Source organism: Zingiber officinale, chromosome 1A (assembly GCF_018446385.1).
Source record: "Zingiber officinale cultivar Zhangliang chromosome 1A, Zo_v1.1, whole genome shotgun sequence".
NCBI classification, from domain to species: Eukaryota; Viridiplantae; Streptophyta; class Magnoliopsida; order Zingiberales; family Zingiberaceae; genus Zingiber; species Zingiber officinale.
Window position 1 is genome coordinate 59,823,089 of NC_055987.1, and position 72,089 is coordinate 59,895,177.

General features: G+C 36.8%; 1 protein-coding gene across 2 annotated transcripts; it reads right to left on the bottom strand.

The window, feature by feature from the left end:
* Positions 1 to 12,089: 12,089 nt before the first annotated feature.
* LOC122025433 lies at positions 12,090 to 60,182 on the bottom strand. Of its 2 annotated transcripts, XM_042584249.1 has the most exons (13): positions 59,574 to 60,182; positions 59,260 to 59,485; positions 58,426 to 58,555; positions 58,224 to 58,326; positions 30,024 to 30,147; positions 28,220 to 28,285; positions 27,902 to 27,940; positions 24,507 to 24,587; positions 24,338 to 24,385; positions 13,617 to 13,667; positions 13,457 to 13,525; positions 12,865 to 13,107; positions 12,090 to 12,675 (listed from the first exon to the last, which is right to left on the bottom strand). In XM_042584249.1, exons 2-13 carry the CDS (start codon positions 59,416 to 59,418, stop codon positions 12,490 to 12,492), a joined length of 1,299 nt encoding a protein of 432 aa, XP_042440183.1. In that variant the 5' UTR covers positions 59,419 to 59,485; positions 59,574 to 60,182; the 3' UTR covers positions 12,090 to 12,489. The 2 variants fall into 2 exon arrangements, with proteins under 2 accessions (XP_042440183.1, XP_042440176.1); XM_042584242.1 differs by having other exon boundaries at positions 59,260 to 60,182.
* Between the last annotated feature and the right edge of the window lie 11,907 nt (positions 60,183 to 72,089).

Below are 72,089 nucleotides of genomic sequence, written 5' to 3' on the forward strand. Positions count from 1 at the left end.
AAAGAATTAATGCACGTCCACCGAGGCGCATACGTGTCCGTAGCCCATACCTCGGCATGTACCTGTTAGAGAGCTTACCTGACACCATACTGCTATAGTTCAATCACGTCTTTGATGGGACAACAGAACACCTTGTTGTCAGACTTAGAGTATGGCCTAGCCATAGGACTTGACGGCTGTCAGAAGATGTTCCTATCCTTCACCCACCACCCGGCTGGGACGTCCGTCCGGCCGACCGGCGCGAAGAGCGACGTCCGGATGGCCCTAATTCCCTGCGCCAGCCGGGCGGCGCGCCCATTATGTCCTGCCTTCTCCTAGGCCTTCCGCTTGGTCATTATTCACTATTTCATTGAGCGTCGGAACCTCGACCCCTGTCAGGGCGTCTTTCACTATCAGACGTTTACGTGCAGGCCGATCGGCCTGCCCTTTTTCCATGCGTCCGGTCGGCTCACCCTTCTTCGACGGACCACCTGGTCCTTTGACCTCCACGTGGCATTGACCCCTCGTTAGGGGGTCCCGGGCTCTTACCACTGGATCAATAGTTAAGCAAGCATTAACATAACTAAAGTCAAATAATAATTAATCAAAGTCAACATGTCAAAATGGAATAAATTCAAAGCAACAAAGTTGGCCTAGTTAAATAGAATTGAGATAGTAAAATAAGATTAAGTCAAAATCAGCGGTCAAAATATAATATGTCTACTAAAGTAAACCTAGACACATAGCTAGTAGCAAAATAAAGCCTAGTCTAAAGGAGGGGGTGTTGGCTCATATGCCAAGAGTGAAAGAAGTCCATCATCTGTATATGTCTTGTAAAATATTGAATAAAATAATAATTAAATAAAAAAGTTATTTGAGAAATAATCTTATTGGAATTTTTAGAATTTTTTTGAAAATTTTTCGAAACTCATATGACGTATTTTGAGGGGATGCATTTATAGGCTTAGGAAAAATCTGTTTGAAATACCTATTTAATAGGGAGTTGATTATTTTAATTAACCTAAGGTTTAGATTAATTATCGTAAGCTTTATTTACCGAGCCCTAATTCTTTCTTCTTCCTCACCCAATTTTTCTTCCCCTTGCGCCAACTTCCTCCCCCGATCCTCACCCATCTCCTCTCTTCTCATCATCCTCGCATCGCCATCGACAACTTCTCCTCTCTTCTCATCATCCTCGCATCGCCATCGACAACTTCTCCTCTCTTCTCTTCTTTTCATCGAATCTTCCTCCTCTGATCTCACCAGCGTCAAGCTCCTCTTGATCCAGCCGTCGATTTCCCCTTCCTTCCTCGGCCATCTCCGCACAGATGCACCCCGACGTCACCGCCGACCAAGTTTCTTCTTTCCTCTTCTCTCAAGTTGATCTCGTCACCAACTGATCACTAGGTGTCGTCGGTGCAAGAAAGGGGAATCGACGCACAAAGGTGAGCAATCTGTCCCCTACTCGATCTCACCCCAGTAATTGACATTGCCCTGTGCCGTGAACAGCTAACACCGATGCCTTAACTCCTTCCTCTGTACATGTGAGTAACCAGATTTCGGTAAGTATGTTTGAGGATTAGTTTGTGTTTTAGTGATGGCTTGGTTGACTATGGATGATGGTGTTAAATGGAATCGTTAATTGATTGTGATTCAGGGTGTTGATTTGGAGTTGGCAAAGGAACAGTGAGCTTCGGCAAGAACAAGCAAGGTAAGGGTCGAGGAATTTGGAATTTAGGTTATTGTTTTTTATTATGGTTAATGCAAATTGAGGTTTATGATGCTTAATGTATTTGGTTATAGATTAGAGATTCATTATGAGTTTAATTCTCTAATTAAGTTAATTTGGATGATAGCATGATCATTATCAGGATATTAGAAGGATTCAACCTAATCTAGTGAAGGTTATGTATTGAGTTAAATCTCACAGGATTAATGAGATTGGTTAACTATCAGATTTGGAGTTAATAATTGAAATGAAATTAGTGTATAGATTCCCAATCAGATTAGGGTTCAGTTTGCTATTTGGTTCATGATGAATTTAGCTAACTAGTTCATACTTGATTAGTTATATCATACATTATGTGATCGCGAGATTTTGGTTTGGAGACGAGCCGCTTGACATGGAGATTGTTTGATACGGCTTTCATTTTGAGACGGGTAGCTTTTACTTATCTCTTTAGATATTGTCATTCTGATATGCTTAGTTGGTTATAATTAGTAGTAATGGTTATGTTTATATCTGCTCGGTATGTCACTACTTGATACCCGTAGTTTGCCCTTATTATTATCTATTGTGCATTCATGCTTATGTTCTCTTGTTTCTTGTCATGTGTACTTATGTAGTGACATTCAATGTATTATCGGATACAAGTCTAGATACTAGTTATTACCTGGCATGTGTACCGAGGCTTATTACTTGGCATGTGTACCTAGCTTTATTACCTGTCATGTGTACCTAGGTTTATTTCTTTGCATGTGTACCTAGGTTTATTTTTTGGCATGTGTATCTAGATCATTGTTATGGACTTGGTTTCCTTTTGGTACACATTATGAGGAGGTTGGTATTTTCAGGATTTACATGCTTAATGTCATGCACCATTTTGCATGATTATATGCTGAGTGATTGTCGGCTCTATTGTTGTTGAACACATCACCAATTACATGGATCTACACACATAACCACTCATGGGTTAGTGGTATATCAGGCAGGGTGTGGTGCAGCAAGTTGCTCTGTCAAGGGCTCCATTGGCCCGCTTATGGGTAGTGGTGATGCAGCGTGGTAGCAGGACAGGGATCCCTCCTCTGGACCATCTCAGTGAAATGAGAGCATTGAGCTTCCCCACTTATGATTTGGGATAGGAAGATAGGTGTACTCCGACAGCATCATGTCCACTCGGTCACTCAGGAGTAGTGATGGCAGAGTGCACAGTTGTCATAGCACTACCCACTCAATCTCATCATCGTGTGTGAGATGACTGATTGGCATCAGGGGTGACCATGTTATTTTTGCATCATATGCATGGATTGTATTTATTGTTTGTGTTTGCTGCATTATGTATGTTGCATTTTGATGGTTGCATATGATTGACATGCATACAGGATACATAATGTATTTGGTTTGATGATCCTGCATCTATTGATGTGGTTCCCACCATTATGTCAGGATAGGAGGCCCTGGTGAGTATAGTTCTTCTTCCCTTATTTCAGTTTTGCATTTCCTGTTATTAATCAGGAGACTGTACTCTATGATTATTACTGGTAATTATTTCTTACTATGCATGTTAGATTGATATCCGCTGAGTTATTGAACTCACCCCATTGCATTATTCCTATTATATGTAGATAATTAAGCAGTTGCTTGGAGGTATCCTGTCTATCGGTCCCTCGTCGCATCAGAAGATGGTTTTACTTCGCCTTTGATTTCTTTTATATATATTCTTTAATGTTTTAGCATTGTATTGGTGTTGAGCCATGTAGTTATTTTCTTTGAGTTTGGTGTTGTATTTGTGCTTAAGTCGTGCCGGCACGCATTGTGTTGATTTGGTTTTATGGGCTTCTCGTTTGTTTTTCTACTATTTTTTTTATTGCAATCGTGTGGGCTGTTTTATATATATAACTGCGTGGTTGTATTTTTAGTATAGTCGTGTGAGTTGTTTAATATATATATAACTACATGGTTGTGTGTATTCCAGCCATGTGGGCTGAGGTATTTTGTGTGTTGATGTATTCATGCTTCAAATTGTCACCGGTACAGGGAAGATGTTACCGCATTTTTCTCTAACAGGGACTCCTTTGAAGCGTGACATATCTAGCCTATTGTTACCCCTCCTGCATTGGAATCCTTAAGCAAGGATCTCCTAAGTAGAGTTACTCTATCGTTTAAAAAGAGAGAAGGTGGAGGTGGTGGCAACTGTGGCAAATCTACAATATCAAACTATGTGTCACCCTCTTAAGTCTTAGACATTCTCCCATGCTTCCATACTAAGACTCTATTTACTATTTCCATTTAGCTAAGAAAATTATCTAAATCCTATATTGTCAAAATAGGTTTAATATTACCACTAGTAATATCAACCCCGAATGAAACAAACAAGAAATTGAGGATATGATAGTAAGGCATGTGAACCTTATTGTTGGTAGTAATACTAGAGTGATAAATGATGGAATGAAACATATGTGGACTAAGGTTAATATCTAACCTATAATGTAAAGTATACAAAAATGAAAAGGTCTCATAACAACTAAGTCTTTAGTGTTTATCGATAAGATGAATGCAACTAAGACTTTGTACAACACATAATCTTCAATTCTAAGATGAATAGAGTTGATGTTAGTGACGGTAGAAATACATTCACCTCAAAAAAATAGTGTAAATAGTGTCTAATAAAATGTGAGAGTAAGGATCTAGAAATGATAAGGACTAAAATGAAAAAAAATATAGAGGTAGAGCGACTCAACCCAAGATGGTCCCTAAGTATGTCAGGAGTAAAAATGATATCCTAACCTCCAAATCGAGTAGTGTAAGTGAGATCATTGAGTTAACTAAGTTATTATAGAACTTAGAACAATGATCAATGTTTACTGACTATGCAATAAACAAGACTACTTAGATTGTAATAGTCAATAATTTCTACAATGTCACAGTAGTGGTTTAAAAGAACTCCCTACTGAGTTATCTAGTGTGCATGAGTATAAACATCTGATCATAAAATCTAGTCCTAAGTTCTTTAAACAGAAGTCTAGGATCTATACTAGAAAGCCTAGAGGAACTAGCCTCAGTCACTCTATGTTTTAGTCTAAACTATTAAATTAAACTTATGTAAGCTTTAAAACTTTAGAAGATAATGTTTTAGAGGTTGTTATGGAGGCATGATGTCATTGAAGAGATTGAGAATACAAAACTTGGGTTTTAGGAGGAAAAAAGAGCTTAAAGGTGTGAGGTCACCTGGAGCTCTCTGTCCATTTTTATAAACCTTATCCGGGTGATCAAAGAGAGTTTAGGCACCTGAAGGTGTTTAATCTATAGGCACCCATGACTTGCACTACGAATGCCTAGAGTCTGACTCTGAATAACTTGAACCCTAATTTTCACTACTCATATTAAATAGGATTTTAATTTTTACCATTGGATATCTGAGTGCTTGGGAGTTTCTAAACGATCGTATTTCAACTTTTTACCAACCAAAATTTATCATTTTATCTATTTGTGTTCGAGCGCAGAAAGAGTTCCATATGACCCTAAAGTCAAATTTTTGATTAAATTTCAATTTAAATTCTAACTTAAGTTGTCAAGTCTTAACTTAAATTTATAGGTCAATGGTGTTGGTTTTGGTTGATGAACATCTTAATTTCAACAAGTTAACTAAGTTAATCAACCAAAAGTAATATTTTAGATAAAAATATAAATTTTTGAAAATAATTTTAAAATCCTTTTGACATGTCCAACAATTATTTCCAACTTAAATATTTATGAGACATAAGTCTTCAACGAGTTGATCACCTAAATGATCGATTTGTGTTTATTAAACTTGGTTCATATTAATGCACATACATGAGCATCTAGAACCAAAGTCTAGTCTTAGCAACTCACGCCTATCTACATGGCTCAATATATAAATAGTTAACCTTAAGTGTTTATGAAATGTGAAGGTTGCCTAGATTTATAGGTTGATTCAATCTATAGTAGATCCTAGGTTAAGTCCATTTCTTAAAAAAATAAACGAGTATATATATATGATATATGAAAATCCTAGTCTAATTTCAAACTTCAAACTAATTGGAACTCCCCCTAAGCTAAAGGTTTGTTTCTTTTTATTTTCTAAATTTTTCTAATTCCCCTTACATTTGAGATTTCTACAATTCTAAAGTTAACATGAGCTTCATTCACATAATGAATATGTTATTTTAGAATAGCAAAGAGTTATGTCCTACTAGGTTGACTAAATATGACTTGAAAACCAAGCCCTCCTATATTTATCACAATTAAATTTATTTCTATTTAAAAGAGACATATATGAAACATATTATTGACTTGAGTTTTAACCAAGTTAAGTCTTGTTGTAGACAACATGTTGAGACCCAAGTATCATTTCTAGATATTTAGATCCTAATGTGCACTTTTCCAGCATAAACTTTAACTTGTCAATTTGAATTTTCAAGATAGAGTTCTGATGTGTGTGATTCATGCAAATATTTTTGGTATTATTTTTCATGCATTTAATTCATTGCATGACCATATCTTGTAGGTGTCATTAGCTTTTGTATTATTTTTATCTTTTTAGTTCAGGATGCTGCTCTTTGTGTTTTTTCATTGATAGGATATAAATTCAAAACTTAATCAGAGTCAAAGAGCCTTTAAAATGTGCATTCCAGCATGATGCATGGTTTGGCCATATTCCCTGGCACGACCACGCACCATCTTTGGAGATTCACAATGAAGAGATTAGAGGACTTTCAGCACTAAACATGGGATGGTCATGCCCTTTGCTACCAGCCAACAAAATACACCAAATCAAAACATGGCATAGTTGTGCTTGTGAGCATAGCCATATTTCTCCCTCTAATAGGCCACACGACTTGGTCGTGCTTCCCAACACGGTTGTCATCTGGTGGGGCACCCTGACAATTTTGGAAAGTTGTGATGAACTTGGAAGGCTTTGGAGGCTTTGGAGGTTATAAAAGGACATATGGGGCTCATAATTGAGGTATCAAGGGGTTTTCTTGTGACAAGGAACTCAAGAAGAGATTCGTTCCTATGGAGCCGCGAGGACTCCGTCCACTAAGGAGGCAAGGAGATCATCCGGAGACGACATCAACATCTACAACCAAGTTTTCTCACTTTTCTCTCTTTGTTTTGAGTTGTAGAATGCTTAATTTCATGTCTCCAGCTTGTACCTCATCTCCATGGAGTAGTTTCCTTAATTCTAGGAATAAGGAGTAACCCTACTTGATTTGATATTTGTGTGTTGAAAATTATCTCTTTTATCGCATTATTTGTTTATCCTTGATTTAGTTGTTAGTGCATTAACATGTTAGAGATCTTTCAACAAATTCTAAAACTGAGAGAACTTTCCATAAAAGAAATCTACAAAAGAAAATAGAGGCAAAGTAAGACCCACCAACCACAATCATGGCCAACGATGAGAACATGCTGTTGCAGGACTATGCCACACCTAACATAAGAGAATTAAGATCTACCATCACCAGACTTCTGGTCAATGTCCACAACTTCAAGTTGAAGCTTGTATTGCTCCACATTATCCAGTAGCACCAATTTGGAGGTGCACCTATGGACAACCCTAATTTGAACTTAGAGGATTTTTGGAAATTTACAAAACTCCAAAATATAATGGTGTCTCTGCATATGTTATTAGATTGCGCCTACTCCCTTTCTCCTTGAGAGATAAAGTAAGAACCTGGCTACATTCACTCCCAATTGGAAACATCATGACGTGGGAGTAACTTGAACAACGATTCCTTGACAAATATTTTCCTCCAAGTAAGACAACACATCTTCAACATCTTATCATGAGCTTCACACAAAAGGGACTGGTTCAAGGGACTTCTCCATCAGTGCCCGGATTATGAACTCGAAAATCATCCACGCCTTTTACAATAGAATCAATTATGCAACAAAGGTTGAGGCCGATGATAATGGTCGCCTGGGATAAGCATTATCACCTTATACTCTAACTATGCAACAAAGGTCGTCCTCATAAGTTGACAAGTTAGTACTTATATGGGTATTTTCTCCAATAGCTCTTGGGGTTAATTTTTAGTGAATACAAAATGTCTCATTAGGTGTCTAATCTCCCTCATGCAAAGGGTCATTTTGCTAAGGCAAAATGTCCCCTCCCATGATTTATTGCCTATATATTATCGTGGGACCGATAATATTAGCCCACTTGGGGTGAGTGATATCATATTTTGCTCCAACTATGCAACAAAGGTCTCCTCAAACTCCGTAGCTAGTGGAGCACTAATGAACAAAAGATTAGATGATGCCTATAACATCATAAAAAATGTGGTGCTCAATCATCACCAATGGGAGACCGAGAAAGATAATACTGTGAAAGCTATAGGTAAGTACAATGTAAACACTCTTGACCTAATTACTGCAAAGATGGATGTGCTAACAATAAGATTTGATTCTTTCAATGTCAATGTGATGAACGTAACTAGTGTTTCCTATGAGATATGTGGTAATAGGACATGTGGCAGCAAATGGTCAGTTGGGGTTGCACTATTAGTGAGACCAAATTGAGTAAGTATATGTCATCGATAACTTCAACAAAAGGCAAAATAACCCTTAGTCGAACACATACAATCCCAGTTGGAGGAATCATCCAAACTTCTCTTATAGGAACAACCAAGATCAAGGATGGCAAAATAATTTGGAGAATCATCGGATTTCAAGAAGCACTGCAGAAGTGCAAGCTAGAGAGTTTGGTCAAGAACTTCATCGCAATGCAAACTCAAAAAAATGAAGAGTTCATGCAACAACACCTAGCCACTGGAGAGGTGATCAAACAAATAAATGGAAAATTGACAACCTCACCAACCATACCAAGATGCTTGAAATTTAGATTATGCAAATTGCAAATTCATCTTTGAGAGCTTTTAGCTAATTTCCAAGCAACCCGAGATGAACCCTGTAGAACATTGCAACGCTATCTCCTTGACAAGTGGTCGAACCTTGGTGGAACCCCATGTGCAGATGGAGGATGAAGATGGTGTACCAAATGACAAGGATGGGGCAATCTAGATTCTACAATGAGGGGAGAATATCACAAAATAATCCAAGAAAAAGAATGAAGAACCTAGATCCACAACTCCAGTGGGATTTACACACCATCGGTACTTTTCCCTCAGAGATTGGCTAAAGCAAAGTTGGATGAGCAATTTAGGAAATTTTTGGAGATGCTTAAGGAGCTGTGTGTGAAAATGCCCCTACTTGATGCTTTACAACAAATGCCAACATGCTCCAAGTTCATGCAGGACATTTGTTTGTGCAAAAAGAAGGCTAAGACTTCGAGATTATTGCTTTGATGGAAGAGTACAGTGTGTTTATTCAAAACAAACCTCCTCCAAAGCTAGAATATCTAGGTAGTTTTTTTATTCCTTGTCTTATTGACTGCACTAAGATTAACAAGGCTTTTTATGATCTCAAGGAAAGTGAGTCTCATGCCCTTTTCAATTTGCAAGAAATTAGGGTTATGTGACTTGAAGCTAACGACCATGACTTTGCAACTAGCCGACCACTCTCTTAGGTACCCTTGGGTATTCTAGAGGATGTTCCAGTCAAAGTAGGTGATTTTGTAGTGTCTACATATTTTGTCATACTTGATATAGACGAGGACCCTAAGGTTTCTATCCTCTTAGGGAGGTCTTTCTTAGCCACCTTCAGAGTTGTAATCAACATCAAAAATCATAGGCTCTCTTTGACGGTTGGCGAAGACAAAAATTGCCTTCAATTTATCTAAGGTCACTAATAAATTGCATGTGGATAGTGTTGGATGGCTTGAAAATGATGAAGAAAGAAGCCCTACGATATGATTCGTAGATGATCCATCAAGATGAAACCATGATAGGGGGATGAGTAAAATTGGAAAGTACGTCATTCCGGCATGAGAAAGGATGAACCAAGAGCTTCCTGATGAAGTTGGAAAAAGAGGGGAACATGCACCACTTAAGCTGAAAACTCCAAGCTAAAATTGACAAGGGTCAAGCTTTTGACAAAAACAAACGCTTCTTGGGAGAAAACCCAAGTTCTTTTTCATTTTATTTTGAGTTTTTTAATTTGTTTGGTCGTTGCAACTGCCACAAGCGTGGGGAGGATTTCCACAAGGAACACGACCAATGAACCTTAAAAAAAAGAGAGAAATATAGTGTTTTTAATTACAAATATATTATTCACCCCTCCCCTCTAGTAACCCGAACTGCTTCTGTAACACCAATAGTTTGCGATATATCAAATGATTGTTGAGTATGAGCAATCAACTGATGACACTATTAGAGTGACTAGAGAATTTTTGAGTCGATTCGAAAACTCTATTGTTGATCCAACAGTCGACTAATAAAGTACAATAGACAACTATTGTGGTCAATGTTTCACTGAAAAAGTTATTTTGCAGGTGCAACATTTGAAATCTAGAAGAACAATCGACTAATGGTGACAAACAACCTTCAAAAATCTATCTAAAGCAATTAATAGAAAGTAAATAAAAGATCACTTATGTAAATTATTGTTACAACTAATGTAAGTTATTATTTATATTGAATTTCATTTTTCATTTTTATATTTGTATGTGTTTATAGAATAGGTTTGTAAGAGGTTTTCTGTCTCCGAAAGGTGTCTGAGAAGGAGAAAGTATAGTCGTAATACCGCTAGAACGCTAAGTCATGAAATAGGAATAGAGAGTTCTATATAAAAAATGATTTGTTGTGTTTGTGTTGTTTTATTTCTTGAGTTTATTTCCACTATGCATTATTTTATAGACAAGCACGAAAAATGAAAATTGATGTGAATCGTTATTCACTTCCCCCTCTAATGATGTCACCAATTTCAACATAATAATCTTTAAATGAAATTAAAACATCATAATACATAACTAACATTTCATGTAAAACATCTAATTTACTTTAAATTTAGGATATAAAACAAATACAACTAAATAAATATCAAGAATATGATAAACAAATATTTTTCTATTTTCCCTTCATTGCTAACATGAATGAGTTTAAAATTCATTTGTAATATATTCATTTAAAATTAAAATTATGTTATGAAAATTTATTATAACTAAATGAGAAATAGGATAATAAACACAAAATAATTTATTGAGTTGCATCATTAAATATTTTTAGAATTTCACAAATATTACTATATATATTTCATTGATGCAAAAATAAATATGCATTGATATATTGAAATAAATAATTTATACTTTAATTATAGCGTGTTAGAATATCATGTAAAAAAGTTTTAATCTCATTCTATTAATTTTATAAAATCTATTTTATTATTTCATTATAATAAGATATAACCATAAATAAGAGACAACAATTTTAATTGATTTAATTTGATTTTCTAAAAATTTTAGTATGTCTTGAACGGGTAAATTTAAAATATAACATACATAATGAATATAACAAAATAAATCATCCATAACAAATTAACATATGAATTTAAATTCGTCAATACTTCTATTATCAGAACTAACATTATAAAATAATATTAAAAATATTTTAAAAATTAATCTATATTCTTTTAAAATTAATTATAATAATTGAAATATATTATGAGCAGTATGCTTCATCAATGATTCAATTTGCTAATAAACATTTTTGAATCATTCAAAAGTTATTAACCCAATGACAAATCATAATTAATAAGTGTAGCTCACAACCATATTAATCCAAAAGTTATAAAAAAAATTCTTCTCATTAATTTTTTAATTGTATAAGTGTAGTTGAAAGAACATATTTAGTAGATGAATTAAATGATTGTTAATAAAAATCTTCAAATTGTATTTAAATTTAAAATTAAAAGAAAATATTTTTAAAAAATAAATCTAATTAATGATTTTTTTAATCTAATACTAATATTTAAATAACTTTGAATTAATACCTTCACTAATCAGTTTGTTTACGAACATTCAACTCCAAATTCAATCAAGTGCTTTGTTTCTATATGTTTGAAATTTATAAGACTTTACAATATTCATATTTTGCACAAATTTTTCTAAACGAAAGAGTAATTTTTCATAAAATATTTAATAAAATAAAGTATCCAAAACCTAGAAGTTCAATACTTTCTTAATTTCGACTATCAAAAATTACTCTAGTTCATCTTCAACAAATTATAGATCCACATTCTGATTAATTATTTCTTTTTCCTTCAAAGTTCATGAACTTCCTTCCATTAGAATTAAAGAATTAAAATTGAAAACTAACTAAATTTCAAAATTCAAAAATAATACAAAATAATAATAATAATAAAATAAACAGCCTATTTATAAAAATTTTTTAAAAAACAATCAATTAATCATAATCATTATCAAAAAAATATCAAATAATAAAAAATAAAAAACTTTAAACAGTCGACATAAACAAAAAAGAATATTTGAACTAGTTAAAAATGAGCTAGATTTGTAACCAGCTCATGGTTACCCGTTAACCCGACCTGACTCATGGTCAAGTCTACTAACAACCAAATTGAATATTCAGACTCACTGAATGAGCAAATATTTAGACTTACACTTGCCTAACAGGCTCACCTGTGCCCGAAACAATCATACATGAGCAACAAGAGTATCACTAACACCCAATGAAAAATGATAACATGATTTAAGACCCTTCTACGGACTAATCTTGATTAATTGATCATAACCCATTGATTTTCACAATACATCATGCAACCAAAGTGAAATGACACTAGCTTAGGACCTTCGGATATGGTATACGAGAAGTTATTATAGTCATCAACTGTAGCTCTTAGGAAAGAGTTCATAAAATGGGATTGCAACGGTCAAAAATAATCCGTCCTCCACGTCCAACCCTGCTGTGGAAGCGAAAAGCTGGTACAATCAAGCCATCCTCTGAAGGAGGACAAGGCGGAAGCTTTATGCCTAGAGCTGCAAGCCTGGTTGGATCCAGAGGTCTAGTGAACAACAACATAGGTTCATCATAATCCTGCATCAGCATAAATTATTCTGAGTTTTATGGGAATATTTATTACTTTTCCACCACCAAATCTGACATTCTCAAGGGACTACAAGGACTTTGAGCTAGACCATCATAATTTAATTAAGAATGAGACTTGGACAACAAATTTGGGTAAGCCCACAAGTTAATCAAAATATATCGCAAAAGAAAGGATACCCGCATCTGCAGCCATCTGTTTGATACATGTCTTATCTTTAACTCCGGCTTTATTTGGGCACTGGGGACCATTAAATGCTTCGAGTCCACTTTTTTACAATGGAAATAGGCAGGACCAGCATGTGGGTTGTCATTCTCTGTATCATCTGAATAGCTATAATCATCTCCACTTGATGCAAACTTGCATGAACCTTGTTGCAAGACTGACAACATTATTCGATCTTCAATAAGCTTTGCCTCATGCTAAAAATAGCCTCATGTTATTGGACATTCAATTTTATAGAACATCGGAAGTAAAGAAGTAGCTAATATAGTAATAAATCACAAATAATCTTTTCTTTTTCTTTTTTTTTTTTTTCATTTTGATGATTCCCATTTCCCATTGCAATTGCTCAATTTCAATCGTTCCTAGCCTACTGTATCATTTCAAATGTAATGCTAGGATTAATGTCTCAAGTTTCTCATACAAAGATTTCAGGCAGACTTCATTCTGAAGTCATGAGTTTGCCATCCACAAAACATTGGAATAAGTTGTGCAATCAACCAATTAAGGGTACAGTAGGAAGAAATCAGGCAGCACAAACGCGTGTACCTTGTATTTCAGCTGGAGACGTTGAAGGTTGATTTCGCACTCAATGAGATCATGCTTCTTCTCTTCCCTCTGCATGTACATGTATGCTCAAAATCACAATTTAATGTAACTAAAAACAAATTAATGAATCAGCAAAGACACTGAACTTGCAAACAGATACCTGAATCAGAGCTCCCACTACTCTCTTAGCATGGTTCAAGCTACGTCTGACCTGAAGAAATAAATTTGAAAGGGCAATAGCATTAAAAAATAGACTGAACCACCTTTTCTTGCCTTATTAGTGCTCACTTAGCATCTGGTTCTCAAAGTACGAGCAAAAAATGAAAGAGGATCAATAAGAAAGGAAAAGGAAAACAAACTGCAGATTCTGGAGGCAATGGCCATAAGGAGCACAAGAAGCGGGATAAGGAATCCACTTGTTTCTTTTGCAAGAAGAAAGGTCATATGAAGAAAGACTGCCTCAAGTACGCTAACTGACGTGTAAAGAAAGGTAAACTTCTCAACTTTGTTAGTTCGGAAGTCAATCTAGCTATTGTACCCACTGACACTTGGTGGATAAATACCGGTGCTACTACTCACATAAGTGTCACTATGCAGGGTTGTCTCAGGAACCGACTTCCGCTTGATGGTGAAAGATACATCTATACAGGAAATGGAAAGAAGGCTAAAGTCGAGTCGATTGGTGTTTTTAGGCTTTGTTTAGGAATCAATGTCTTTCTGGATTTAGAAAATACATTTATTGTACCGTCTTTTCGACGGAATTTAATTTCAATTTCTTGTTTGGACAAATCAGGTTATTCTTGTTCATTTAGAAATGGAATTTTCAGTATTTTCTTTAATTCAGTGTTGGTTGGCAATAGTTCCTTGGTTGATAAGCTTTATAAATTAAATACCTTTACTTCTACAGTTGACAACGTGATAATGCATAGTATAGGTACAAAACGTAAATTGACTAACGAGAATTCTTCCATGTTGTAGCATAGGCGTTTAGGACATATATCCAAACAACACCTAGAAAGGTTAATATCACATGGAATTCTCGATTCCCTTGATATGTCAGACTTTGATATCTGCATAGAGTGTATCAAGGGGAAGACCACTAACAAAAGAAATAAGCTAGCCGTTGTAATGATGTTTTGGAGCTAATACATACGGATATTTGTGGGTCATTCCCTAAGGCATCTTGGAATGGACACACATATTTTATTAGCTTCATAGATGACTATTCCAGATTTGGCTATCTGTACCTTATTCATGAGAAATCGCAATCTTTGGACATGTTCAAAATTTTCAAAGCCGAAGTTAAACTTCAACTAGGTAAGAAAATTAAAGCTATCCGATCCGACCGTGGAGGTGAATATTACGGTCGATATGATGGATCAGGTGAACAACGTCCAGGACTTTTTGCGAACTACCTTGCTGAGTGTGGAATTGTACCGCAGTATACCATGCCTGGTACACCCAGTCAGAATGGTGTAGCTGAGCGTCGCAATCGAACCCTAAAAGACATGGTAAGAAGTATGATGACTTTCACTTCTCTACCAGAGTCCTTGTGGGGTGAAGCACTAAAGACTGCAGTTTACCTACTTAATAGAGTACCTAGTGTTGGTTGCTACTCGGAAAACCTAATGGTTCCTCTGTACAAAAATTTTGTACAAGATCTAAACCTTTCCTAGCTACCATGTGTTCTTGTAAATTAAACTTGGATCGCCTGCGGAACTTAACACGTTTGATCCCAAATTTAACTTATATATTCTTTTAGGTTTAGATTTGGATCTCCTGCGGAACTTAACACGTTCAATCCAAATCACCTAGGTCACAAAGTTGATTAAATATTAATTTCCAAATTTGGCTTCCAGGACTGAATGGCGAGGCACATGGCCTTCTTGGATATGGGAGCAACCACCACCGCCTAGACAAAGCCTTTTAAGGAAAGTTAATATTTAATTTCCTTAAATGACTCTAGGTTAACCAAAAAAAATAATCGAAGCACAAGTTCGAAAAGAAAACAAAAGAACACAACATCGAAAACTAATTCGAAATCTAGAATCACATGCCTCTTGTGTTTGGTATTTTCACAAAGAAATAAAACTAGTATGATGAGGAAAATAATTACTAGTTATACCTTTCTTTGTGAACTTTCAATGACCTCTTGATCTTCTACCGTATTCCTCTTCTAACCTCGGACATTGTGTGGGCAATGATCTTCCGAGATGAGAACCACCAAGGCACCTTCTTCTTCCTTCCTTCAAGTTTCGGCCAAGCAAAAACTTCCAAAGGATGAAGAACTTTTTCCACCAACCAAGCTCCAATGGATGCAAGAAACAAGCCTCCTTTCTCTCCTTTTCTCCAAGCTAGATCCGGCCACTTCTATGTCTCCAAGAGGTGATGAAGTCTCGGCCACAAGAAGGAGAAGAGAGAAGGGGAAGGGGAAACTCTAGGGGTCGGCCACACCTAGGAAGAAAAGAGAGGAAGAAAAAGAATAGAGTCGTTCGCCATGAAGGCACCTCTACCGCCTCTTTTATAATCCTTGGTCTTGGCAAATAAGGAAATTTAAATAAAAACTTCCTTAATTCTTTTGCCATGAAAAGGAAAATTTATTTAATTAAAAATAATTTTCTTTTCTTAATATCAATGGCCGGCCACCTACAATCCCCAAATCAAGGAAAGTTTTAATTAAAACAAGAATTAAAACTTCCTAATTTGTTTCCGAAAATTTAAAAAATTTCTCCAATAATTTTTATCCCTTCATGATTGGTTAATAAAAAGGAAATTTTATAAATTAAAATCTTTCTTTTAAACATGTGGATAATTTCCAAAAAGGAAAGTTATCTCTAAAAATTAAAATCTCCTTTCAATCTACAAATAAGGAAAGATATTAAATCTTTTCTTAATCTTTTGTAGAAATTAATAAAAGAGAATTTTTAATTTTTTAAACTTTCTTTTAAATCATGAACATGATTAAAAGGAAAGTTTTTACTAAAATTAAAATCAACCTTTTAATCTACAAATAAGGAAAGAGATTTAGCTCTTCTCTTAATCTTTTGTAGAATCTTATAAAAGGAAAGATTTAAATTTTTAAACTCTCTTTTAAATCATGTTATCCACATAAGAAAAATTTTAAAATTAAAATTCCTTTTTATTTTAATAGGGTCGGCCACCTAAGCTTGAGTTCAAGCTAGGGCCGGCCAGCCGGCCCCTATAGGATGGGTAAGAAGGTGGGTATAGTACTCTATAATTAAGAGGTTACGATAGGGACCGAGAGGAGGAATTGGTTTTGGTCTCCCGATAAAATTAAGCATCCCGTGTTCGCTCTGAACACACAACTTAATTTTATCAATAATAATTCATTCCACTAAAGAACTATTATTGAACTACCGCACCAATCCCAAATTACATTTTTGGGCTCCTTTTTATTATAAGTGTATTAGTCTCCCTGTGTTTAAGATAATGAATGTCCACTAATTAAATAAATTACTGACAACTCACTTAATTAATATCTTAGTCCAAAAGTAGTACCACTCAACTTTATTATCATGTCGGACTAAGACCACCTGCAGGGTTTAACATGACAATCCTTATGCGCTCCTCTTGGGGACATTCTCAACCTAGATCACTAGGACACAGTTTCCTTCTATAATCAACAACACACACTATAAGTGATATCATTTCCCAACTTATCGGGCTTATTGATTTATCGAACTAAATCTCACCTATTAATAAATTAAAGAAATAAATATCAAATATATGTGCTTGTTATTATATTAGGATTAAGAGCACACACTTTCATAATAACTGAGGTCCTTGTTCCTTTATAAAATCAGTATAAAAAGAAACGACCTCTAATGGTCCTACTCAATACACTCTAAGTGTACTAGTGTAATTATATAGTTAAGATAAACTAATACCTAATTACACTACGACCTTCCAATGGTTTGTTCCTTTCCATCTTGGTCGTGAGCTACTGTTTATAATTTATAAGGTACTGATAACATGATCCTCTGTGTGTGACACCACACACCATGTTATCTACAATATAAATTAATTGAACAACTACATTTATCATAAATATAGATATTTGACCAATGTTATTCTTATTTCTAGATAAATGTTTATACCAAAAGCTAGACTTTTAGTATACATCCTAACACCTAGTAAGGCAGTAACTAAAACCTCATTCGAGATGTGGACGGGTAAGAAGCCTAGCATTAGGCACTTACACGTCTGGGGTTATCTAGCTGAAGCTAGGCCTTACAAGCCTAATGAAAGGAAACTGGACTCAAGAACGATTAGCTGTAATTTTGTAGGATACTCTGAAAAGTCAAGAGGATATAAATTTTATAATCCCTCTGATAGATCCTTCTTCGAAACGGGAAATGCCAAGTTTATTGAGGACAGTGGGAGTAATAAAAACAGGGAAGTATTTTTTGAGGAAAGCATTGGCGATCCTTCTATTGTTACTACTAGTGCGATCAGTAGCGGTATGGTTACCATACCACACATTATGGGTATCACACATTCAGTGAGCGTAGTGAACCAATGCAATTGGAGGAACCTACCACTCAAATTGAAATATTGCCTCATATTGATGAACAAGTAACTCAACCACCTCAAACACAAGTGTCTTTAAGGCGATCCACAAGGGAACGGAGAACCACGAATTCTCGTGATTATGTTTATATCCAAGAGCATGATTTTAACATAGGGTTGGAGAGTGATCCTACATCTTTCCAAGAAGTCAAACAATGCTCTAACCCTGAAAGGTGGATTAACGTCATGCAAGAAGAGTTGAAGTCTATGGCGGACAATGACGTTTGGGAACTTGTCGAATTGTCTGAAGGAAAGAAGCCCGTTGGTTGTAAATGGATATTTAAAACCAAGCGGGATTCAAGGGGTAATGTCGGAAAGTATAAGGTTCGTCTTGTTGCCAAGGGATTCACTCAGAAAGAAGACATTGATTACAAGGAGACTTTCTCACCTGTGTCGACGAAAGACTCCCTTAGGATAATCATGGCACTTATAGCTCATTATGATTTGGAGCTACATCAAATAGATGTAAAGACTACATTCCTCAATGGAGACATAGAGGAGTCTATATATATGGTGTAACCAGAGAACTTTGAGTCTAACGACTCAAAGCACCTAGTATGTAGATTAAAGAAATCCATTTATGGTTTAAAACAGGTATCCCGTCAGTGGTACCAGAAATTTGATCAAGTGGTTACCTCATTTGGATTTAAAGAGAACCCTATTGATCAGTGCATATATGTCAAGTTCAGTGGGAGCAAGTTTGTTATACTTGTTTTTGTATGTGGACGATATATTGCTTGCGAGCAATAATAAGGGTATGCTGCATCATACCAAGTCATTTCTATCTGGCAATTTTGAAATGAAAGATCTTGGTGAAGCATCCTTTGTTCTAGGCATACAGATCTATCGTGATCGTTCAAGAGGTATTTTTGGACTTTCAACAGGCCTATATTGAAAATGTGCTTATAAGGTATGGTATGCAGAACTGTACACCCGGTGACACACCTGTGTCAAGAGGTGACAAGTTCAGCTTGCAGCAGTGTCCACGGCTTGAACTTGAAATAAAGGAGATGGAGCAATTCCCATATGCGTCGGGAAGTCTCATGTATGCACAAGTTTGTACTCGACCAGATATAGCATTTATAGTGGGGATGTTAGGCAGATTTGTTAGTAACCCAGGATCGTCACACTGGAAAGCGGTAAAGAAAGTGATGCGGTATTTGCAAATAACCAAAGGACATATGCTCACGTATCGGAGATCAGATCATTTGGAGGTGATTGGATATTCAGACTCCAATTTTACAGGATGCTTGGATAGCAGAAGATCTACTTTGGGCTATATCTTCATGCTTACTGGAGGGGCTATATCTTGGAGGAGCGTTAAACAGACGTTAGTAGCCACTTCTACTATGGAAGCAGAGTTAGTAGCATACTACGAAGCATCCAATCACGGGATTTGACTGAGGAACTTCATCACAGCATTACAGATCGTTGATGGTATTGACAGGCCACTGAGGATCTACTGTGATAACAAGGCCGCAGAACTTTATGCCCAGAACAACCGCAGTTCGTCAAAGTCCAAGCACATCGACATCAAGTTTCTAGCGGTTAAAGAAAGAGTTCAAAGTTGTCAGATTATGGTAAAGCACATCAGCACAGATTCCATATTGGCCGATCCACTCACCAAAGGCTTGGTGCCTAAGTTGTTTCATGCGCATGTTGTGGATATGAGAGTCCTTCTTATGGAAGAAGAACTCATCTAGTGGAAGTCTGTATTTATCTTATTGCTCTATATTTGATAATAAAGACAAACATTTTATTTTGATTATTGTACGTACTTAAAGTTCAAAATACTAATGGGAATTTATATGTTTGTTTGACACTCTGACTGTGATATCATCATTTACTACTGCTGTTTAGCATTTGGTGTTTGTAAATAAGATAAAGATTCCTTTTGGAATCATAAAGTTGATCATGATTTGCTATTGCAGTTTAACATAAAGTATTTTGCAAATATGATCTGACCTCTTTTGAGGTCATCTTAGGACCAATTGGAAATTGACATGTATTGATCATATTTCATGTAATTTCCACTATACACATCCACATCTTGATCTATGTCATTAATGATATTGGTATTGTGATTACTGTTAGGGTTTGTTACGATCATATACAGTAGTTATGACCTCTTTAGTCCTATACCAATAAAATTAATGGACCAGATTGTTTACAGGGATATTTTATACCAATAAAGTTTGATATCAACTAAAGTTTTACTTGTATTTCACATACAACTCACATATAGCCCAAGTGGGAGATTGTTGGATATAATTATCCCTATTTGGTGGGTTTATTTGTAAGTTTCACACGTGAATACGATTTGAACCCTTTAAAGTGATCTAACTTATGTCTAGTGGGTTTCGGATAATTGGATGTGGATCTCATATGTGTAGAATCTATAGTCTCGCATCTATTATCATCTATTTGCTGATAATAGATGTTTAGTATATATGGATTTATAGTCCCACATCTATTATCATCGATGGGCTGATAATAGATGTGCACTATATAATAGGTTGGTCCCCAGAGGATTAGGGTAATCTTGAGATGTCTCTTCGTTCCCCATTGACGAAGAGAATCCAGCGCCGTCAACCCTAACTCCTCCGGAAGGCCAACCTTCTTCTCCTTCTTCTTCTTCCGCAGGATTGTTGGATCGGCGAGCTCTGCACGAAGAACCATAACGATTCCGCTGCATTCAGACAGTATTTATTTCCTTATGTCGTGTTCTCGATGAAACGAAGATCCATGCTCATATGTTCTTGTTTTTCCTATTCGAATTCTTACTTTGATTGTCTAGAATTCATACGACTTAGGTTTTACGAGAACCATCATCAAAAACTAGTTCGGTCCACTAGTTTGATCAAACACAGCCCAATTTGTTAGTAGCCCCAAAACCTTAATTTTTAAATCCAACATGGCATTCTCTGTTATTCCCTCAACCTCTCTTGCACAGTCGTTTATGCTAAGTAGTGAGGGTCGTACTCGTGATTCCTCTGTCAAGTTGTCTTCACCAGTATCAGTTCTTGAATTTTTATACCTAATTGTTAGTCATGATCTTTTTTATATAGATATAGTTACATTTTTAGTTTTTCTGTCAATATTTATTTTATTCTAGAAATAAGATATTTTATATTAGTTAGGTTGATAGGTGATTTCTCGTTCGATATTCAATTAAACCAATTAAGTCACTCGGTCTAGTGAACCAGCCACCTAAAACTTTTCCAATGCAATTAGGCCAATTGACCACAGTGAACCAGTGACCAAAACTTTTCTGATTCAATTTTAGGTCTGGTTCTGATAACTATGAGTATATGGGCCTAATTAATAACTATTATTAATCTATAGTGCACAAGCCACAAATAAAATGCTAGACTCTGAATTTTGCAAAGATATCTTGCAGGTGATAAAATTGGTTACCATGGATGAATAGATCCAATGTATGATCACTAAAATCATAGAGAACAAAAAGTACAATGATTAGTGATAAAAATAAAATAAAATAAAATATAATAAAGGAAAACTTTTCAATTGCTGTCTTTTCTCAACCTCGGCGAACCATTAAAATTGATGAAGTTTGACAGATGTCTAATTCATCCCTAACAAATTGATTTGACCATCATGTCATAGTAGCTTTCCTTCATATCTATCTACTAAATTTGGTGCTATTCCAGTGTGTTTATATTAATGTTACCAATACATACATATATCAATTAACATGTCTTGGTGTATTACCCAAATTATCATGTTTCAATAGTTACATTGCATATACTAGTTAGTAAAATTTTGTGGTGTAAACAAACTTTTACTGCCATCTCCCTTATGTATGTATACATATAAAAGAACAATATGCTTAGTAAATTGAAGAAAACCCTTGCTGAATTTAACTTAGCTAAACACAACATAGTTCACTCATGATTATGGTGCTCGTTTATTACATGGACTCTTGACTTAAGTCCTTAGGGATCTCATATCATTGTAAGATTAGGTACGAATTTAAAATGGTAATTGTTATTCGCATTCCCTAGCATGGTACACTATACCTATATTTTTATTTAATTTAATCTTATGTATAATATGAAATTTTTACTAATTTGGGATCTTAAAGTGTATTGTGGTTGGCGTGATGGCGTAATGAGTTAGATTTGGGTTAATCTAGGTTAGGTGGATTTTGAGCTCAAGCCAGGTTTAAATTGAAACTACTGTGTTCAAATTAAGGTCGAACTAGTCAGAGCTTGGTAAATTGGTCAAGTTAAGCAAGTCAACTAGTCTAGGTTGGTCACAAGAGTAATTTCATTTAATTAGTCATCGTTCCACGTTAGACCCAATGCTAGTGGTGATCTAGTGATTGATTCCAGTATAGATGGATGATGAAGTTGGGATGCCAATGTGGTGGGGGCAGGACAGGATGGGTTGTCGGAGGGAATTATTTTTCCTCATCCTAACTCTGCTTCTCATGCGGATTGGTTTGGGATGAGGCAACAAATATAAAATAAACAGAAAAGTTAATAATGAATTAGAGAAGGGAATTGAGCTCTTGGAGGACTACAACTGCCTATTAGCTACCATTTGGAAAATATCATTGTAGACTGAGTAGGATATCAAGATGAATGGTAGCACACATCAAAGTAGTAGTCACTAAGTCAGCTCATTAGTTTTCGAACTGGGTTTAGTTGAGGTTGAGCAACTCTATTCAACATTTTGACTTTATTTATGGATTAGTCTCAACGAGAGGATGCTAGATAGAGAACAACTACTTCTAGATAATTGCTAAAGGGTATGCCAAGGTTCAAAACTAGAACCTCTCATAATGTTTACGATATTTTAAGGTTCAAAGACAAGTTGGATATTCAGGAGTTTCACCTTGTTAAGGATGGACTTATGATGTAAGCATCTCATTCACATTTAATAGTGTGCACTTAAACAGTAGATGCAAACAATCTCAATGGATCATGTTGAGGCATAACATGAGAGAGATTGCTAATTTTATAGAGTGATGCCTAATGTGTCAGCATAACATGATGCACTTTACTAATAAAAAAAAGGATACAATTGCCCTCGAGGCTTTGGTGCGATAGTAAGAGGTGGGACGGGCTCCTAGGCAACAAGTCTTCGAATCTCACCCGGAACACATTACACCTACGGGGTTTGAAAAACTTACAATGCTGGGCTGTTCGCCAAGACTCTCATCAGTGCTTCCCGATTTACAATGGTGGTGGGTGGGGCTAACCTAGGTTAGTCAGATCGTAAGAGATGGATGAATTACCCAAAAAAAAGGGTATAATTCAACTTGAGTTGTGGTCGATCGCCAGACCAAGCTGACTCATCTTTTCTCATCAGCAAAATTGATCCACTGATCAACTAGTAAAGACTTTCTATTGAGAGGTCATCAAACCCTACAATATTTCCCTTATCATTTTCACATGCAGTTCATCCATTTCATTTTTTGAATAGTTGGCTATAGGTTTTGGTACAAATCCTAGATTCAGTTGCCTTCAACCCATAGAAATCAGTCAACTAGAAGACATTATTCAGACGATTGAGAACCTATTCTTGTGGATTTTGGTGGTGGTGGAAGAAGTTGTTGTATTTAGTGGAGTTTGTATATAATAATAATTTATCACTCAACAATTCAGATGACACTATTGGAGACATAATAGAGGATAGTTTGCTGACCCCTTATGCTTTGGGATGAAATTGGCAAAATGGAAATGTTAGGTCCTCAATCAGTTCAAACTACCTAGAGTTAGTGCAGATGCTTGGATAGAGATTATTAGTTGCCCAAAGTTGCCAGAAGAATTTTACAGATCAAAGAAACCATGCATTAGAATTCTCTGTTGAATATGATGTCTTCCGTCCTCTACCAAGCGATTAGGGAAATTCAATGTCAGAAAAGTTGACTCTTAGATTTATTTGTTGAAAGAGTTTCTTGAGATGGTTTATCTAGTGGCCTGCTGGCCTGCATTTCCACGTTCTGTAAATGAATTCATAATGTCTTCCATGAATTTAAGTTGCAGAAGTATATACAAAATCTGACTCATATCTAGGAGGGATTACTAGTGTTGCTTCACTCACGTGCATTTTTAAGGAACCTCAAATATGCATTATGGATTGCAAAGAGCATGGCTTACAAAACAAAAATGTGTGACTTCAGGTTGGGTGAAATGAGTATTCAAATCAAAAGGCTATTTAGGAGCATTAGGATGGCATGCAAGACTGGATAGATATCACTAGTCATGCCTTAATTGTAGAAAATGATTGAAAGGTACACTTTAGATGAGCAAACAGATTTACTTGACGCAGTTTTTCAAAGGATTGGACATTATTTTCCCTCCTCTGCATCTGAGAAAGAAAGAATTCATTAGTTCAAGAAAATAATAGCCAACTTAAATGATGTGTCAATCCTCTTGACATGTTTGAAAGTAAACATCCACTAAAGTATGCACCTTGGTATCAGACTTACCCTTCTTGGGTGAAGACGATGTGCCTTTTCCCTGGGTCTGAACACATTGTACGGATTTGTATCATTAATTGGGGGAGGAGGCTACACAAGCATCAACAGGTCCAGTTTAGGATGTGAAATCCATAGGGTTCTAGATATACTAAGAAACAATAATATAAAAAGTAATCATTTGACAAGCTTAGTTGTGTCAAAGATCTAAAAGCAGACCAAGGAAGCCAATCACCAAAGAGACCAAACTACTATCCACAAATTTGCTAATGAAATGAACAATCAGGAAACAAAATGTAGGTTTATCTCAAAAACATTAGAATATAAAAGTAATAAGTTCAAGACAATCTAGAATGTTGAGAAAGCAAACTTAGCATTGTACCCTAGAATGAGAAAGCAATGAGTTCCAAATAAGCTAAAACAATGAGAACGTTAATTAGCATACTACCCTAGAAACAGTGAAAGCATTTATCCTCATGAATAAGTTCACAAGAAGAATAATTAATGGTGTCAATGGCAGCGGGCCATGGCCAGTAGGTGGCCTAGGCCCGCCGGGATCAATTGGACTTTTTAAATATTTAAATTTTTAATTAATATTTTAAAAAGCAGGGTAAGGTTGCATACAATGGATTCTTCCCCGGGACCCCTGTCCTTTTTTTTAGAATTCTTGAAATAATTAATAAAAAATCAAAAATATTATTAAAAATAATATTATTAATTTTTATTAACTATATTTAATATTAATAGATAAATTTTAACATTAGTTTAAAAAGATTAAAATCGGATTAAAATTTGAAACGGGTCATGCAAGTGTCAGAATTTGTTGATGATGATATGGTAGGCATGGCAAAAACCAACCAAAGATGAGACGTGCCAAGCACGACCAATTTCATACAAGGCCGAGCTAGACTAGGCCATGGGAAACCCAACCCAGTTGGCACATTGGACACCTCTAAGAATAATAGATAAAATTACATCAAAACGTCCACCTTGGAATTGATGTGGGTACAATTACTCAACCAATAGGATGATGACACATTTCCTAGGTGAGTAATTAGATTGATAAACAAGGATTACGTAGGTCAAAGAAACTAATATACTTGCTCCACAAGGAAAGCCACTCATCCTACTTTCAATGGACTTATAAAAAGAGACCAAGTTCAAGATTGCGAGAATTCATTGATTAGCTACTACAGTAGCTTCAAAAGAGGAGACTCTGGAACGAATTGCTCTTCACAAATCAGCAATCCTGCTCAGCTCCACTTTTCTCCACTTCAGTCTTCTTCACCAAAATTAGTCCACAGTGAGACCCCGATTGGTCCAAATCACTCCCTCCTTATTTAACTAGAAATATTTTTCTAAATAACATTTGAGATGATTTACTAAAAATTAAAGAGAAAATTTTATAGAAAATAAGAAAGAAAATAAATTATTTCATGAATCAGAATAAAAATAACTTAGTTCCATAGATATATTGTAGTTTGATCTGGAATATTGTAATAAACCAGTAATTATCCTTATAATAACTCAAAATTAGATAAGCACGATAGCAATCTTGCATTGGCATTACTAGAAAATTACGTGATGCCACATTCCAGTACAGGAAGACAACGCAGGTAGAGCTGGAAATTTAAATACATAAGGATGTGCACAATCCTATAGGTGATACAAGCAGTGATGTACTGATGTGCTTCTTTCATCATTGTGCCTAGCAGTTGTTTCGAACAGTACTGACCTTGATGTAATGATATGTTTCATTGGAAAACGTGGGATGTCAACTTGTTGTGTAACTGTTGTACTTTATACAAAGCAAGGTTGAGAATACCGTTCCGTGCCGCCCGGCACGGACGGTTTTTACCGTTCCGCCGGGCGGCCGAAACCGGCACGGGAGCACCTCCCGTCTCGGCGCCGCCGGAGGAGACGCGGGACGCCATCAGCGGCGTCCCGCGACGACTTCGGCACCGAAGGCGTCGTGCGCGACGCCTTCTGCGGCGCCGATGGTGTCGCCGAAAGCGTCCGGCGACCTTGCCGGACGCTTCCGGCGACCCTTCCGGCGCCGCCGGAGGCGTCCGGCGACGCTTCCAGCGCCGCCGGACGCCTCCCGCGGGATCGCCCGCGATGATCGCGGGCGATCTCGCGTACGCCCTTTTTTTTTTTTCTTTTTCTTTTTTTTAATAATTATTTATTTTATTTAATTAATTTAAACAATTCCTAAGAGGAGTTGTGATATTCTGAAGAGGCTTTTACAAACCTAATTAAATTATCCTAATAAAATATATAAAAAATATATTTAAAATTAAAATAAATTAAATAAATTTTATTAATTAATATTCTGAAAAAATAATGTTTTAAATTTTATTTAAAATTAAAAAAATATAATAATTCTTATTTATATTCTAATATATTTTTTATTATTTTAAATTTCATTTAATTTTTAAAAAAAATTCTAAAAAAATTTAAAAAATTCTAAATTTTTTTAAAATTCTAATAAATTATATTTATATTCTGATTTTTTTTATTTTTTAAAATTTTTTATTATTTAAAATATATATTATTTAATTATTAATTAATTAAATGAATAAATAGTTATTTTATTTATTTAATAATAATAATATTATTATTATTATTGTTATTATTATTATAGATACTTTCATTTTAATTTGAATTATTGTTATATCAATTCTATTTAAATAAATTTATTTTTAATTATTTTTTCTAATAATATTAAATTATTCAATAATTGAGAACTTATAATAAATCAATATACAACTTATTTTTATATATACCATAAACATATTTATCTTATAATTACTATAGATAAATAAAAAATACCGAAACTGAATCGGCACGGCACGATACGATACCGAAACCGTATCGTTCCGGTCTGAGACCGAAACCTCGGCACGGGTCGAAATTTTAAACCTTGATACAAAGAATAAAGAAAAGAAGCTCTTATCTTGTATTACGAGTGTTCATTTATTTTCATGAATAATTTGATTTTTATAAACAAGAAAATGTATTGAGTACAAGAAATTGGTATTGAAACAGCAAAGAGAGGTGATTGCTTTTATTTTGACTAGCAATGTCCTTAAAGGTAGAAAGTCACTGGATCCATGCAGTCCTATTACACATAACAAGAACATAAAACAACTGCTAGTTGTTGTGGAGTAATAGATGTTTCCATCTTCGAACAAGTGAACCATCAAAAATTGTACACGAGTTCACTCCAAAATGAAAGTGAGTTTTTCTATACTTCAATTAGAAGCATTCTTTGAATGCAATGCCAACTCCTAATTCTTAGACATATATTGTTTTGAGATTAACCTAAATTGTGTTATTTTGGACATCAGCATACAAAATTCATCAAAAGAGAAAAATATTCCACCAATCTAACAGGAAGTGCTAACCTGCAACCTGCGTAGAATAGGTTTTTGCCACCTTTCTCGCTGTTAAAATAAATATAGAAAATCATAAGAATTAAGGTTTATGTTTCTGGAATTAGAGACAAGGAGTGATATTCCAAATACACATGAAACACAGTTAATGAATTCATACATTGTGTGAGACTATAATTAGACAAGAATTAACAGAAAATACATTAAATTGCTGATTAGTGTATATATATATATATATATATATATATATATATATATATATATATATATATATATATATATATATATATATATATATATCGTATGTTGCTGATGCAGTGAGAAGTATACCTTTTCTTTCCAATAACTATATAGTAATTGCAAAACTGCAGGCTGCACAGATGGAGAATTAAAATCCTGCAATGACCACACTATTAGTAACCACCAAGCTTTTCATGATGTTTAAAGGAAAATAATAGACATTGTATTCAGATGGGAGATTCAGCGTATTTATAGTTATGAGATAAAGAACATTACAGATTGAGGCTAGCAGAAAATACCCAAAAAAAAGTTTACATCCATATGGTAATCCAGAAAATCTTGTAGTTAGAAAATAACTTTTTTTTAAACATAAATTGATTAAGCATGGGATACACCAAATTTGTGTTAATATTCATGCAATAAGGTTTTCTATGTTCCGCATTGGTAAATGGCTGATAATATCAAAAGAACAAGGTAGATAGTTCATCAGGATATGTGTTTTGATCAGCTTATGAATCCAATAACTTGGAAAATGTATTTTTAACCATGTAACCTCTAGTAGACTTAAATGTTTACCACTTTTACCTTCTGATATGGGATTTACAGATATATCATAATCTCATTTGTTCCAAGATGGTATACCATTAGTCATAATTCATCAAGGTCCACACATACTCCAAAATGGACCTCCCTATGACTTATGGGTGCATTTGGTTGGGGTTATCCTTGATAACCTCAGTTATCCCAAGGTTATCAATAAAAACCTTGTTTGGTTTAGGTAATCGACGATTCCAAAGTAATGATTTATGCTCGACACGTCAACAAAAGGGACATGTAACCTGGAATCGGAAAACCTTAGAAAAGTGAGGTTTTTCTTGATTTCGGAGTTAATGAAATTTTTTTGATCAAAAATATCCTTCGATATTTATACTTAGGACAAAAATACCCCTAAAATTTTTATAACAAAATTTTCATTTTAAATTATAAAAACTAAATAAAAAATAAAAATATGTGATATTTTATTTAAAAAATAAATTTGTATTTTTGAAAATATTATATATATATATATATAAACTAAAAAAACGTAAAAAAGTTCAAAACAAATTAAAAAAAAACATAATGCGTAAAGAAAAAAAAGAGAAAAAACGTAAAGTAAAAAAAAGAGAAAAAAACATAAAGTTAAATAAAAAAAGAGAGAGAGAAAAACGTAATGTTCAAAAAGAGAAAAAAAAAACGTAAAGTAAAAAAAAACGTAAGGTTCAAAAAGAGAAAAAAAAACATAAAGTTCAAAAATAATAATAATAATAATAATTAGTTCTGTAACGAAGGGTAATACAGTAAAAATATTAAACTAGATTATACATTAAAATCTCCAAAGAAACAAGTTTTTATTGCATTACCTAGATCGAATCAAACAACCTCAGGTTATGTTTTATTCCCCATAATCTTGATTATGTGATTACCAGGTAATGGGTAGCGAAAGTTTCATGGTATGTGACCCGTTATCATAACTATACCCTTATACATCCTCACCTGTCACAACTATCTATTTTGCACCTGTACCTAGCCCATATCATGAATCCATGTACTCAAAAAGTGATATAGCAAGGCAGATAATCATGGATATCCACAAAATATCTATCTCATTGGCATCCCATATTCAAGTGTAGCATTAAAAACCCTCTAGCTCAGTGTTCATAAAGTGAACACGTGTGCCTACACGGTAATTGAAAATGATAGAAGCATTTTAGGAGTTCCAAGTGAAAAACTCACTAAAGCATTAAGTTAAAATTTCATCAAGGTCATCAACAAAGTAACTGAGTGAATGGATACTGAAATATTTAAATAACCTAATCTGCAAATCATAGTGAACAAAAAATTAGCAGTCATTGACCTCAGCTGCAGCATCAAGCTGTAAATAAACAGGAACAGGAGAACTAAACGTGGGTGTTATAATCCCTGCTCTTTCTCTGGCTTTATGATCCAAAATCTCCAGTTTGAAGAGAAGGGTCTCAACCCTGAAAGAAATTAACAAGTGCACAAGAAAATAACTATACACAGGTAATAGACAATATAACTATAATCTTTCACAGTTGTCTGTAAGGAAGAAAGAATGCGAAGATTTTAAATTTTAAGCAGCATAATCTTTCAAAAAACAAAGATACAAAATGAAAATAAAGGTTTACCAAAGAATGGAAACAGACCATCAAATAAATTTGATTCTGTAGTTAGAACAGCAATGTGCAATTCACAAGTGACATGTGAAGTCAAATACGTGTTTGAAGAAACTGATGAATGCAGATTTTCCTGAGTACTATGCATGAACAAGCACTAACATGATAAGTGAAATGGAAACATCTTTGCGCAAGCATAAGATATAACTCATTATTTTCTCATAAAAATTTTAACTTTGTTTCTCTACACAACTTTTTCCATTGGCTTATAACTGTAATGATGTGATTTTCAATTAGGTATAGTTGAAATTGTTACAATTTAGTTTAAATTTGACACATTTTTAGCAATTTGAGTTCCTAAATTGAATTCATAGTGCAGAAATTAGGTTCTTGTGTTTGGGATCGAATGTGCTTTGAATAAGGGCTGAATTGGATTAATTTAGGAGGACCGAGTAATTCAGTCAAACCAAATTAGACTCAAATTAGACCAAGTTCAGTTATAGTAGGAGATTAGATAGAATAGATTATTTTCCCTTTCTCTTCTTCTCCCTGCTTGAGCATGAGGCCCTGTCTGCGAGTTCTTCCCAGCGCCTAGATGGAATCCTGCCGGTGCCACTTTACTCTTGATTTGGAACAAAATTTGGTCATCTCATTCCCAATTTGGAAAACTCTTTGGTGATCTAATTTTTCCTTCCTGATTTGATAAGTTGCTAATGATTTGAAAAAACAGCAGTAGTGATGCCCCTTGATTTGAAATTTTGGCGATGGATGTGATCGTGGAGAAGATGGAATTTGACAATGAACCGTTCCTCCTCCCTCTACCTTGATCTGCTCTAGGAACCTTAAGATTCTTCCTTGCTGTGTAATCTTTTCTCCTCCGCTAGGTTGCAAGCAACATCAGAGGCTAGCTTGTGGCACCAGGATTTCCTTCTCTTTCTCAGGCCAGTGTAGCAAACCTCATCCTCCAATGCAAACAACAAATGAATACTCTTCTTCCCATGAGCATGTCAAGGACATCAAAAATCCTACATTCGCGTCCTCTATAAGATTGGTGTTGATTGATAGTTGTGACAAACTTGGTTATAAAGAGAATACAACGAGGTCGGTTGCCTCAGTAACAAGAATCATCTTCAATAGGCAATTTAGGAGGTAAGCTTTCCTTTAATTGTACTTTTATATTGGATTGTCAATGGCCGACTGTAGTGTTTTAGCAAGAGATAAGTGACAATTGTGGTTAAGTTTTCATCATTAACAAGTATTGGACTTTTGTTAATGTAAAGTCTATCGAGTTAAGTAATGCAGAAACAAAATAAGAAGAGAGTAATCGTGGAACATGGTACCTTGAAGTAGGTATGTTCATGTTTCTTTTGGCGTGTTGATGTATGTAGGTTGTTTGGTGAATGTAGCGTCCAATTATACCCTTTAGAAAAGGGTCAAAAAAAGATAAATAGTGCAGTTTTGCAAGGAACATAAAAAAAGAGGTTTTAGATACCCTTTTCACATCATGGCTAACCCCTTTGGTCAAAACCCATATGTAAAGTTTGATACTCGCTCATTAGTTACCCTCCTGTACCATGTCGTTATGACAAGACATGAATATGGATATATAAATCAAGTACAAGTAATCAAACTCTTCTATGAGACGTGAAGAAAAAAGAAGAGGAAGCTTATCATTGTTGGCTTTGTAGGTGACAAGAACTTAACAACATTACATTGAAAGGTCTCTTGCCAGGAGGAAGGTAGGAGAAAAAGAATAAAGGCGCATTGGCAAAAGTCGACTTGACACAAAGAACGATGGCGTTGAAGCCTTCTCCTAGATTGCTTCCCATAGTGCGGCGATTCTTGCAAAGAGTAACAAAATCAAAGAGCTCGTCAGGAGTTGCCCAAGCGAAACTACTCCGATGCCTAAGTCATCACGATGTTTCAATAAAAAAAAGGGGGCAACATAAGTGAGAGCCCTCCTTTGCAAAGCATGTATCTGACCTTTTATAAATGTGAGGTACCCTGCTAGATCATGGAGAGGTGGGGAGGAAATCATAGGGGGAGTGGAGAAGAGATCATGAGCGAGTGGGGATCATGGCCGCTGTTTGCCTCGATGACGTGGCGGGTCGATAGATGGAGAAGTCAGGAGGTCGGCGACTCGGCTGACAGGTCAGACTGCTTAGGAAGTCAAGAAGTCGACGGCTCAGCTGATCGAGTTGGCTGGTCGGTGACTCGGCTGATCGAGTTAGCTTGACAGATCTTAGGAAGTCGAGAGGTCGGCGACTAGTCGAGTCGTCTCGGCAGGTCAGACTACTCAAGAAGTAGCGAGGTTGGTGACTCGGCAATTGACATGTCACGTGGAATTTATGTTGACCAAGTCTCGAGTCGTGTCATATGGCTCCTGTGTTGACCGAATTAAAGGCCCACCACGTGGCCCCTACTTACCTCCACATCACAAGCTTCCCCTCAAATCTAGTCGAAGGAAGCGGGAGTTCGACTGGCCGGACAAGTATTGTGTCAACGACTTCGAAGTCCAGGACATCAGTCCATGTGGCGGCCGAGACGTCAAGGTCCATGAGAAACTAGCGAATACCTCCGGGTATAGCTGATAGGAAGAGCCACAACTTATATTAAAAATGCAACACATACGATCGAACCTGGTGTGAATACACGGAGTTGATATGGAGGAAATATCGAGGGACGCCTTTGTCCAAGACAAGGGGAATAGATGCTCGATCAACGACTATGTCCGAGTCGGGAAAGAAGATAGCTCAATCCGAGACAATGTCCGAACCAGAAGAGAAATAGGTCGATTTGTGACTATGACCAAGTCGGGAGAAAATAGGAAACTCGATCTCAGAACTCCCAATACCCATGGAGTCGATGATAGAATAGCTCGACCCACGACTATATCCCAGTCAGGAGAGAAATAGGTTAATCCGCGGCTATGTCCGAGTCGGGAGAGAATAGGAAGCTCGATATCACGACTCTAAAGTACTTGTGGAGTCAAAGAGAGAATAGCTCGATCTATCACTTCTTGAGTCGAGAGAGGATAATAAGATTGATCTCACGACTCCCAAGTTCCCGTGGAGTTGGAGAGAGAATAGCTTAATCCACGACTATATCCAAGTTGAGAGAAAAATAGGTCGATTGCGACTATGTCTGAGTCGGAAGAAAATAGGAGGCTCAAAATTACAACTCCCAAGTACCCATGGAGTCGGAGAGAGAATAGCTCGATCCGTGACTATGTCCAAGTTGGGAGAGAAATAGGTCGATCTATGACTATGTTTGAGTCAGTAGAGAATAGGAGGCTCGATGTCACGACTCACAAGTACTCGTGAAGTCGGAGAGAGAATAGTTTGATCCGCGACTATGCCCAAGTCGAGAGAGGATAATAAGGTTGATCTCACAACTCTCAATACCCGTGAAGTCAGAGAGAGAATAGTTGTGACTATATATGAGTCGGGAGAGAATAATAGAGTCGATCTCATGACTCCCGAGTGTCCATTGAGTCGGAAAGAGAATAACTCGATCTACGATTATGTCAGAGTCGACAGAGTATAATAAGGTCAATCTTACGATTCTGGGTGCCCGTGGAGTCGAAAAGAGAGTAGCTCAATCTGCAGTCATGTCCGAGTCAGGAGAGAATGGACCTTGAAAAGGAAATTTAATGATGGACATCACTGGTTCAAAACTAGATACTCAATTCGCCACTATGCTCAATCCGCGACTATCCGAGTTGGGAGAAATTGGATCTTGAAAAGGGTAATTGCTGATGGACATCGTAGGCCTAAGACTAAGGGAATAGATGCTCGATCCACGACTATGTTTGAGTCGAGAGAGATTGGATCCTGAAAAGGCAGTTGCTGATGGACGTCGTTGGTTCGAGACCAAAGGAATAGATGCTTGATCTGCGATTATATCCAAGTCATAAAAGATTGGACCTAAAAAGGGCAATTACTGATTGATGCCACTAGTCCAAAACTAGGGAAATAGATGCTCAATCCACAACTATGTTCAAATCGAGTGAAAAGGGCAATTGTTGATGGACACCTAGGTCTAAGACCGAGAGAAATAGTCAGTGGTCGCCATGAAGTACCTTCAAGTAAAGATACGATGAAGAGCTACAATTCATATTCAAAATATAGAACTAAATGCATTAGAACCTGATGAGAAGTTTTGAGGTGACCTCACCACTGTCCAGGAGATAATAGCTAAATCCATCAACTCCAAAGTAGCAGTGGAGTCAAGGGGGAATGTAGCTTGATTTGCGACCATATCTAGAGGATAATAAGCTCAATCTCACGACTCCCAAATACCTGTAGAATCGGAGAGAGAATGGCTCAGTTCGCGGCTGTCAAGTCAGGAGAGGATAATAAACTCGATCTTACAATTCCCAAGTACTTGTGGAGTCGGAAAGAGAATGGCTCGATCCGCGACTGTCTGAGTCGGGAGAGAAATAGGAGGCTCGATCTCATGACTCTCAAGTAAGTACTCGTGGAGTCGAAGAAAGAACTTGTCGATCCGTGACTGTCCCAGTCGGGAGAAAAATTGATCGATCCACGACTATGTCTAAGTCGAGAGAGGATAATAAGTCAATCTCACGGCTCCTGACTACTCATGGAGTCAAAGAGAGAATAACTCAATCCGCGACTATATCTAAGTTGGGAGAAGATAATGAGCTTAATCTCACAACTCCTAAGTACCCTTAGAGTCGAAGAGAGAATAACTCGATCCGCGACTATATCTCGGGAGAGAATAATAATAAGCTCGATCTAATGACTCTGGAGTACCTGTGGAGTCAGAGAGAGTGGAATAAAGTTGATCTCACAACTCTCAAATGCCTATGGAGTCAGGGAGAGAAATAGAAAACTTATCTTATTATTGTTATTGAGTAAGAAAAAAAGGATGCGACTATAAAAGATAAATATGACAATGAGTATTAGGAGGCTTATCTTGCTAGTGAGAGTAAAGATCATATTGATATGAAAGCCGAGATCGTAGAGGAAATACAAAAATCTTTATGAATGATAAGAGCTACTGTTCGTAAAAGAAGTGTCCCCACCAATATGTTTCCGCCGACAAAATAAATGAAAAGTAGCTTCCTTTGTTCATAGTCCTTTGACAAGAATCTGACAAGTAATATATTGCAGCACGATCCCTCTTTTGATCATACTCTCAAATTCCAAAGAGACCTCCTCAAGCCTACGCATTCTACATAGCAAATGCCCCAACATGGTACTCAAATCTAAGTCTTGATCAAAACCATCTTTATTCATCTTTTTTATCAGCTATATAGCCAGCTCTAGTCTCTCTCTCTCTCTCACACAGACATAGCATTTTAATCAATAATTGGTATGTGAGTCGCTCTGGAGAGTATCCCAAATGAATCATGTTGGTGTAGAGGTTCATGCATTCTTCAATTTTTTCAAAGTTGAAGAAAAACCTAAAAAAATAATTGTAAGTGTAAGGGGTTGGAGATGGAATAATGCCCTTTTATATCATCATCTTCATAACTTTACTGGCGCCAGCAAGTTCCCACTCCTATAGAAACCCTTCACCAAGGAATTAACTGTGGAGATGTTGGGAGAAACACCATAGAGAGGGAACTTTTCCAGCATCCCAAGGGCCTCTTTGAATCTACTTCCTTGAATAATGCATCAACGATCAGATTGTACATAAGAGGGTTGGCCTAAATCTTAGTAGTCTTAATCTCCTCTAGTAGGGTGAGGGCTTGTTTTGAGTGGTGCATGCAGCACAACCCCTCTATGAGTGTTCCGTAGATGACAACCATGGGAGTAACTCCCTCTTTTCTCATCTGATTCCACAACTTCTTGGCTTTATGCAATTTCTTTGTGTGGCCTTCCTTGCAAAGGGCGTCGACAAGGAGTTCAAAGGGATCAGAAGCACCATCTTCCATAGAAACGGCTTCTGGGTGTCGTCGGATGTAATACAAGGTGTGAATGGTAGCGGAGGGTGTGCCGACTCAACCGTAGCATCAGAAGAGGGAGAGAAGCGTGTAGGAAAGGATGGGTGCCAAAGGGCAATGCTAGAGTGGAGCAGAAGAGAATCCAGTTGGGAGGAATTGGTGGCCATCCGGAGGAGTCAATCAGTGGTGGCGATGTCATCTCGGTGACCTTCTGTGGAGAGGGTCGGCAGTAGATCCATCCACGCGAGATCAAGAAGGACGGCGCATGTGAGGTGTAGAGATGGCGCAAAGCAACGAGGTTCAATTTTGGGACAATAAATCTCAAGCGTCATCGGGTGCTTAGACATGACTATCCTCGCCTGTCCCTTTTCTATTTCCTTCTTTCAATCTTTATCTAGTGATGATATTAGCCCTCGCAACCACAAACGGTTATAAATTGAATGAAAAATTGACCGACCGCCATGGTAAATACTTGCAAGAAAAACACGACATAATGAGAAATTGATAGATTTGCACCGATAATGTTTCAATTGACCGATTTAAGAATAACATCGAAGTAGTCGCTCAACGTGTTTTGCTCACGTTTCCACAGATGGTGCCAAAATATTCAGAAATCTCACCACGATTGACGTGATGGTAGAAGTCCACCTCGGCACAAAGAACAATGACTTTGAGGTTTTCTCCTAGATTTCTTCCCGTAATGCGGCGATTCCTATGGACAGTAACAAACATTAAAGTGCACGACGGGACTTACTCGACAAAACCACTCCAATGCCCAAGTATGCTCTTGTACAGAAATAAATAGTTGTTCATTGGAATAAACAATATGAGGACATAGTAGGAATTTCATATTCTCTCTTCTATTATAATTTTCTATATAATACTGGGTATTCCTATTCTGTATGAAGTGAACTTTCCGCATCAATTCTTTCCACATGGTATTAGAGCTTTAGCCTCCATTGTTAATTCTCTCTTTTTTTCCTTTTTGCTTCTGCATTTCTTCGTCATCATGGTCGATTCTCAAACAACCATCCAAACCAATCTATTGTGTCTGATGACTATAGTTCAGTCAAAAAAATTGGTGATATGTAGAATATTCAGGCTTCCAATAGACTCAATGGGAAGAACTACTTTAAATGGTCTCAAATTGTTCGTACATACCTCAAAGGCAAAGGAAAACTTATCCATATCCTTGAGATAAGACCTGCCACAACTGATCCAGTTTTTGAGGCATGGAATAAAGAAGACTCTATGATTATGTCTTAGTTATGGGATTCCATGGAACCATCCATCAATGGTACATGTATGTTTATTTCTATTATTAATGAAATTTGGGACTGTATTACCCCACTTACTCAAAAACCCTTAATGTTGCACAAGTTTGTGAACCCAAAGTCAAAACGGGTGCTACTAAATAGGGAGATAAATCAAATATGCCACAGTTTTGCAAAATGTGGCACAAACTAGATTACTACCAAGTAATTGAGATGCAACGTGTTGCATATGTTGTTGTTTTAAAAAAATTTATTGAAAAGGATTTTTTTGTTGGCTTAAATCTTGAATTTAATCGGGTCCAAATCTAAATCATTGGCAAAGACAACATATCGTCCCTAGCAAATAAGTGTAATGCTAGGAAAATTGACGAAGTGTGATGCTTGAGCCCCAACCCATGGCTTAATCAACCCTTGCTGCCAAAATTGATTCGCGGGAGAAAGATAAATGTGGTGTGACTCCGATTAAAGACAATAAAGTCCATCTTTGGTGCAACTACAGTAAGAAATCGTGCCACGCCAAAGAGACATGTTGAAAACTACTTGATAAACCACCAAGTCGAGAATGGGGAAGTCGTGGGGGCAACACAAACCTCAGGCACACCTGATCAAGCAATCCCATATTGATGATAGCTCGATCCTAGGCGGATTCAACATTATAGAAATTGGGAAACTTCAAGGATTGTTGGGTTCTCTTGATTTCTCTCTCAGGTATCCCCTCACTCCCTGTTTGTATGAATACCTCAAACAGTTTTTTTTAATAGCTCATGGATAATAGATTTCGATGCCACAAATCACATGACTCCTAATTCTCAAATTTTCCACGCTTATAACCTCATTCCAAGTTACAGAAAAATTATAATAACCAATGGATATTTAGCTACTGTCGCTGGTTTTAAAAATGTTCACTTTACCCTTAGTTTTATCCTAAAAATGTCTTCCATGTACCAAATTTGTACAAGTGATACCACCCTTCATCTAAAAAATTTTACATCTCGACTGATGTTATCTTCTTTGAGCATACTCTATTCTTCTCCAAATCCCATCTCAGGGGAGATTTCAGTGACAAAAGATAGCACTTGTTAGTCATTTGAACCTATTAATGCTCTTAATCTTCCTCCTACTCAAGTTCATATCAAATCACCTTCTATTCCTATTCCATCTAGTGAGTGTCCTCCAAGTGTTTCTTGTGATACTCCAAGTACCCCTCAAGTGTATTCAAGGAGAAAGTCCGCTCTAAAAGCGATACAAGTCAACAAATCTCTAAACCTAATACTGGGATCACGGTAAGATCTGACCCACCTTTACAATCTACTGAATCTTCCACTCACCTAATAGATAGTCTTGACCTTCCCATTGAGGTTAGAAAAGGTACCAGAGAATGCACTAAACACCCTCTCTACCCTTTATCTCACTATGTTTCTCTTAAACATCTATCACTAGCCCACAAAAGATTCATTGTGAGTGTAAATATCATGATTATTCCCAATACTATTTCTGAGGCATTATCAAAAAAAAAAAAAAGGGAATGGAGAGATGTTATGAGGGAGGAAATGGATGCATTAGAAAAGAATAATCCATGGGAGGCTTTTGAGAAGCTGAAAGGGAAAAACAATGTTGATTGTAAGTGGATTTTCACACTATAATACAAAGCAAATGACCATCTTGAGAGATATAAAGTTAGGTTGGTGGCAAAAGGTTACACTCAGACTTATGGGGTAGATTATCCGGAGACCTTTGCTCCAGTTGCAAAAATGAATATGGTCAAAGTGATACTATCTTTAGTTGTACACTTCAACTGGCAACTCCTATAGTATGATGTGAAAATTGCATTTCTCTATGGAGATTTAGAACCTCCCACCAAGGAGATATTGATAACAGGGAGATATTGGTAACAGAGTATGTAAATTGATGAACTCTTTTTTTTGGTGTAAAACAGACTCCTAAGACATGGTTTGGAAGATTTACGAAAGTCCTGAAGAAATTTGGGTATAACCAAAGCCAAGGGGATCATACTCTCTTTGTTAAGCACTCAACAACAGAGAAGGTGATGACTCTTCTAGTCTATGTAGATGACATCGTTGTAACGGGAAATGATAAAAAGGAAAAACATGATCTAAAGCAGAAATTGATAGAGGAGTTTAAAATAAAGGAACTAGGCAAACTAAAGTACGGGGTTAAGGTAGCATACTCTAGCAAAGGAATTTTTATTTCTCGATAAAAATATGTGACTGATCAGGGAAGATTGGGTGTAAGCCGATTGCATCCAAATCATAAGATAGGAGAAGCTAAGGAAGAACAAGTGTTGACAAAAGAATGTATTAAAGGTTGGTTAGTAGATTCATATATCTTGCTGACACTCATCCAGACATAGCATATGTTGTTAGTGTAATCAGTCAATTCATGCATGATCCAAGAGAACATCACCTTCAAGCTACTTATAGAGTATTACATTACTTGAAAGACACTCCAAGAAAGAAAATTTTGTTCAAGAGAAATGAGACATTAGATTTAGAAATTTATACAAATGCAGACTGTGATCAACTACAGGATATTGTACTTTCCTTAGTGGTAATATGATGAGATGCTGGAGCAAGAAATAAAATATAGAATCAAAATTTAAGGCTATTGCTCAAGGATAATGTCAACTACTATCGCTGAAGATTATTCTAGATGATTTGAAAATCAAATAGGAATGCCCCATGAAACTCTATTGTGACAATAAGTCAGCTAGCTATCGATATTGATCATAATCCTATTCAACATGATAAAACTAAGCATATTGAAATTGATAGACATTTCATAAGGAAAAACTGAAGGAAGGATTAGTGTGTATGTCATGTGTCCCTTTAGAATTGTTGCAAACCAAACAATCTGTAGCCGGAGATTTACAGGAAATTAGCTGAATCTAAATACTCGAATTAAATTCAACTCATAATTAAGATGACCTGAGCAGATAATCTCAAGCTGCCAGCAGGGGCTGGTTTTCTTACCTCAGAGTCTGAGCAATCAAAGCGTCCGAGCAGACTGAAGGATAGACAGGCAGAGCGGGAGACCGGTCGGGCAAATCAGAAGGGCGAGTGGCCGACCCAGCAGATGAAGAGTCCAACCGAGCGGACAAACAGAGCAGCGGACCGAGGCATGCGATCGACGTAGTTTCCTTGAAATAGATTCGTCCCACCTCCGGCTGTGCTTCGAGGTTTTCTCGGATCGTCTGTTTCCCAGGATACAACAGCAAAACCACGAACGCAACCAAGCACTGATTGTTCGTGGCGAACTGAGAATACACCTGAGTGCTATCACAAGTAGTTTAGCCGAGCGGATGCACGACTGAGAGAAAAGAATCGGGGAACGAAGGTGGAGGAATTCTCTTGCTTTTGCTTCGCTTTTGCTTCGCTTTCGCTTTGCTTTCGCTTTTTATTCGCTTTACTCAAGATCCAGCCTCCTTATATAGGAGCTCTCATCTTACCTGCAATAAATGATCAAATTATAATCATTTAATGCTAAGTTTAATTTCGTCATTAATGGGTTTAATGTCTTCATTAATGTCGTGACGTTACAGAATCATTATTAATGAGATTAATGTCGTCATTAATACTGAGACGTTACGAAATCACCATTAATGAGTTTAATGTCGCCATTAATGTCGAGACGTTACGGAATCAACATTAATTTCATATTAATGCTTCCATTACACCCTTGAGCAAGATTCAAGTGGCAATATGTTGGTTCATTCTTTTGGGTAAATTTTACCTCAACCGATCCGGTATTTGACATGCGCAAGTCGTGCTCGCGCACGAGTCAACCTTGGTTCAGTACAATCCGAGCCCTGGATTTGCACCCACCCCTACGCACTCACGCGTGAGAGAGTCTCTCCCCATGCATATGCTTACAATGCATGTGTCATAATTTAAACCAACAATAAACCCAAGAGACTTCTAATGTGGGACTAAACCCATGCACAATAGAGTCTCTTCGTCTCCACCTCTTTATTCCATTCACATTTCCAACAATCCCCCACATGAATGGAAAACAGGATATGTGATAGCATTCAACAGTTGAGTCAAGTATAGGATAGATAGGTTTACCCTTTGAACCCTCCCTTGTGAAGATATGGTTGCTTACTGGCTGATAGTAGACAGGATGTCTTTGAACTATACTGCCATCTGTGTAAGCAGTGACAAATCTCACCCAAGACTCTCCCTGATACAACTCAGTTCTCATGAGTGTGTTCGTTCTTGGCCAGAACACGCCTGGTTCTGTGAGAAGCTCTAAGAATTGTGCCTCCAATTCTTTTCGAAGCGACCCCACTTCTTTCTCACATAGGTGATCCCTCAAGAGTTACCATCTACTCGTTTTGATCATTAAAAGTCCATCGATTTATCTCATCCAGTCATTGTTTCATTGAGCTCCCCAGCGGTGTCTAGTCAGTGCAGATTAGTTGTCCCTTTGAACCTAGTTCTTGGGATCTCCAGTCAGCATAGGTTGGGTGTCCTCTACACTGATCGCTGACAACGGCATCAAGCTCATTTCTCTTGATGAGCTTGCAACTAACTCTCGATTTAACCCTTTGGTTAGCGGATCCGCTAGATTATCCTTTGACTTCACATAGTCAACAGTGATAATTCCAGTTGAGAGTAGTTGTCTAATGGTATTATGTCTACGACGTATATGTCTAGACTTACCATTATACAGATGGCTCTGTGCCCGGCCGATTGCTGATTGACTATCGCAATGTATGCAAATCGCCGGCACAAGTTTCACCCATAGAGGAATATCTTCTAAGAATTGTCGTAACCATTCAGCCTCTTCACCGCACTTGTCAAGAGCTACAAACTCAGATTCCATCGTGGATCTGGTTATTACGGTTTGCTTAGAAGATTTCCAGGAAATGACTGCACCTGCTAGAGTGAAGACATATCCACTCGTAGACTTAGAGTCTTTTATGTAGATATCCAACTTGCATCGTTGTATCTTTAGATCACAGCAGGATATCTCGTGTAATGCAGTCCATATTCACGAGTATACCTCAAGTACCTCAGTACTCTTGTTATCCCTTTCCAATTCTCAACACCGGGATTACTCATGTATCTACTCAGTTTGCTTACTGCGTAGGCCAAGTCTAGTCGAGTACAACTCATCAAGTACATCAGACTTCCAATCACTCGAGAGTACTCTATCTGCGAGATACTTTCATCTCGATTTTTCGATAGATGTTGACTCGTATCTATCGGCGTTCGTGCCAACGCAGTATCACCCTTGGTGAATTTCTCAAGAATCTTGTCCACGTAATGGGACTGACTAAGAACAAGTCCTGTCGTTCTAAGAATTTTAATTCCTAGAATCACATCAGCTAGACTCATGTCTTCCATGTCAAATCTTGAGTTCAACATATCTTTAGTGGATTTGATTATCTTATCATTGCTCCCAATGATAAGTATGTCATCTACATAGAGGCACAAGATGACATAGTCACTCTCTGTGGCTCTCATGTAGACACATTTATCACATTCATTGATCTTGAATCCACATTCCTTCATGGCATTATCGAATTTCTCATGTCACTGCTTTGGTGCTTGTTTCAAACCATATAATAACTTCACCAATCTACAGACCTTGTTTTTCTGTCCTGGCACAGAAAACTCCTCAGGTTGGTCCATGTAGATTTCCTCTTCTAAATCCCCGTTTAGAAAGGCTGTCTTTACATCCATTTGATGTACTTCGAGATTCCATAGAGCAGCAATAGCCAACAATACTCTAATGGAAGTTATTCTCAATACCGGAGAGTATGTATCGAAGTAGTCAAGGCCTTCTCGTTGTCGGTATCCTTTAATTACCAATCTGGCCTTGTATTTATCGATTGTGCCATCTGATTTCATTTTCTTCTTGAAGATCCACTTGCAACCTAGTGGTTTACTTCCCGGAGGAAGATCCACAAGTTCCCAAGTGTGATTTTGCAAGATAGATTCTATCTCAGATGCAATTACCTCTTTCCAGTGAGCTCCATCAAAAGAGCCTACAGCCTCTGAGTAACTTCGGAGCTCACTCTCCAATATAAAAGTGATAAAATCCGATCCATAGGATTTTTCTACCCGAGCTCTTTTACTCCGTCTAGGCTCAACCTCTACAGGTTCCTTATCATCATCATCTTCTTCTTCGCCTTGTGTTTCAGTTGCCCATTTTGAGGAGCTAGCATCCTCACGGGTCTTATACGGAAACACATGCTCGAAGAAAGAGGCATTTCTCGATTCGATTATCGAGTTCTTGTGTATCTCCGGTACGTGTGACTCAAACACACAAAATCGATAAGGACTACTGTTATGTGCATATCCAATAAATATGCAATCAACAGTCTTTGGTCCTATCTTAATCCTTTTCGGATCAGTTACCAACACTTTGGCAAGACACCCCCACATTCGTAAATATTTGTAGAACGGTTGTCTTCCATTCTATAACTCATAAGGGCTCTTATCTATTTTCTTCCGGGGCACCTTATTTAAAAGGTAATTAGCTGTTAACACAGCTTCCCCCCACATGGACTCTGGCAATCCAGAGCTTAATAGAAGAGCATTCATCATCTCCTTAAGAGTTCGATTCTTTCGCTCAACAACTCCGTTTTGCTGAGGAGTATATGGAGCTATTGTTTCGTGTCTGATCCCATGTCCAGCACACAACTCAACGAATGGTGACACATATTCACCGCCTCGGTCACTTCGAACCACCTTAATTTTCCTATTAAGTTTGTTTTCAACCTCATTCTTATAGAGAGCAAATTTCTCTATAGCTTCATCCTTACTTTTGAGAAGATACACATAACAATATTTTGTATTATCATCTACAAAAGTGATGAAGTATTTATTACCACCACGTGTTGGTGTACCTTTTAGGTCACACATATCAGTGTGGATTAGGTCAAGTGGTTCATTATTTCTTTCAATATGTTGAAAGGATGACCTTGTCATTTCTGCTTCAACACAAATCTTACACTTATATTTTGGGTCAAGGTGGAATGTAGGTATGTTTTACATGTTTATTAATCTACGCAACACATCGTAGTTAACATGTCCTAGTCTATCATACCACAAATATGAAGACTCAAGCATATAAGTGGAAGAGCTTTCATTTTTATTTATCTTGGGTCTAATGGCCACTACATTGAGCTTAAACAACCCATCAGATACGTAGCCTCTTACTACAAACATTCCATTTTTGGACAATACAACTCTGTCCGACTCAAAAACAATGCGAAAGTCATGCTTGCTTAACAATGATCCGGACACTAGATTCTTCCGAATCTCCGGAACATACAGCACATTGTTCAAAGTGAGGTCCTTGACCGAGGTCATCTTCAGCACCACCTTTCCTTGGCCCATGATGTCCGAGGTTGTTGAGTTCCCCATGAACAGTTTGTCTCCAGTGACTTCCTCGAAGTTGTGGAGCAGCTCCTTGTTGCAGCACACAGTATCGATCCACCATTACCGTCAGGTTCAACTCAGAGACCACAGCGCAGTGGTTGTCCATTTCTGGTCCCTCGTTCAGGTTGGCCTCTTGCTTCTTCTTCGGCTTTCTGCACTCCGAAGATTTGTGACCCACTTTGTCACAGTTGAAGCACTTCCCAGAGAACTTCTTCTTGCTGATGCCTCCTCTGGGTCCCATCTTGGAAGACTTGGGGTTTTTTCGCTTCGAGCTTTGACCGAGCTCGACCACGTTGGCTTTCACAGTAGCCTGAGATAACAGTTTCCTCTCTGAACTCTTGTTGTCTTCTTCGATGCGAAGTCGAACAATGAGTTCCTCCACATTCATCTCCTTCCGCTTGTGCTTCAAGTAGTTCTTGAAGTCTGAACAAAGTAAAACCTAAAATCTCGTGTATCTTTAGGAACCACGAGTTAGGCCTTTATATAGAAAAGAAGAAATAAACCAAAAGACCAAACTACCCCTATACTTATTCTAACACTCCCACTCAAGCTTGAGAATATAGATCATATACACCAAGCTTGTTACATATGTAGTCAATCCGAGGACCTCTAAGTGATTTAGTGAATATATCTGCTAGCTGATCATTTGAGTTGACAAAGCTAGTAGATATTTCTCCAGATATGACTTTCTCTCTGACAAAGTGACAGTCAACTTTAATATGCTTTGTTCTCTCATGGAAGACTGGATTTGAGGCAATATGCATAGCGGCCTGGTTGTCACATATGAGTGACATTTGTGTAACTTCTCCAAACCTTAATTCCTGAAGCAACTGTTTTAACCATATAAGTTCTTGACTAGCAACAGCCAGAGCTCGATATTCTGCCTCTGCACTGGATCTTGCCACAACATTTTGTTTTTTGCTTTTCCAAGAAACAAGGTTACCTCCGACAAATATACAAAATCCAGAAGTGGATCTTCTATCAGAGGGAGATCCTGCCCAATCTGCATCAGAATATCCCACGACTTGAGTATGTCCTTTGTCTTCATATAGAAGACCCTTTCCTGGTGCACCCCTGATATATCGAACAATACGAGTCACTGCATCCCAATGTTCTTTGCATGGAGAGCTAAGAAACTGACTTACTACACTCACTGCAAATGAGATATCTGGACGAGTGACAGTAAGGTAGCTTAGTTTCCCTACCAATCGCCTATACCGTTCAGGATCTGAAAAAGGCTCCCCCTGATTTAGTAGGAGCTTGACATTAGGATCCATGGGATTGTCGACTATCTTTGAGTTTAACATTCCTGTTTCTTCCAAAATATCCATTGCATACTTCCTTTGGGATATAATGATCCCATCTTTAGACTGTGCCACTTCTATCCCTAGAAAATATTTGAGTTTACCAAGATCCTTTGTCTGGAAATGTTTGAAAAGATGTTGTTTTACTTGTGAAATCCCAAGATGATCATTACATGTGATGACAATATCATCAACATAAACCACTACATAGATGCAACCAGTAGACGAGTGGCGATAAAAAACAGAATGATCAGCCTCGCTTCGATTCATGCCAAACTGCTGAATTACGGTACTAAATCTACTGAATCATGCTCTGGGTGACTGCTTGAGACCATATAAAGATTTCCGCAAGCGACATACAAGACCAGAAGACTCCCCCTGAGCAACAAAACACGGAGGTTGCTCCATGTAGACTTCCTCGAGCAGATCACCATATAAGAATGCATTCTTGATGTCCAATTGATGAAGAGGTCAATGGCGAATTGCAGCAATAGACAGAAAAAGACGCACAGAAGACATCTTGGCAACAGGAGAAAAGGTGTCTCCATAATCCAATCCAAATACCTGAGTATAGCCTTTAGCGACAAGACGAGCCTTAAGCCGATCAATCGTGCCGTCTACACCAATTTTTACCGTAAACACCCATCGACAACCAACCACTGACTTCCCAGGAGGTAGAGGAACGAGATCCCAAGTCCCACTGCTCTGTAAGGCACTCATTTCATCAAGCATAGCCTGTTTCCATCCTGGATGAGCAAAGGCATCACCTGCAGTCTTTGGAAGAGAAACAGACGACAGGGAAGACAGACAATAATAATAGGATGGGGAAAGACGATGATAGCTTAAAGAAACATAGTGAGGAGAAGGATTACGAGTGGAACGCATACCCTTTCGAAGTGCAATAGGAACATCAGAGTCAGGAGATGGGACCGGAGGAAACGACGAAGGACTTGGCTCCAAAGATGTGCCCACAGCAGTGTCAGTGTTGGTCGGCAGCAAAGCAGAACGAGGACGACGTTGATAAACCTGCAAAGGAGGAGACGAGGCTGGAGATGATAGAGGCGCCTCCGGAGGACAAAAGATAGTTACTGGTGTAGGCGGAGAGGGAGAAACCTCAGCCTGTGAAGTGGAAGGACCAAAAAAAGAAACCGACTCAAAGAACGTGACATCAGCAGAGATGAAGTACCGACGAAGAGTAGGGGAATAACATTTGTACCCTTTCTGAGACCGTGGGTACCCAAGGAAGACACACTTATGAGACCGGGAGAGAGTTTGTCAATGTCGGGATCAAGAGGAGCATGAGCAAAACAAATAGAACCAAAGACCCGAGGTGGTAGAGGATGAAGGGACTGATGTGGATAAAGTACCTGATGAGGTATTTTACCCTGGAGAGTGGATGAAGGAATGCGATTGATGAGATAACACGCAGTAAGTACCGCATCACCCCAAAACTGATGAGGGACATGAGAATGGAGAAGAAGAGTTCGAGTGGTTTCAAGGAGATGACGATTCTTGCGTTCTGCAACCCCATTCTGTTGAGGGGTATGAGGGCAAGACGTGCGATGCAACACACCATGAGATGTCAAGAAGGTACGAAACTGAGTAGACAAATACTCGCGTGCATTATCACTTTGTAAAGTTCGAAGGGAAGTACCAAATTGAGTTTTTATTTCAAGGAAAAAGGATTCAAAAATAGAAAACAATTCTGAACGATCCTTCATTAGATATAACCATGTACAACGGGAAAAATCGTCTATAAAAGTAATAAAATACCTTGCCCCCATTGTAGAGGAAACACGACTCGGACCCCAAATATCAGAATGAACCAAAGCAAAAGGAGACATAGCCCGACTCTCAAAACGAGGAGAAAAAGAACTACGAACATGCTTGCCTAATTGACACGACGCACAAGATAAAGACTCTAAGTGAAAAAGACTAGGATGTAACTGTTTCAACTTATTAAGACCTGGATGTCCCAACTGAGCATGGATAAGAAGTGGAGATGCCGCCGCCGCCGAACCAACAAAAGAGGGTTGTTGAAGCCGATATAGGCCATGAGATTCACATCCGAAGCCAATCATCCTCCCCGTACTCCGGTCCTGTAAGGAAACAGACGTGTTAGTAAAAGAAATGACACAATCAAGAGATCGAGTAAGTTGACTTATCGACAATAGATTAAAAGGAGCGCCGGGAACATAAAGAACAATATGAATTGAAAGAGATGAAGAAGGATGAACAATACCAATACCCTGGGATTGAGTTTGGGAACCATTGGCCATGGTGACCATTGGTAAATAACCGGAAGTAGTGAGAGAAGAAAAAAGGGATTTATTACCAGTGATATGATCAGTGGCCCCAGAATCAAGAACCCAAGGATCCAAAGAACGAGATATGCCAGCAAAGGAAGTACCAGCGTCTGCAATGGTAGCAGTGGAACCCGAAGCCTGTCGATCCTCAAACCATTTCAAAAAGTCAGTAATAAGAAGGTGTTGAAGTCGAATCAGGTGTTAACTGTGAAGTGGAAGCTGAAGGAGCAACAGAGCTCTGAACAATCTGAGCAGCACGAGGAGGACGACCATGTAAACTCCAGCATTTATCAATCGTGTGTCCCGGTCGGTGGCAATGATCACACCAAGGGCGTCCTTTGCCACCCTTGCGAGGTGGAGGTCCTTTGTGTCGAGAGACCAAAGCTGACGAGTCGACAGGAACAGAAGAAGGCATCGTCAAAACTTTGGCCGGGACACGGAGAAGAGTCGCCCAGGTATTTTCCATGGTAGCTTCTGTGGGACTGCCCAGGATCTGGTCACAGACATGAGAATAATCTGTGGGCAGACCATATAAAGCCAAAGACATAAAAAATTTCTTCCGATTTTCAAGCTCTTCAACAGGATCGACCGCAGGTGGGAGCAGTTCATTGAAGTCACAAAGAAGGCTAGACACTGAACCCAGATAAGTTGACATTGAATCCTTAATCTGATGGGCGCTGAGGATGGTCATGAGATCTTCACAAACTTGATAGAGTCGCCGAGAGGTGTTTGTAAAGAGTTGTTGAGCTTGTGTCCAAACAGCTTTGCAGGTTTTGTGAGTACGGAAGACATTCCTAAGAGATGAATGGATGGTGGCTCGGATAATACAACATAACTGAGCGTCAACCTTCTTCCACAGAGGACGATCGGCGACTTGAACATCTTCTTCAGTTTGAGTGAGATGTGTCTCATAACCTTGTCCAACAAGCCAAAGCTCAATGTGAGATGCCCAAGAGATATAATTTTTACCATCCAACTGCTCGGAAGAAAGAGGTGCAGTTATATGATTGGTAAAGATTGAGGTATCTGGCTTTGGGGCGCCAGATGCAGCCATGAATAGAGCTGTGAACCAGACGGATCTGTTTTGGAAAGGCTTTTGCCAGGAGAGCCAACAGCAGCAGACGGCCAGGTAGGAGGGCTGGAAAAACAGGAGAACCACAGCTGTCAGACGGATCTTCTGGTCTCGGGGGAAGAAGCGCAACTGGCGAGAGAGCGAAAGAGAACTCGCGTTTTGGAAGAGAACTGGTGGGAGGCGTACCAGCAGCGGATCACCAAAAGATTGTGTTTTTTCTCCCTGCGCAGCCAACTCGCGAGAGAGCAGAAGAAGCCTCCGGCCGGAGAGAAGAAAGAAAGAGGAGGTGGCGCAGGGAAAGCTCGCGGGCGGGCCCTAGCTTCGTGTGAGAAGAAATGTGAGAACAGAAGGCGGCGGCGGCACAGAGAACCGAAGGCGGCGGCGGCGCAGAGGTGCTGCGAGAGAGGCGCGACGAGGGAAAGCTCGCGCTGTCGTTGCTGGCTGGGACCAGAGGAAGATCGGGCGCAGCGAGCTGCTCGCGGCGAGGGAGATGCGCGGCGCTAACGAGGGAGAGGCGTGGCGAGAGATAAGAAGCGTCGCCAAGGTTGCGGCACTGCTGGGTAGATGCGTCGTGAGGTAGCGGCGCAAGGAAAGGAAGTTAGGGTTGGCGCGGGAGGGATAAGGAAATTAGGTTTAGGGTTTTAACCTGGCTCTGATACTATGAACAAAGTAAAACCTAAAATCTCGTGTATCTTTAGGAACCACGAGTTAGACCTTTATATAGAAAAGAAGAAATAAACCAAAAGACCAAACTACCCCTATACTTATTCTAACAAAGTCCTTCCAGCCGAGAGGCAGTTTCTCAATGATAGCAGCCACCTGGAAGGTTTCACTCAGAACCATCCCTTCTGAGTGGATCTCGTGCAAGATCACCTGAAGCTCCTGGACTTGGCTAATCACCGTCTTGGAGTCAACCATCTTGTAGTCCAGGAATCGGCCCACGATGAACTTCTTTGCCCCTGCATCCTCCGTCTTGTATTTCTTGTCCAGGGACTCTCACAGCTCCTTAGCCGTTCTCTTCATACTATACACAACGTACAACAAGTCGGCAAGACAATTGAGGATATAGTTTCGGCAAAGGAACTCAGAATGAGTCCATGCCTCCACTGTACTGATGGTTTGTGCATCAGCATCCTCAGTGCGCTTAGGAGGGTCCTCGGTCAAGAACCGAGCCAGATTGAGCGTGGTCAGGTAGAAGAGCATCTTCTGCTGCCACCTCTTGAAGTTCAGTCCACTGAACTTCTCTGGCTTTTCCCCATGACTGATTGGCACAGTTCCAATCGGGGTGAAGGGGGCCTGCACGTGTTGAGTCTGTTGCACCTCAACATTTCGTTCCGTGACCATCTCAACAGAATCGAATATGTTTCAAGATTGTTGCAAACCAAACAATCTGTAACCGGAGATTTACAGGAAATTAGCTGAATCTAAATACTCGAATTAAATTCAACTCACAATTAAGATGACCTGAGCAGATAATCTCAGGCTACCAGCAGGGGCTGGTTTTCTGACCTTAGAGTATGAGCAATCAAAGCGTCCGAGCAGACTGCAGACAGGAGACCGGTCGGGCAGATCAGAAGGGCGAGTGGCCGACCCAGCAGATGAAGAGTCCAACCGAGCGGACAAACAGAGAGCAGACCGAGGCCTGCGATCGACGCAGTTTCCTTGAAACAGATTCGTCCCACCTCCGGCTGTGCTTCGAGGTTTCTGATACAACGGCAAAACCACGAACGCAACCAAGCACTGGTTGTTCGTGGCGAACTGAGAATGCACCTGAGTGCTATCACAAGTAGTTTAGCCGAGCGGATGCACGACTGAGAGAAAAGAATCGGGAAACGAAGGTGGAGGAATTCTCTTGCTTTTGCTTCGCTTTCGCTTTACTTTTGTTTTTTATTCGCTTTGCTCAAGATCCAGCCTCCTTATATAGGAGCTCTCATCTTGCCTGCAATAAATGATCAAATTATAATCATTTAATGCTGAATTTAATTTCGTCATTAATGGGTTTAATGTCTTTATTAATGTCGAGACGTTACAGAATCATTATTAATGAGATTAATGTCGTCATTAATACTGAGACGTTACGAAATCACCATTAATGAGTTTAATGTCGCCATTAATGTCGAGACGTTACGGAATCAACATTAATTTCACATTAATGCTTCCATTACACCCTTGAGCAAGATTCAAGTGCCAATATATTGGTTCATTCTTTTGGGTAAATTTTACCTCAACCGGTCCGGCATTCGACATGCGCAAGTCGTGTTCGCGCACGAGTCAACCTTGGTTTAGTACAATCCGGGCCCTGAATTTGCACTCACCCCTACGCACTCACGCGTGAGAGAGTCTCTCCTCATGCATATGTTTACAATGCATGTGTCCTAATTTAAACCAACAATAAACCCAAGAGACTTCTAATGTGGGACTAAACCCATGCACAATAGAGTCTCTTCGTCTCCACCTCTTTATTCCATTCACATTTCCAACAAGAATTACAATTGGTTGATGTGTTAATAAAGGGACTGAACAGTTCTATATTTCATGATCTTATAGTCAAGCTGGAAATAGAAAGCATCTATTCCTCAGCTTGAGGAAAGTGATGAATAGCTTGTACAGAAATAAATTCACAAGAATAAACAGTTGTGAGCACAGAGTAGAAAAACCCTTAAATTAAGAGATTTAGTTAGAAAGATATCTTTAGGAATAATTAGTTTTCTATTCTCTCTTCTTTAGTAATTTTGTATATAATACTGGCTATTCCCATTGTGTATGAAGTGAATTTTTCCACATCAATTCTTTTCACACTAAGGCATCATGATGTTTCGATGAAAAAGGGGACAAAGTAAATGAGAGAGGTTGAGTTAGTGAGAGAGAAACCCCCTCTGCGGAGCATGAACCTGGCCTTTTATAAATGTGAGGTACCCTACTAGATCATGGAGAGGTGGGGAGGAGATTATGGGAGGAGTGGGCAAGAGATTATGGGCGAGAGGGGATCATAGCCTTGTTTGCCTCGATGATGTGGCAGATACAAATCAAGTAGGGAGGTCGGCGGCTCGGCTAATTGAGTTGGCTCGGCAGGTCAAGCTCAGGAAATCGAGAGGTCGATGAATCGATTGTTCGAACTAGTTGGTTAGCAACTCGGCTAATCAAGTTGGCTCAGCAGGTCAGGCTGGTCAGAAATTGGGAGGTTGGTGACTCGGCTAATCGAGTCGGCTTGGTAGGTCAAATTGCATAAGAAGTCAAGAGGTCGGCAACTCGACTAATCGAGTCAGCTCGGCAATTGACATGTCACGTGGAGTTTATGTTGACTAAATCTCATATCATGCCACATGGCTCCCGTGTTGACCGAGTTAAAGGCCCGACATGCGGACTCTTACTTACATGTGGTAGGAAGTAGGAGTGGTCCGCGTCAAGAGGGAAGAAAGGAACACAAGCATGCTAAAGGGATTAGGGATAGTGATAAATTATAATATCTAACTTATAAACTTTAACTTGTCCCTTGTAAACTTATTACGAGTACATAAAATTTATAAATAATAAGTTATCTAACTGTTAAAAAATTTATAACATGTATTATTCATCATATTATCTTATAATATAAGTTAGGTTATATTATGTTATAACTGTCATCGGTTGTACCATCAATTATAATTTATAAGTTAGCAAGTTAGTTATATAATATTATGTATATATTGATTTTAGTTTATATTGATCAAATATTAGTATTTAAATTTTTTGAGTTACTCATGTCTATTTACTTATATCCTAAAATTTGAAACTTTTTTAAAGTGTCTTCATTTATAAAAATCATATATCTAATTAACCTAAAAGTGGATGTGACTTTGTCTGTAAGAGCTAAAAGGAATCTTATATAACTTTAAAAAAAATACAAATGATATGACTTGAAAATTTGATGTCCATCTTTAAAATTCTAATTTAATGTAAATATATAATATCTAGTCAAGATTGTTGGAACTAAGATTAAAAAATAATAAGCATAGAATTAAATCCTAGTTTGTTAGATCATATCCTAATTCAGATGCTACTTGAGATTTGGATCATTTAAAGCAATTTGGATCATAAGATCTCATAGTTATCGTAATCTTGACTACCATGTACATAGTCTAAGGCTAAGATATAAGCATGTTCCAACACTTTATACCGACTTAGGCTCGCTAGTCCTCTATCAGACTCAAATTTGCCTCGAATTTAAACCTTTTATTTCTTTCTATCTACTTTTCATTCACTCTTTTATCCTATATGTTATGGTCCCGAGTGCAGGATCGAGTCACATGTCGAGATCCGGATCCATATTTAGTCATGCAACACGTAAGGGGAAAGGGAAGGGGAAAGACTCATCCTAAACAGAGTTCAAATTACTCAATTTTTCTTCTCCCCTTTATTAATAATAACACTCCTTATATAAGGAGTCAAACATGACACGACTCAGAAAAGGCCAACCCATAAAGGAAACAATGAATCAAAAATAGAAAAACTAATGAGGTCATTATTTATTTCTACAGTAGTAGTTAAATTAAGTCATTATTTGTTTTTCTACTAATTAGGCAGCTATTTTATTTCTATTATAGCAGTAGCTAATTTGCTTCTAACTATAGCGGCGTCCACATCATCACTCCCCCCCCTCAATGTTAAGCTTATCCTCAAGCGTGAAAGCAAGGTATAACGCCAAGGGAAATTTCCGAATCCACTTCCCCTTCTTCCTCACCTTCCCTGTCATCATTAGGCACTTCAATCCAAAACAGGCGCTTACACTTATAACCCATGGAATAGGACTCATCACAGTTAAAACAGAGGGCCTTGGCTCTCCGTTATACCATCTCAGCACGGGTCAGACACCTGAAGAATAAAGCAAGTGGAGTCTCCTTGGTAATGTCCTCTTGGTCTTCGGCAAAGGAGGGCCTCTACTGGTGTTGAGCTTGGTTGTGATCATGTCCCAATTCGTGTGCAGCTACCCCCCCCCCCCTGATGGAAGCATTGCTTCCGTTCTAATGTCCTGGCTATATTCATTGCAATGCCCAGGTTTTCAGGCTTCTACAGTTCGATGTCGATATGAAGATCTTCGACTAGTCGAATAAGTCAATCTGTTATTGTGGTCAAAGGTCCGAGGTCCGAGGTCCGGGCAAGGTGGAACTACCGCTAGTAGTCTACTACCGAACCTGTTTGCTTCAGATTTGATAGCTCTCCTAGAGGGTTGTTGCTCATAGGCGGCCCAAAGTGGAAATGGCAATGGTTTTTAAATTGCTTCAAGTCATATCTGGCTCTTCCTATTCCATCTGATCAAACCAAAGTTGGATTTCCCCACCAAGTGAAAGGTAGCAAGGCCAGCCTTATCAATTTCTGTGATCCTTTGGTTGGCACAGAATTTTTCACACCTTTTAATCCAACCCAATGGATCCCCTTCTCAAGAATAGGTGGGAAACTCCATCTTTGAGTACCACGGAACTAGGGTGTCGCTGATTGACGGTTCAGGTCTAACCTCCGAGGCTTTGGAAGGGCCACACTGCACGCTAGTAGGGCTATTTGCGGTGGGCATCAGTCATCATCTTATCTATTGAACAGTACGAGATAACTCAGTCATCTACTCCTCTAGTCCTCGCTGGCAAGAGGTGATTTGCTCGATAAAAACTTGTTGTTGCAAGGTCAATCTTTCCATGAAGGCATCGAATTTGGATGTGATAAGATTTGTGTCACCCATGATCGGCTTTGATACCAAGTTGTTATGGTTTCGAGTCTAGGAATGAGTCACAGGTCGAGATCCGGACCCGTACTTGGTTATGCAACACGTAAGAGGGAATGGAGGGGGGAAACTCGCACTATACAGAGTCCAAATTACTCAATTTTTCTTCTCTCCTTTATTAATAATAACACTCCTTATATAAGGAGTCAAGCATTACATGATTCAGAAAAGACCAACCATAAAGGAAACAAAGAATCAAAAATAGAAAAACTAAGGGTGCGTTTGGTTTGCACCGTTTTCATTTTCATTTTCTGGAAAACGCGCGTTTTCTAGAAAACAGAAAACGACTTTTTATCATTTTCTGTTTTTCTAGAAAACGATAGCCAATTTTTTAGAAAACGCGCAGGGAAAACGCAAACCAAACATCGTTTTTCAGAAAACGCGCGTTTTCTAGAAAATGAAAATAGAAAACGCGCGTACCAAACGCCCCCTAATTAAGTCATTATTTATTTCTACTATAGAATTAGTTAAATTAGGTCATTATTGTTTTTCTACTAATTAGGCAATAGCTAATTTATTTCTACTATAGTCGTAGCTAGAAATTAGGCAGTAGCTAATTTGCTTTCAACTATAGTGGTGTTCAACAAAGGCATCCACCTCGGCATCCACATCACTATACTATAAAGTGTTCTACTTCACTACCAATAATTGATCTTAGGAAGCATAGTTATTTAACGAGTGAGGCGTTTAAAAGAACATAGCTTCTATGAGGGCTGAAGTGCAGTGCAATGTGAGGTGCACGCCTTATCCAAGTAAGGCACTCTTAAGTATAAATTTTTACAATTCAAATATATATAAAAAGAATTTCTATCAAAATATTTTACTAATAAAACTATAGTTTATAAAATAGTAAACAATAATGTAAATCTAAAATTCACTATCAAATATATACGTCATACTCATAATTCAAATTTAAAAAAAACTTTAATATCTAAATCATCAAAATCATCATCATCTTCCTCAATTATATAACCAGATATTTCAGATTTGTATAGTTGAATCTTCATCGGCTTCCTCAAGGTTGATCTCTTTCTCCTCTTCATCAGTAACTTGACTTGTAGAATATATTCTCCTAATTCCTTTTGATGTAGTTGCCTTACTTCTTTTGAAGACGATGAAACTTAAGATCTAAAACTGTAAGCATTTTCACCAACTTCAAAAGCTCATGTAACTTCACTCGAAGTCAAATTATCATCATCAAATACTAAATCATTTTCTTCATTAGTGTTATATTTCAATCCCCCATCAATTATTCATTGCTATCATCTATTTCATCTAAAAAAAATCGGATCAATAATGTCACGCCTCAAAGCTCTATTATACTTAATAAAAATTAAATCATTTAAGTTTTTTGCATCAGCTTGTTTCTTCTTTTAGAATGAAGCTTCACACAAAATAAAAAATTATTTTAATTTTATTTTTTATAATAAATTTATTTAATATTTTCTAAATATTTATACTTACATGTTCAAAAACGTTCTAGTCTCATTCACAAATAGAGAAATTAGCGTTGCATGCATGCTATGTAATTAATTAAAAGGATAATTATAGGTATGGAATGAACTTTAAAAAGTTTAATTTGGGCATGATTGCATTTGGACATCTCGCTTCAATGATGCGAGAAAAATTGTGTCGCAAGCGCGCCTGTCGCCTCTTACAAGACGCACACTTAGGGCAACTAGGCACAAGAGGCTCATCAGACAGCACCTTGGCCAAGCAAGCGCCTTCAATAACTATGTTAGGAAGTCATAGAGAAACTAAACTACCTTACAATTGTAAGGAACTAGCATCACATTTACAATTATTGAGTTAGTTTCTAGAGATGTCATATTATATTGTGATCATTGCTGCCTTAGGAATTTTACCACGAGAATACTAAAAAAAAATATTTATTATCTTAAGATTAAAATCAATTCAAATTAAAGGGTACACTAATGCACATTAGATAGGTTCTCTTATACATAAGCAATCCACAGGCTATTGCCTTCTCCTAGGAGGTAATGTGGATTGTTCTAGTCAATAAACAAACTGTAATGGCAGAGCGTAAGGTAATGGTCCTAGCAACAAGTGAATTTATTAGTGTTGAACACTTGACCACCTAGTTACTTTAGGAGCCTACAGAACCAATGTACTTCTATTATGACAAACAAGTGTCCATATCCAACCTCAAATCCATTAAAAAACCAGAACAAAACACATAGAGATCAATTGCCACCATTATCAATTATAAAGTGTAATCCAATCAAATTGTCACCTTATTTAGCAGCTCCAATGACAACTAACAAACTTGCAAACTAAATCCCAAAAAACTTAGAATTGAGTATATATTTACGGTTCCACAATACATCAACTAGCTTGGGGGAGAGTACCTAAGAGAGTGTTGCGAGCTTAGGACTCAAAATGCAAATGACATTACTACTAGGGACCTATTTGTAATGTTTACATTAAATAATAATATAAATAGGTAAAAGGGGGCTACCTAAGGTAATTAATCATATTTTCCTATTAAACACTTAAGGAAAGTGGTTGGTGTCAATTGGTATGCACATTTACATTTGGTCGTCTAGACAGTACTAGTATTGGATTTGAAGTTTTCGCACAACTGGTGAAATATTTCATTATTTCAGTGTTATTTTATTCCCTCACTTCTCTTTAGCACTTATGAGACGTGATTTATTTTAGTGCTTTTAGACTCCATGCTAAGTGGAACAAAGGCTTAGTTGTTTCCTTTATTATAAATTATCCTACTTCATTGATATTGTTGTTCTTCTGCTTTTTAATCTTGTGTATTATGCTATTTTATGCTCTGTTCAAATTGGTCACAAGGCAGGAAATGTTTCTCATAATAACAATAACTTGGTTAAAGAGTAATTAGAGTTCAATCATTACTTTTCTGATGAAAGGATCTTCCTCTCCCGGTTAATCTCTTCAAGCCAATCCTCATCCTCATTATCAAGGTCATACTCAACAGACTCACAAATCTCAACCCTAGCTGAAAAGGGTAAACAGACATTTAGTCAACATTATCATGTACAAGATATGCAGAATATATTAATTTGTGTTAACTTGGATTAAAATCATGGTGACAAACCTCCTCTTCCACGTATATAAGAGGCGGTCTGTGCAAACGTGCAAGAATAATCTATTTCATATGTATCCACAATGTTGAATTGTGGAGTAGGAATTTCTTGTGAAATCTTCTTTCCAGGAGTTGGAATTGTCTAAAAAAAGATGCATGATATCCATTAAGTTACTGCCTCAAAAATGAGTTTACTTTCACTGTTATGTAACCACAAAAATCACTAGAGAAAAGTGCAATCTATCAAAAAGAACAAACACTTTTCTAAGAGAAGCAAAACTAGCTTGTGCAGTTTCAAAAGAAAAAAGACGGTTTCTTTAGTTTTTCCCTTTATGTCTTTAGATATGGTTCAATAATAAAAAAAAATGCAATGGTATTATAATATGCCTTTGGAACATACATGTGGAGTAAACTAATGTAGAAAGGTGAACAAAAATAATTTTGTAATGCATACAGAAAGTTCAAGTTGCTTTAGAACCGTAGAGAGGTCAAAATACAATTTAACAACATGAAAACAAGAACTCAAACATCCTCCAAAATTGTTCTTCCATAGAAAGCACATGAGCATACTTGTCAAAAATTCACTTGTGCAATTCAATAACTTGAAAGCATCTCTTTAGATAAATAGGTCATTATACTTAACTGGCTTGATCTTTTACATATTCTTTGTTAAATGTTCAATCAATTTCATTATAATTAGATTAGCAACAATGATAAATCATTGTGATACAGGAGAACATGGAGCAACAAATTTAATTTGTCCAAAAAGAGATGAGAATCACGGCTATGACACTAGAAGAATATGAAGCAACAAACACAATTCATCTAGAAAGGGCTCCAAATCACCTCGTTGTCATTCTCGTTAGCAGCACGATGCAATGGTGAGTTTCGAGTGGAAGGGGCGATAGTGAGTGCTTCATCATCCTCAAATTCCTTAGCAGATTTTATGACGGGAAGCTTCTTATGAATGTCAAGAGGACGGGGCCGGATTGACAACCTACTCATGTCCACCTCATCTCTCTTCCAGTCCTTAATTTCTCTGCTCACTCCAGCCGCTCCACAGAAGCTCACTCTGCAGGCCAAGACTATGTTCACCAATAACAGACAAGCAGCGGATAGTCAAGTCCAACTCGCTCAGAAGCCAACAAGATTATTTTTACCTCACAAGCACTAGGGCTCGCCAATCATAACAGTAGTTGCAACCAAAAAATTACCAACAGCTAAAATTGAAGAACGAGCTTAAACCGAAGAAGCTCCACATCCAAGAGTTTCGAATCCTAATCGAGCAAAAACGCCAATTCCAATGTAAGCCACGAAGCTTCTCTAACCCGACTAACGACCTAGATTTTATCCAGCACAGAAGGCACAGCAAGGAGCCTCCTCGTTGGCGAACCCATCCAATGCTGGCGTCCTCAGACAACCTGGAAAGCTGTGGCAACCGCAATACGACGTCAATTCAGGGTCGAAACGGGCCCAGAATAGAGCAGACGCGCATCCTCCGAAGCAAGAAGATTCACAAAGTTGGGAGCAGAAGTGGAAAAGAGGATCCTCAGTTATTTTCTAGGGTTCGAAAGAGGCGAGCGAACAAAAGGGAGGGAAGTGAGGGAATCGAAGAGCTTCCGCCTCGTTCACTCCCCGCACGTAAAGCTCCCACTCGATGCTCCAAAGCGGTTGGACACTGCAGTGTGGTGTGGTCTCTCGCTCTCTGCACATCGATAAAACACCGGCCTTGTATTTTAGCTTTGGGACGAGACCAACCACGCTACTACGAGATCCTGGAGTATAAAAGTTTGCTTCCTCTCCTCCTGATCTGTAATTAGGACAGTAAACGAGTTAAGCTGAGTTAAAATGTAAAAGCTTATGCTTAGGCTCGATTTATTATCCTTAAGTTTAAGTTTGATTTAAGTTCGATTTAAATTTTAAATCTTAAATTTAAGTTTGAATCGTAGTAAAATTAAATAGTTTATATTTAATTTTAAAAAAAAATCATTTAAAAATTAATCAAATTAGTTCGAGCTCAATAATTAACTATAATAATTAATAACATATTTTATATATATATATATATATATATATATATATATATATATATATATATATATATATATATATATATATATATATATATATATATATATATATATATATATATGTGTGTGTGTGTGTGTCTCTTAATAAACATGTTCGTAAGTTTCTAACAAATATATTCGCGAGCTTCTAAACGAATATGTTGACGAATTCACGAACTAAATACTCTTAAGCTCGAGTTTGAGCTTCGCTCGATAATATTTTCGAGCTCAAAATCAGGCTCGAGCTCGGCTCGTTAATTTAATCGAACGATTTTTTTTCGAGTCGATATTCGAATAGTTCACGAGCGATTTAGCTCGTTTACACCCCTAACTACAATAATCGGGTAGAGTTTCGACATCAATAAAATAATAATAATAATAATAATTACTGTCGTTTTTTATCCTACACTAAAAACGTGCATAGCAAGATTTAAGATTTATTAATGGCTTATGAGCCTATCTACAACCGTCAATTTACATAAAATTTATCGAGTTGATCTATCTCATCATATAATTTAAATGAGTTAAGTTAAAATTTTATCAATATATTTAAAAATGGATCTAGGTAGAGCGGTCTGCACGAATTGGTATGTGATGGACTTGGGTTGGCTCACAGATTGAAGAAAAAAATATAGACGAGTTACTCTAAAATTGTGATTTAGGAGGCATCAAAAAAAGTAAATAGTACATGAATTAGAGAAAATCTGTTATATTTGAGAGATACCTAAGGTGATTGCCTTATGAAAAGTACTATTATTAGATAAATAAAGACTCACTATTTGAGTATAAAACATTAGATCTTAAACTCATTTACTGAATATCTGTAATACGATTCATAGTATGAAAGAACTTGTGATTGGATCACAACTAGTAAGCATCTCTACATGTATAATTATAAATGTATTAAAATACTCCTTAATCGATAAATTGATGAGTTCAGATGTCATCAATTCTAAGAGACTATCACATGTTATACTCTTTGGTTTTACCAAATAGTTGTTTCTCACTGAATGGAGACATTGGGATGTAGAGAGTTAAACATGGATGTTAGTTAAGAGTACTAGTTTATTGGAATGACTTGTCATAAGATTTCATATGGTTCTATATATATAGATATATCAATCAAAATCTCATTGCAACTTAAATGTGAGTTTCTTTAGACTTATGGTAATCAATTTATCTTGGTCGTAGAGACTTATATTTTGACATCTTAGTCGATACATCTCCATGAAGATGTGGGTACGGGATGATTCGGTATAAGTTGAAATGTGTTAAGGTGTTTAGGTAGTCCACAAAGAATTCATCGCTCCTTACAAAAAGAGATGTATATCCTATGCTCACTTGTCAAGATTATTACTCGAAATCTTTAGCCAAAGCATCATATGTTAAGAATATGATACTTTTGGACATATGTCTAAGTAATTTGAATCTACAGGATGAGGTGACTTAGGCTAGGTGTGACATAGTCAGTCTAGTGGGGACTAACAAATAAACCATGTCATAAATCAAGTGGGTATAAGACGAGTGAAATGAAAGAGGCACGACTCACCGTAGCTAATAAAGGGTTTAGAAGTGATTCTGAGATCAATTGTTGATTTTCTGATCAATTAGGGATCATAATGTATTACTATTAGGTGTCACTCATGATCTATTCGTAATTAATGGTTAATTATGAATAACCAACATAATTAAAAACCTATTGGGTCACATGCACTACGAGTTTATCCGAAAGACTTTACTGGGTCTGCTGGACCTGACAGCTGGCCGAAGTTTAGTTGGGTCTGCGGATCTTACAATTGGCATGCAGACCTGGTGGGGCAAGAGGATAGTTAACTGACTGCAAGTCCTGGTGAGAACTTCCTACTAGATATCAGGTCGACCCTTTGACCTATCTGGGCTTCGCACCAACTATCGAGTCCCGCATATCTAGCTAGATTTCAGTCTGATGTCAAGTCCTTCAGACCTGTCAACTCATGCACACTTGGTAAAGAGGTTAGACAAACACCACATTTAACTTTAACTTATTTGTCATACATGTAGGACCGTTAGATTCGATAGAGGGGGGGTGAATATCGATTCAAAAAACAAGAGTATAGGCGCAGCGGAAAAGTAAAATAGACACAGTTGTTTTACTTCGTTCGGAGCCTGTGACGACTCCTACTCGAAGGCCCGTGGTCCTTGACCACTTTCGTTGGGCAATCACTAACAAGTCGAAATATGATTACAGAATAAGTACAGGAAATGCTAGTAATAATAAAGCAATACCAACAAAGAAAAAATCAAATAAACACCGGAGGAGCACTTTTGTCGGAGCGTTGTTGACGTCGCACTTGAACGTCGAGCAGCAAGACCAGCAGTAGAAGAGTTCTCAGTAAAAATTGATTCTGAAGCTCCTGTCTGGGGCTTCTTTTATATGCTGTTCCAGGCGCCTGGATCCCTTCCGGGCGCCTGGAATGTGACGTAGCTGCACAAACCATGACGACTCGGCTGGATAGAATTCGCCTTCCGGGCGCCCGGATCCCCTCCGGACGCCCGGAACACCTTGTTCCAGAAAACTCTCTTTTCCTGCAAAACAAAGTTAGTCCGAGGCAAATGTATATCCTGTAAAACAGATTGTCAGCACAGTTAAAGTTCAACAGATAAATAAAAAGAGTATGACTTAGATTCTGTCTTTCCAAGACCGGAATCTAGTCACGATCTCGACTTAGACATCCGAAATGGATCTAAGCCGGATCGACGCCTAATGTTCCCTTCCCGGGAACGCGTCCTCGCAGTCACTCCCCTCCAGTGACTTACCTCACTTACCTGCCAGACGTCCGGTCAGCCCTTCGACCCGTCTAGACTTCTTGCCAGCTATCCGGCCACCGCCGACCTACGGACTTCTTGTCAGCGTCCGTCACCGTCGACCTTGGACTTCTCGCTAGCTATCCGGTCACCCGTCGACCTAGCTAGACTTCTCGCCAAGCGTCCGGCCACCGTCGACCGCTTGGACTTTCGCCACTATCCGGCCACGACCTAGTGGACTTCGTGCGGACATCCGGCCAGCCGACCGTCTCGACTTATCCTGCACACTCGATCGAGTGTTAGATAATCGACGAACCTAACTTAACCTGATTTGTCATTCATCAAAACTCGAGTTAGACCGTTAGTGCTAACCGCACCAACAATCCTCCTTGATGGAATGACAACCTGGTTAAGTTAGTGATAAATATATGCAAAAATCAAGCATGATTTTCGAGGTTTTTAAGTTAGTTTTTCAAGTTTGAATTTAGTTGCTCTAACTTAACCACCTAACCCTCCCCCTTTGGCATTCATAAAAAAAAACAAGGGTAAACATAGTGTAGAGTTACTGTAAAACAGCTGATCTTGAAAAATATCTGAGTTTGGTTCAAAAATTCAAGAAAAAATCCAAGTAAAAAAATCAAGTTGTCTTGGGGGAGTTTAAGCTTTTGAAAATTTGTTTAAAGCATTAGCTTTTAGCTTTTAGAAAGCTAGCTAAGTTTAGATAGTTTCATTTTTAAACATAAGTTTTCAAAAACCAAAATTCCAAAAACTAAGTTTGAAAAATTTATTTTTCCAAAAACTGATTTATTTTTCAACTCTAAGTTTGTAAACGATTTAATTTAAAACTTAAGTTTTGACAATGATTTAAGTTTGAAAAATCTAACTTTCATAATTTTCAACACTGAGTTTTTGCAAATCAAATTTCAGTTTGCAAATATTGATTTTGAACTTTACTTTTAGTTTTCAAAGGAGTTTGGTAGAACTAACTTTGATAAAGTAAAATAATTAAATCTAATTTTCAAAAATCAAAATTTTAAAGTTCAAAAGTACTAGTTTCAAAACCATGGTTTAAAATACTTGAAAAGTTGAGTTTTCAAAGACTAAGTAAAAAGGATAAAAAGTTTGTGATTTAAAACAAACAATTTTGAGTTGATTTAAAAAATTTCACAATTTTAAGCAAGTTGATTTTGAAGATTGATTTTTGAACTTTGATTTTCAAAATTAAGGAAAAAGATTTTGAGAAGCTTAGTTTGTAAACTTAAGTTTTGAAAAATCTAATTTCCACAATTTTCAAAACTAAGTTAAATCTAATTTTCAAAATCAATTTTCAATAACAAGTAAAACCCAATTCTTAAAAACAACTTAGTTTTATAAGAGTTAGTTTTCAAAAGTAGGTTTAAGAAATTTTTAAGAAAACATTTTTCAAACAAAATTTAAAATATTTTATATAAAGGGAAATTTTTAATTAATTCCTCCCCCTGAACCTGACATAAAATTTGAAAATATTTGCTAAAAATATTCAAAGTATATATATATATATATATATATATATATATATATATATATATATATATATATATATATATATATATATATATATATATATATATATATATATAAATTGAGGTATAATTTTCTAGAGAGATTTTAAGGAGAAGATTAAAAAATAACACTTAAGGAGATAAAAAAATAAACCTCCCCCTTAATTTGATACTCCTTTAATTTATTAATCCTCCTTATTTATTACTTCCCCTTATATAAAATTTTACAACCGTAACATATTTTTGTACCTAAGTGTTTTAGACGATTGTATAATTATCTTTATAAAATTATTCATTTAAATTTGATTAACCGTAATTAATGTTAGATTAAGTTGAAATAAATTAACTTTTAGTGTAATGTTAAGTAAGATAAGTTGTTATTAATTCAATAATTGATCAATATTAATAATTTATTGATTAAATTTTGTTATAATCTAAATTTTGTATTAGTTGATGAAGGTGTTAGTTATAATTTAACTTTTCATTTACTTCCTTTTAAGTTGGATTGACTTAGTTTAAAGTTGGTGGTAATTTGAAGTTAAACTCGTTATTAAACAAGGTTAAGTAAGGTTCAATTTAAGTCAAACTTTAATTATTAATATTTTAAAGGTTGATTAAGAAAAATGACTTAGAGTAATTTTAATATTTTTACTAAGGTTAAACCTAGGTTCTGATCAAATCAAGCTTAGTTCTCAAATAAAGTTAAACTTAAATAGTTAAGTTCTACTTATTAATTACATAATTAAGTTTAAAGTTAAAGTTAACGGAATTTAAGTTTTTAAGTTAGGTGTCTAAGTTTTAAATGAATTTAAAAGAATTATAATAATTATTATTTTTAAGGGATTTCTAACAGGATTTTAAAATGATTTTTATAATTATTTAATGACAATTAATATACGTTCAATTCAGTTTTGATTTTTGATTAAAATTAATATCAGTGATTAATTTAGCTTTAAGTTTTAAGTTTAAGTTAAATTTTTAAGTTTTAATTTTCAGTTAGGTTAAATTAAGTTGAAAAGCAATGTTTAAATTAAGTTTTAATGAGTTTTAATTTAAGATCTAATTTTCAGTTAAGTTAAATTAAAAAATAATTTTAAGGTTAAAATGATGTTTAAGATTAAAAATGAGTTTAAAGTCAAAATAATAATTTTTAAAGTGAAAATAGTCTATAGAAATAATTTATTATTATTACTATTTTTTTTAAGTTAAAAAAATTTTATTATAGTGAAAAAAAAATAAGAAGAATTTTTCAAAATGATACATAATTTTTAAAATAGTTTTTAAATGATTTTTAAAAGTTTTTAAAATAATTTTTGAAATAATTTTTAAGTTAAAATAATTTAAAAATATAATTTTTATATTAAAATAATTTTAAGTAAAAATAATTTTTAAGTTAAAATAATTTTTATGTTAAAATAATAACAATAATTTTTAAAAGGTTTTAAAAGAATTTTTAAAGTTTTTAAAATGATTTTTAAAATAGTTTTTTTTAAAATAATTTTTAAAAGAATTTTTTAAAGTTTTTAAAATGATTTTTAAAATAGTTTTTTTTAAAAAAAATGTTTTAAAAGAATTTTTTTAAAGTTTTTAAAATGATTTTTAAAATAGTTTTTTTTAAAAAAAAAATAATTTTTAAAAGAATTTTTTAAAGTTTTTAAAATGATTTTAAAATAGTTTTTAAAATAATTTTTAAAATGTTTTAAAAGAATTTTTAAAAGAATTTTTTAAAGTTTTTAAAATGATTTTTAAAATAGTTTTTTAAAATATTTTTTTTTAAAAAAATGTTTTAAAAGAATTTTTTAAAGTTTTTAAAATGATTTTTAAAAGAGTTTTTTAAAATAATTTTTAAAATGTTTTAAAAGAATTTTTTAAAGTTTTTAAAATGATTTTTAAAAGAGTTTTTTAAAAGAATTTTTTAAAGTTTTTAAAATGATTTTTAAAAGAGTTTTTTAAAATAATTTTTTAAAAAATTTGGAGATAATTTTAAAATAATTTTTAAGTTTAGAATAAAATTTTTAAGTTGAATATAAAATTTTTAAAGTTAAATTTAAAAATATTTTTTTAAAGTTAATTTTTGTTTTAAAATAATTTTTTAAAGTTAATTTAATTTTTAAAATAATTTTTAATGTTAATTTAATATTAATTTATTTTTTTAAAAATTAATTTAGTTTTAATTCGAAATTTAATTTTTAATTAATTTAAAATTTAATTTTAATTTGAAATTCAAAATTTTAATTTTAATTAATTTTAATTTAATTTGAAATTCGAAATTTAATTTTAATTAGTTTTAATTTAATTTGAAAATTAATTTGATCCTTATTCATCTCACCCGATCTAGATTATCAATCAGGGAATCCTATAATTTTGTGAGATGAATTAGATTTAATTACAGAGTTTGGTTTAACTTTTGTTAGATTCAGGTTTAGCTTTGGTCTCAACAAATAGACATTCTTTGGATAAACTTCTAAGTTTGGTGAGTCACTTGGACGTCATTAGAAGTAGCCAACCTTTCGAGGTTTTCCGAATAGTCCTATCCACAGAGCTTAGTATTAAACCTTGGTCTAGCTAGTTAGGATCCATTTAAGGGTAGCTTCGGTCAGTTCCACTTGGCCAAATGCACCAGATCGAAGTCATATCTTTCTAGACATGCGATGCCCAAGCTTCCCTAACGTACTATCATCCAAAAACTTCACCAGTACCATGATTCAAGTTAAACTTGGTCTCTTTTTAACTAATCCTAATTACCCTGCCGGGTTAGTTTGTTTGGATTACCCTGTCGGGTAAGTTAGTTTTGGAGGTGCCAGCTATTCTGGAGCCTCCCCCTAAATCATTGGTCTTTAATTTAAAAATTTTGTATAATTAGAGTTGGTTTTAGTTAAGTTTTAATGTTTAATTTGTAATTTAAATTTAAGTTTTTAATTTTGAATTAATTAAATTGGTCAAATTATCTTTCTTTAAGAGAGTGTATTTAATATTTGAATGTTCTTTCAATTTCAATTTTATTGGGTTAATCGAATTATCTTTCTTTAATAGCTTATTTTTAAAGTTTAAGTTTTTATTTATTTTTAAATTTGAATTAACTAAACTGTTTGAATTATATTTTCTTAACGGTTTATCTTTTAGCTTTTTATTAATTGTTAATTTTGAGATTTCTAGATTATTTTTGTTTAATATGTTATCTTTAACATTTAATTTTAAGTTTGTTAAATTCCATTTTGATTTTATCAAAGTGTTTGATTTTATCCTTATATTTTCTTTGCCTTTTAAATTGATATGGTTAATTGAATTTATTAGATTAGTTTTATCTTTAAAGTTTAATTTCTTATTAATTAAATTATCTTGGTTTTGGATAGCATTTTCTAGATTAATATTGTCTAGATTAAATAATTTATTAATTTTATCTAGATCAATATTGACCTTGTCATCTTTTTTGTTTGAATTTTCAAATTTGTTTAGGTTTAAATTCAAATTTTTAGATTTATTAATTATTTTCAGATTTTCTATATTTTCTAAAGTAATTATATTTGTTTTATCAGAAAATATCCTAGAGGTATTTTTGCAAGTATTGTCATGTACACTATTTTCACATATACTTTCAGACATATCCAAATTAACAGACGCATATTTTAAACTACTACTAGCAAGGGTGTTTTGGTAAATATTACTAACCTTGAGCGCAACCCCTAATTCAGCAGGCTTCTCCGTTGGATCTGACTCGAGTCCGGATTCGACTTTAACTTGATCTTCTAGCTCCATCGGCATCTCGTGAAGCTTGATCAACTGGGTCCACAGCTCATATGCATTCTTGTACTTTTCTAATCTGCATAAAATATCGTTAGGTAAAACATTACAAATAATGTTACTTACCTTTTTGTTCAGTTCCGAGTTTTGAGAAGGTTTCCTCAGAATTAGCATATAATCGATGTCTACGCTTCCTAAGAAGCATTCCATTAATCGCTTCCAGTAGTTGAAGTCTTCATGATCGTATGGTGGTGGTTCGCAGGGGTTCCGTCCTTCTAGAAGAGTCATAATTTCTTGTACACAGAGAAACAAACAAAAGATCCCAAGACTTGGTCTTGGATTAGCAGTGCCGAAAATAATATTTCACTATTTTCGAAAAAAATAATAAAATATTATTAAAATATTAATAAAAAAATATTATTTCAAATTTTTGAAAATGTAATATCTTGTCAATACTAAGTAATTGTGAAGAGATGGCGATGTATTTTTCAAAAATTGTTTTGGAGGGAAAAAAAAAACGAAAGGCGTAAGGTTTTATTTTAAAGACAAACGATATCTAATTTTTCTTTCAAAAAGTCCCCCCCTTTGCCTGATTGGTGGTTGCACCAAATCAGAGCGGTACCTGCTCTGATACCACTTGTAGGACCGTTAGATTCGATAGAGGGGGGGTGAATATCGATTCAAAAAACAAGAGTATAGGCGCAGCGGAAAAGTAAAATAGACACAATTGTTTTACTTCGTTCGGAGCCTGTGACGACTCCTACTCGAAGGCCCGTGGTCCTTGACCACTTTCGTTGGGCAATCACTAACAAGTCGAAATATGATTACAGAATAAGTACAGGAAATGCTAGTAATAATAAAGCAATACCGATAAAGAAAAAATCAAATAAACACCGGAGGAGCACTTTTGTCGGAGCGTTGTTGACGTCGCACTTGAACATCGAGCAGTAAGACCAGCAGTAGAAGAGTTCTCAGTAAAAATTGATTCTGAAGCTCCTGTCTGGGGCTTCTTTTATATGCTGTTCCAGGCGCCTGGATCCCTTCCGGGCGCCTGAAATGTGACGTAGCTGCACAAACCATGATGCTCCACGTGGCGACGACTCGGCTGGATAGAATTCGCCTCCGGATCCCCGACGCCTAACACCTTGTTCCGAAAACTCTCTTTCCCGCAAAACAAAGTTAGTCCGAGGCAAATGTATATCCTGTAAAGCAGTCAAGACAGTTAAAGTTCAACAGATAAATAAAAAGAGTATGACTTAGATTCCCTCTTCCGAGACCGAATCTAGTCACGATCTCGACTTAGACATCCGAAATGGATCTAAGCCGGATCGACGCCTAATGTTCCTTCCCGGAACGCGTCCTCGCAGTCACTCCCCTCCAATGACTTACACTTACCTGCCAGACGTCCAGTCAGCCCTTCGACCCGTCTGGACTTCTTGCCAGCTATCCGGTCAGCCCGTCGACCTAGCTGGACTTCTTGCCAAGCGTCCGGTCAGCCCATTGACCCGCTTGGACTTCTCGCTAGCTATCCGGTCAGCCCGTCGACCCGCTTGGACTTCTCGCCAGCTATCCGGTCAGCCCGTCGACCTAGCTGGACTTCGTGCCAGACATCCGGTCAGCCCGTCGACTTGTCTGGACTTATCCTGCACACTCGATCAGAGTGTTAGATAACGACGAACCTAACTTAACCTGATTTGTCATTCATCAAAACCTGAGTTAGACCGTTAGTGCTAACCGCACCAACAATACATTAAAACCTGATTATTAGTACAACCTGTATGAGCAATCTCCCCCTTTTTGATGTAATGACAATCTGGGTTAATGTTAGAAAAAAATATGCAAATAAGAATTAAACATGTAATGTAAATTTAAGTGAGTTGGATTTTTCTAACCTAACTTACTATCCTCCTCCTTTGGCATACATCAAAAATTATAGCAATCTTCTGGAAACAATAACTTTTGACTTCGAACTCGAAATCAAGCTCTGTCAGTTGACATCCTTGTAGAATTCGAAGGTCTACATTTGTCTCTACAATATAGAGATAGAAAAATATATGCATAAATAGTTTATATAGATTTATGACTTAGATTCTATCTTCTCTAGACCAGAATTTAGTCAGGATCTCAATTTAAGTTTTTAAAATGGATCTAAATTGGATTGACGCCTACTGTCCCTTCAACCGAGACGCGTCCTTACTGAGTCACTCTCCTCCAGTGACTTACCTTCAATTACCAACTTGCAGTGGGTTAACAGTCTCTTGACACACCAGATTTTCATGCCAGTTGTTATGTCCGCAGACCCAACTGAACTTCTGCCGGTTGTCAGGTCCCGTAGACCCAACCGAACTTTCCGTCATATATCAGGTCAACCCTTTGACCTATCTGGGCTTCGCACTAACTATCAGGTCCTCAAACCTAGCTGGATTTCAGCCTGGTGTCAGGTCCTTAAGACCCATCAACTCCTGCATACTTGTTAAAGAGGTTAGATAAACACCACATCTAACTTTAACCCAAGTTATCATTACATCAAAAAGGAAGAGATTGTTGGTGCATATTGCACTGATAATCAGGTTTTGATGTATGATAAATAGGTTAAAGTTAGATGTGATATTTGTCTAACCTCTTTACCAAGTGTGCAGGAGTTGACGGATCTGAAGGACCTGACACCATGCTAAAATCCAACTAGGGGGGAGGAGAGACTACCTACTGTGACTATTTTTAGGTCACTCTCCCTTAGGATCTAGGACTATGTTCTATATCGAGCCCTAACACATGTATTTTACCGATCACATATTGCGATGTTGCGATAATGTGACCCTCTCACTCCTTCTTCCTATATGTACTCTATCAGCATCTTAACATCAACATTGCATTACACATATTTCATAATGTCATTTATGCATCTAATCTCATCACCAGACATCAGTTTTATATGCCTTATTATCACATTTTGATATACATATTCTCGACCATAGGGGTAGATATGACACAAGGTACATCTACTCCACTTAGCACATATGATGAGATTGGTCAACAACAGCTTGCACTAGTGTATATAGAGGTTACTACTAGGGGGGACTAGTATAGAGAGTGGGATTACAGCCAAAGATACCAAGCGAGGCTAAAGATGATTTCTCACTTATCATTATAATATATGATAAATAAATAGTAAGTGTTATTGGAGAAATGATTTTATTAGAATTTTAAAGAATTTTTAGAAATTTTTTGAGATTTAAACAGAATTCGTATGACTCGTTTAAGGGGATGAATCGATTAGACTTATATATATATATATATATATATATATATATATATATATATATATATATATATATATATATATATATAAGCCTAATCTACCCGATTCCATCCCCAATTTCCTCGCGGTCTCTCCCTCTCCCCCTCCCACCTACTCTTCGTCGCCGACCATTAGCGTAGCTCCGATTGCAGCCAGAGGCACCTCCTTCCCTTCCCTCTTGTGCGACAGCCATCACACCATCGAAGTCGTCTCTACCGATTACCCGGCGTCGCTGCCCAATTG

Coding starts and splice junctions, on each gene's coding strand:
- LOC122025433 (XM_042584249.1), bottom strand. CDS start 59,418: ATGAGTAGGTTGTCAATCCGGCCCCGTCCTCTTGACATTCATAAGAAG. Junction 13,668..24,337: donor CCTTTGAAAAACTGCGTCAA/GTAAATCTGTTT, acceptor TTATTTCTTCAG/GTCAGACGTAGCTTGAACCA. Junction 12,676..12,864: donor ACAGATGGCTGCAGATGCGG/GTATCCTTTCTT, acceptor ATGCTGATGCAG/GATTATGATGAACCTATGTT.